This window comes from Cervus elaphus, chromosome 14 (genome assembly GCF_910594005.1).
Source record: "Cervus elaphus chromosome 14, mCerEla1.1, whole genome shotgun sequence".
Classification (NCBI taxonomy): domain Eukaryota; kingdom Metazoa; phylum Chordata; class Mammalia; order Artiodactyla; family Cervidae; genus Cervus; species Cervus elaphus.
The window spans coordinates 41,019,372-41,081,488 of NC_057828.1; the positions used below are offsets into that span (position 1 = coordinate 41,019,372).

At 39.5% G+C, this 62,117-nt stretch overlaps 1 protein-coding gene, 1 long non-coding RNA gene and 1 other non-coding gene across 3 annotated transcripts; 2 read left to right on the plus strand and 1 right to left on the minus strand.

The window, feature by feature from the left end:
* Positions 1–6,438: 6,438 nt before the first annotated feature.
* LOC122707762 lies at positions 6,439–8,876 on the minus strand. Its single transcript, XR_006344907.1, has 2 exons — positions 8,810–8,876; positions 6,439–6,736 (listed from the first exon to the last, which is right to left on the minus strand). It is a non-coding gene; the product is annotated as an uncharacterized LOC122707762 (long non-coding RNA).
* A 2,897-nt stretch (positions 8,877–11,773) lies between these two features.
* On the plus strand, positions 11,774–48,238 carry LOC122708166 (dimethylaniline monooxygenase [N-oxide-forming] 1-like). The gene is given in 10 exon segments (XM_043924333.1): positions 11,774–11,931; positions 18,633–18,770; positions 32,231–32,419; positions 35,660–35,822; positions 39,434–39,576; positions 42,626–42,825; positions 44,575–44,930; positions 45,603–45,655; positions 45,657–45,676; positions 47,477–48,238. Coding segments are annotated over 9 exon segments (1,599 nt in total). The 5' UTR covers positions 11,774–11,931; positions 18,633–18,638; the 3' UTR covers positions 47,820–48,238.
* On the plus strand, positions 37,184–37,288 carry LOC122708402. Its single transcript, XR_006345182.1, has one exon. It is a non-coding gene; the product is annotated as a small nucleolar RNA U13 (small nucleolar RNA).
* Positions 48,239–62,117: the final 13,879 nt, after the last annotated feature.

A 62,117-nucleotide genomic window follows, 5' to 3' on the forward strand; every position in this document is an offset into this window, starting at 1 on the left:
CATATATATATTGAGAGAGAGAGTACTTGTCATACACCAATGTGCACATTGTGTGTATTATTTCATTTAATTCTCATGACAATTCTGTGAGATGGGTACAGCTCTTGTACCCATTTTACAGGCTATGAAACTGAGACTCAAGTTAGGTAACATGCCCAGGGCCATCCATCTTGAGATAGAGGTGGGATTGGAACTCAGGTTTGCCTGACTCCAGAACTGAATATCATAACCTTGCCCCATAATATTTATTTACAAAAACCTCTACTATTAAAAAAATACTTACTAAAGTTCTATTTATAATCACATATGTATGGCTTTTGTAGGTCCTTTACATAGAAAACAATACTCTTCTCATAAATAAGATCTGATTAATTTTATTTATAATATTTGGATTATATTTTAGCTAGGTCTAAAATTTGTTTGAAGGAATTTACAACAAAATAAATGCTTATATAATGACGTTAAAGATAATCATTGACATTTTCAAAAAACAAGTGTTAAGGGAAAAAAAGTATATTTCCCAAGTAGATGAAAAGTATTGTAATAACTGGGCCTTGTATTTAGCTCTAACCAACAAATAACCAAGGCAAAAAGCAAAACGGTATGTAACCTTTGTCATCTGATAAAAGCAAGCATACCAGCTTGTTAGGAGAGACAGACATTTGCTTAGAACTGAACTTTAAAAATGTCACAAGCAATTCAATGTCAACAGATATTGAGCAACATAATAGATAAACATCTGGTTATAAAACATTCATCACAGCCGTTATTTCTACAAATTGTGCTTTGGGAGATTAAACCATGCCACAAGCCCAGAACAAGACCTTCAAAGAGAGGGGAAAGGTCAGAGATTCAAGATTTAGACAAATTTCTCCTTTTATTCCTCCAAAGCCACTGGGGTCGTCACTTTTCACTTGGCCTAGATTTCTCTCTCAAGTGCCCAGAACAATGTGATGGCAATCCTGTCAGTGGAAACTCTTTAAAGGCTATTGAAATGATACCAGCCTTTAAATACAGGTGTTGTTTTTTTTTCATTGCTCCTACAAGCAGATTCCTTTGAAAAAGTGTGTGTGGTATATATACTTAGCTATCAATTAAAAACCAATTACCTTGCTAATTATTAAAAATCATTTATAAGCAACTATATTAATAATAATAACAGAATAGAATTTATCAAGGCTTTATAGCAAGAGTAGGCAAACTACTGCCTGTAGGTCAAAACCAGCCCACTACTTATATCTGTAAATGAAGTTTCACCAGAACATAGCCATTCCTTTTCACTGATTGTCTGTGGCTGCTTTGAAGCTGTAATGACAGCGCTGAGTAGTTGCTAACAAAAACAGTATGGCTCACAAGCCTAAAATATTTACAGAAAGTTTGTAAATACAGAAAGCTTGCCAGTCCCTGCTTTGTAATGTGCAAAGCTTTGCCCTAATTGTTTTTTCATAACTCACTCATCATTACCACTACCCAGTGAAATGACTATGGTTATTATTCTATTTCTATAGTGGAAGATTGAGAATCCATTGTCAGGTCAATGCTGAATCAGTGGGGTCAAGGGGAATAATGCCATTAGGACAAAATTGTTATTCAATTTACATTCTTGAAAATGCTTAGAAAGAAGATGATCACTTGAAATCATTTCAAGTATTCTGGTAGATTTTTTAAACATAAATAGTTCATCTCCAGAGCCTGAGATTGATTAAGGAAGACTCATTCAAGTCTATTCCTTTGCCTCCATACATCCAGAAACATGAAAGTATCCTAGATAAACTAACCATCTAGGATAGTTTGTTCCAAACTATGATCCACAGAGACATTCTCTGCATCAGAATATCTCAGAGATATGAGCTAGCTACCATCTTCTTGCAAAATCTCTCCCTGTGATGGTTCCCTTTTACTAACTTCTGATTTTAACTATTCTTCTCCAGATGATTGGTCCTTGATTTTCCACCCTCAAAGCCAAATGTGTCATATTTGCAGAAAAATAAAGATATTTAAAAAATAAAACTATTGGACCATCATATGTAACAAAATTCCAAGTAATAAAGATTTTCAAAGCTTAATTGAAATATAATCCAGCAGTCACATTATAATAAGGATGGCAAAAGAAGATTCTTCTTCATAACTGGTCTTTCATCCTGCAAGATGTTGCTACTGGCCTGCAACACCTTGTACAGAGTTTTTGGCTATTTCCCGAGAGGGAGATATTTTTATATACAACATACCTCACTTTCTGGTCCAGTCTGCCTTATGACCAGATCGGGGATCAATGAGGCTAAAACAAAGGCTCCTGAGATTGTTATTGTTCAGTCACCAAGTCATGTCCAATTCTTCAAGACCCCATGGACTGCAGCATGCCAGGCTTCCCTGTCCCTCACCTTCTCCCAAAGTGTGCCCAAGTTCTTGTCCATTGCATCGTTGATGCCTTCCAGCCATCTCATCCTCCATTGCCCACTTCTCCTTCTGCCTTCAGTCTTTCCCAGCATCAGGGTCTTTTCCAATGGGTCAGCTGTTTGCATCAGGTGGCCAAAGTATTGGAGCTTCAGCTTCAGCATCAGTCCTTCCAACAAATACTCAGGGTTGATTTCCTTTAAGATTGACTTTAAGATTCTAATCTCTAATCCTGAGATTAGATTCTACTTAATTCAGATTGGTTGCTAGAATGAGATTAAATATGCAAGTGTTTTATTAAGGAAAAAGACTGCATGAGAGGAAAGAGAGAGCGCTGTGCAAGAAAAGGCTGAAAGAGTCACTGAACAGCAATGCAAGTCTGACCCTGAATGAAGGAGAGAGGGAAGATGGGTGGATAGAAACATCATAGACTGTTGTGCGGTTTAAAGAAGAATCAGCAGAGCCACTGGGCACACCTCAAGTCATCAGAGAAGCCCTGACTCTCCTGTGAATGAAACGCATCAGTCTCTGTGATATGTCATCACTGACTAAATGCAGCTCATGGGAAAAGTAACCTGAGCGTGAATGCAGCAAGGCATCTCAAGTACAGCAGCTAACGCCCTTGGTTAATTACACTCCCTATAGTGAAATATCTATAAAACACATTCTCATGGTTACCATAGGTTCATAATACCGTTTTTATATTCTTTACTTAGTTTAATCATCATTTTTAGATTAATTTACCTAGTTACTCATCAGTTTCTCCCACAACCAATTCTGAGATATTAGTGTCCCTTCCCCTTGCCCCAAAACTTCCAGTCCCTAAAAGCCCAGACTCAACAGTGTTTGTGAGAGTACCAACAAGGATATGCTATGGAGTCCTCTCCTGCAGACACCTTACACCTTTCCTCAGAAACCTTCAGTAGCTCTCCATCATTTATTATTCAAAACTCCCCACACCAGCTGTCACCTCCCTCCCCAGCATTCCTCCCACTGTGATGCCTTCACACCTTCTCTCCAACGCTCTCCACACTGCCTCACTAGCTGCCCTTACTTCATGCTATCTGTTCTTGCCTCCCCAATACTCTAGTAAGATCCCATCCTTCCTTCAGTGCCAGGCCAAACGCTTTCCCCAGTGCCTCCAGCCAAAATGTATCTCCTCCCCCTCTGTATACCAAACTGCTTTGTTTCAATCTTGCAATAGTGTTTACACTCCTGCCTTCTATTAGGTTATTTCTGTAGTTCCTAAAGAAGTCACCTCAGTTTTCTGAGACTGAGTTTTCTCAAATGAGCATAGAAAAGGGGTCAGATGATCACTAATTCCCATTAAATATAATATTCTATGGTTTTATCATAATTTGTTAACTGTCAATTTTTTAATAATGGTTAAATAGAATGTCTTTTGTAGTTCACTAGCACTAACAGCAAAGGTGACAATTTTGTGCCAAGAAGCTACCAAACCCAACTTCCAGAAAATACACAGAAAGGCTGCTTTGGCACTCCTCAGGGTAAAGCAGTAATAGGAATCATATTTTGGAACCAAATATGATATGATGGAACCATAATAGGAACCAAAGGATCACTGCAAGTCACTGGGTCATTTTAAGGATGGAAGAGACTAAAGAGAATGCTCTCAGATATGAAAACAGAGATTCAAAGAACTCAGATCACCATCCAGGGCCACATGAATAGTCATGTCTCCTGAATACCAGCTGTTATTGCTTCCTCTCTCAGTTCAAACAAACTGCAATAAAGACTGGCTGCTTTATCTTGTGGGTGAGAAGTATACACCTAAAGCTTGTGTTTTCACACCCAGATATCCATCTATACCTGTCACATATTCTGGGAGAGGAATTTTAATTATAACTATTAAACAGAGCTTTAATTGTTAGACATTCCTATATTTTGGGCTACTAGCCAGTAGAAAGTAATTGATTTTATAGGATCATTAATTTCTCTTTTTGTGGAACTATTTCAACTTTAGCAACCTAAAGAAACTGGAGAAAATAAGAAAAAGTCATTTACTGATCATTTATTATGTTCTAAATATTACAAAGAATTCAATTTAATTTCATCATATTTAATCCTCATAACCTATTTTATATACCAGGAAATTGAGACATAGTGGCAAAAAGGCTTTTCCAAGTTATATGGGTTATAAGCAAGCCCATCTGGGTTTTACTGCCAGAACTGTCTGACTCTGCAGCCTGTGCTAAATGATGATTTGAAGGATGATGAATCAACAAAAAAATCATTTATTATTTCTTCATTTTCCAATGTTCATCTTATATCCAAGGTAAAATATCATGTTAATCAATTTATCCCCTCTCTACACACCAAGAATGGGGCTGATCCACAAGAGAACTAAGAAGTTGATGAAATGCAAGTTGTCAAAGAAGGTTCAAAAATAGTTTTAATATATTTGTGTGTCTAATACAATAACATAAACTTGTATGAATATCTACAGTAATAAGTATGTTAACTTAAGTATTAAGGTATCTAAATAAGAATGGGGACAACATTTGTTTGAAAAAAATATTCTTACAAGTGCCTGGGGTCAAGAAAGAGAGACCTGAGTTTGGAGCAAAACAAGATTCTTCAGGAGAAGAGAAAAAGGTTTAGGTTTTTTAAAAGAGGATGGAAGGAAAGAAAATAAGAACAAAAAGAAAGGAAAGAACCAGCAGGATAGCAGAATGTTGGGTAGGAGGCCATGCAACCTCTCCTTGTGATTCTTCAGCTAGTCAGTAAAGCTATTAAATACACACACACACACACACACACACACACACACACACAAATACTGAGTGGAGCTAGACATTTTGTGGAATAGAGAAGGAGCTAAGCCCTGCTCTTACACTGGTCTGGGACAAAAAAGTAATAGCACAGAATCCAATGCAGACATAGAGAAGACTGTGCTGTGGCTGGGAATACCATGATGAGCAAGAAAAGCCAGATGCACACTTTAAAGATTTAGATATTTGAGTTCTGTAGTTCTTACAAAGCACTTGCACAATTATTATCTAACCTAATCCTCACTACAGCCTCATGTGTTAGGCAAAACAAGGATGACTGTTCTACTCTGCACAGGATACTAACAAACCCTGATTTCTCACCAGTGTTCTTTCTGCTTCACCCCTTGATGCTATTCTTAATACCGTCAGTCCACTAGGTACAAATGAGTTCCATTACCAGAGTGCATTAGTGAGTTCAATTTGTTTGTAAGTCCAACCAAGTTAGCTTAGGAACCCACCAACACAATTGGCTATATGGTACCATACTATAATAGGTTTATTATACTTTTCACACAAATAATACATTAAAAAATAAACACAAAAAATAAAAAAATTTCAATCTTATGGTACAATACCTTGAAAAGCACAGTAGAACCAGTTATATCACCACTGCTTCTATGCTTGCTTCCAGATATCCTGAGCTTGAAGTAAAGATACTGTGCTCTGTACTTTGTACAGTAATGTACACAAAACACAACCACTTGTAGAGTTATGACAGTGTACACCAGACACATGAACTAACTTACATAATTGGACACACAAATGCACACTTGTGTCTTTGAAAGCTCACAACTTGAAGGTTCCCACAGATGTCACCATATAAACATTTCCCATTAATTACAAACTTCTTAGGCAGTTACAAAATATAATAGCACCTTAAGTGTTATACCAGTTTCTAACTCACTGTTGCAGACTTCCCCACAAAATTCTCATCAAGCTACAAAGACGTCTAAGGAAACTTAAAGTGGCTGCTATTTGCTCTAATCCTTAGATGGCAGAGGTGTGAATCACTGATTCACCACTGTTGACAGAGAAAAGACACATTTCAAGCAAAATAACTGGCCTTAAGTAGGCATGGTAGTATTTCCACCTCCCCTTTCAATGCTACTGTTCTGCAGGTGTATTCTCACAAAAAGAAAAACAACCTCAACATGAAAGGAACTTAGGGAATTAACTCCACTTAAGAACACGTGTATTCGAAATGGCTTTATAAACATGTGACCTTCTTCCCACCAATAAGAGGAAGTGAACATTTTAATATTTGAAATTTTTAAGATCAATTTATTAAGTTCAATGATGAAACCCATCAGAAGAATATTCTCCTGAAAATTATTTTTTTCTTAGAAAAAAGAAAGGAAAATCAACACCCTCTCAGCATAGCCACAGATGCTGTGGCAGTCAGGCCTCTCTGCAGACGGGAATAGTCCATCAGTCGGTCAAGTCACTCTCCCGGTCAGCAGGATTGTAGTCTGGATCATCTTCATCGTCCTCCAGCTCCAAGTCATCCATTTCCTGGAACAAAGACTCATCTACCTCCACGTTGTTTCCAGCTGTAAAAGACAGAAGATGTCCCCTTCAGTCCTATACTCAGAAATAAAAGATACAACCCACTGGCAGGACCAGATTTCTTAAACATGCATCTGTAGTGCACGTGACAAAATCCTGAACTACTACTGCAAATCACACCAGCGATGATCTGCAGTGGTCAACAGAGAACATCTTCAGGCTTCCAGTTCATAGTCTAAAAAGATCCAACTACCAAATAGGCCTTTAGAATGAATTATTTATGATCCGGCATGTTGTAAGCTAGAGACGACAATGATACAAAGTTGATTATCACTGACCAGGAGACTTGACCAAGAGTTCATCTCTTTCCGTACTGGAGATATGTATGTACATCATTAAAGCTCAACTATACTCATAATCAGCTGACAAATTTATTTCGCTCTTCACTCTCATCCAGCTCGCCTGTAACCAGTGGCATGCCTTTCCAAGATTCCAAATGTCTAAGCCCTACTGGAAGCAATACCCAGGCTTTGCATGAAATAACTTCATTCTTCAGTCTGTCTGTAGTACACAGAAGTAGGATTTACAGTACTCTTAAATCACCAAATGTTGTTCACCTTCCTTCCCTCTCAGACTCTAGTCCACTGACATTCAACTTAGTGAGAAGAAAGCCTGCTTCATGAAGACTAAGGGCAGTTCAATAATAAAATACAATTTGGTATGCTCAGGCCAAAGGGTACTTGACTAGGCCTGGGAGAGGAAGTAGTGAAGCCTTCACAGAGCAGTGACATCTGAAATATCTTCATGATTAATTTGAAACTACCCAGAAGAAAAGGAGCCAGGATGAAGTGATTCTAGGTAGAACATTATGCAAAAGCAGAGAAAAAAATTAAGACCTTGAATCCTTCTAATTGGAACACAAGATTCATGAAGAAAAACATCCAAAAATAACACAGATGAAGGCCAAATAAAAGGACCAAAGTAGGTCAACCCCTTCCTCTAAGCAGCAGAGAACCACCAGAGGATTTTAAGGGAAGAAACAGCATGATTAAACATGGGTTTTAGAAATTCTGCCTCAGAGGTGGTAGCTACAAGGTAGGGAAGGGCAGTAGGAGGAAGAGACTGAGGCAGGGAAACAATGAAGCTACCACTAAAGTCCAGCTGAAAAATAACAAATTTTCAAATCACGAGGAAAGAGTCGAAAAGACATTTCAGAGGCAGAATCAACAGAGCACTTTTGTTAAGTTTTTGGCTATAAAGAGATACTTGATCCACCAAACAGGAAAAAGAGTCAAAAAGGAGTAAAGACAGTAAAACTTTTAAAAAGACCTTTGATACTTAACCTTCTTCCCTTCTCCAAAAGGTAGTCCAGGAATACGGTCAAAAGGCCAGATACTAGAGGATCCCAGCAGGCACGATGGGCATGACAGAAGGATGATGGAGTACAGACCTCGGGGAGCTACCAGAGGGTGACTGAGTAAGGAGCTCTACATTTAAGAGACACTCAGTGGCCTCAAGCTCCGTGAGGGCAAGGGACTTATCTGAAGTGTTCTCTGCTGTATCCTCAGTGCCCAGGACAGTGCCAAGCTCATAGCAGGGATGCAATAAATATTTGTGGATGGATGGAAATGAGTAGATGAAGACAGCAAGAGGATAAGGGTTAGGATAAAAAAGAGAAGGAAAGCACAAGGGACTAGATGTTCCAAAGACAGGAAGACTGGTATGAAATATAAGACTTTTGGTTAGTTCCAGGTTTGCAGTTTTTATAAAGCTCCGTGACAGACCATGGATTACAGTTCTTGTAGATTTGTGATACTGTAACTTTGAGGAAAACAGGTGATCTGAGTCACAGTGACCTGCTTTACCAAGTGTTACAGGCAAAAGTGACCATATTGTTTACCTATTGCTATCTTTGATTTTCCTTATCACAAAACTTTTAAAAAATACACTGCCATAGTTCAATGCATAACCTGATCAAACATTAGAATTTATTCTTCAAAGTGTGTTTCTTTAGAGCCTTGGGAGGACAAATTTACATTAAGTTATCACTATGATTTTCATGGTTTAATATTAAAAACAGCACATTATGTACATATGGAATTCCAGTATTATCTTACCATCTTCCAAGAACTGGATATCAGATGTGTCAAGATTATGATCTGTTTCAAATAGTTGTCTCCCTAAGAGAAATAAAAAAAAAAAAAAGAACACGTGTATTTAAAAAAAAAAAAGAAAACTATTGAAAATGGCACAGGGAGCTTCTTGATGCTTTTAGTGTGGGGGAGTTGAAGAGTAAGGACTTGTGACTGTTTTAACTTTTTTAGAGGGAGAAAGAAAAAAATTGCAATGGGTAGGTCCAATTTACAACCAGGACTAAAACTGAGTAAATTCTATGCTCTCTTTTAACATTGAAATTCTATGGCTTTAAATATGAATAGAGCAGGGGAAGAAAGGAAGGGAAGTGAGACTTCAGAAGATTATTTAAAAATGCAATGAAGGAGCAAACAAACATCCCTCTAGTGCATCAGTCATTACAAGCAAGGTGTGATGCATTAAGAACAAATCCTTAAATCTCAAAACTTTGAAATAAGACAAAGACTGTTTCTCTTTCATGCTATATATCCTTTGGGAGTTAAGCTCTGCTCATCACCGTTACTCAAGGCATCCAGGCTAATGGAACAGCCATGTTAAAGTTTCTCCTCACCACACAGAAGGAAGTGAAAGTTCTATGGGATCTCATGCTACTGCTAAGTCACTACAGTCCTGTCCGACTCTGTGCGACCCCATCCCTGGGATTCTCCAGGCAAGGACACTGGAGTGGGTTGCCATTTCCTTCTCCAATGCATAAAAGTGAAAACTGAAAGTGAAGTCGCTCAGTCATGTCTGACTCTTCGCGACCCCATGGGCTGCAGCCTACCAGGCTCCTCCGTCCATGGGATTTTCCAGGCAAGAGTACTGGAGTGGGGTACCATTGCAATTAAATCCTCTGAGCCCAGAAAAGACACTTGCTACTTTGGTTCACAGTTCACTGACCAGAACTAGTCACATGTTCCCAACCAACCACTAAGGGGCCAAGAAGTTCAATCCTACCATGTACCCAAAGGGCAGAAATTCCAAGTTACTCCCTAAAGAGCACCATCATCCACCAGTTCAGTTTCTTAGGGCCTAGGTTTGTTTCAAAAAGGGGCCCAGATAGATTTCACCATTCCAAGGCCTCAAGTACAACTAATTGACAATAAACCCTAAAATTAGAAGAAAAAAAAAATTGAAGGTGCTGTTGAAGGCCAGTGTTTTCATTTTTAATTACTTTAAGTTTCTTGATAATTACGGAAAATAAGATGTTATGATCAATGGCTAGGTTTATACACAACAAACACTATAAAGTTTTTGTTTCCACTTATGTTAGCAGCTTGCCTGGTAAGGCCCTGAGACCTCCTTGGTGGGAACCAAGGGGGATGTATAATCAAGGTAAGTGCTTAAGTACTGGGGTTTGGGACACTGATCGTGTCCCTGGTTCTCAAGGTATCCATGACTCAATATCAAACATATTTTGATTTTTAAAAACACACTTGAACTAGTAGTAGTCTTGAAGCCTTAATTTCGGGGTAAAAATTAAAGCTTTGAAATCATCCAGATACTATCATCTTCATAGCTACAGGAAGGCAGCTGAGCTCAAAAGCCAACAATGCTGTTTCGGTGCCAAGACTTCAATAAGCCAGAAACAAGGCAAAGGGTGAGTATTGTGAGCCAGCAACAGACCCAACAATACCGAAGGCCCTCTGAATGTAGGGCTAAAGGCTGTAGTGAAACTGTGTTGAAAATCAAGGGGGAAAAAAAAAAAAAGATTTGTCTTTCCAGAACCTTCTCCATGTTTCAGTCATACCAATCTGTCTTGGAGTTTAGTCTCTGTACCTGTGGAAGTCATTTCAATATTGTAAATCAAAAATCAAGACACCTTATCTGGTCTAGCAATAGCATCATCATCATCCCCATCACAGCCATCTGCAATGTGTGTACTATGTACAAGACTCTATACAGATTGCTTCATCCAGTCCCCACCACAACTATGAGGCAAGTATTAGTATGCTTATCTTAAACTGAGGAAATTAAAGGTTTATAAAGTTACATAACTTCCCCAAGATTACTCTAATAGTGCCTGGTGAAACGTTACTTAAACCCAGGACTTCTGATGCCAAAGATTGTGCTCCTTCCATATATTTGTTATATTTCCCAAGTGCCTTGGCAATCATCTGCATTCAAGTCTTTAAAGATGGGAAGATGGGATGGACATTTACATACTACTACATATAAAACAGATAACTAATGGGGATTACTCTATAACAAAGGGAACTCTACTCAATACTCTGTACTGACCTATATGGAAAAAGAATCTAAAAAAGAGTGGATATATGTAAACGTATAACTGATTCCCTTTGCTGTATGCCTGAAACGGACACAACATTGTATATCAACTGTACTCCATAGAAATTGATTTTTAAAAAATAATAAAAGTATATAAATAAATTAATTAACACAGAAAAACTGAATACTAATATGGGTGATGTATTATTTGGAAACAATAAGCATTTTCTCTAAATGAGAAATGCATCAAAATGTTAAAACGTGACTCTTCAGTGAAGCAGCTGTTGCCATGATTGCCTTATTTTATTTACTCCGTCCTCTTTTAAGAATGAAATCTAGGAACAATGAATATGCTGCTATGACTCCCTAAAATAATTTCTCTTTTGCAGGGAAAAGAGTAAGTCTAAAGTACATATCACCAGTATTTATCTTAGCATTTCACTGTTGCAATTAATCAAGTTAAAATATAAATAATGGCTAAATTTAGACTGCAAATTCTGCATAACATTCCTTATCTCCTAGAACAGGGTTCATCCAGTGTACGCAGGATGCCTAGGACAACATTGGCTCTGGATCATACAGTTCAATTTCTGCAAACTCTTAACTGAGGCTGGGACTTGGCATCAGGAATTTCAAGTACATAAAGTAAATAACCAGATATAACCTCTGATTCTTTTGATTTAGGGAGGTGGGGCCCAGATTTTTCCTGTTTTGTTATTGTGCTTCAGGACAGAGTCACCTCACCAGAATGCCACTCCCTTGGTCTGTGGAGAGCTATAAGGTCACTCCACCTCCCAAAGGACAAAGAGGGGTAAATGCTTGAGTACTTGTAATGGGACGGTAAAGTCAGATAGTATCAAGTCTTCTGTGTACACTGGTAAGTACATTGCTGGGTAGACTACTAAGTGGTTAATCAAGGGGAAAACGTGTATTCCTAATGCAAAGGGAAATCAGTACTTTTTCTTAAGAGCTTCCATTAATAGCTTCTAACTTGGTGTCAGACAATGCTTTGGGGGTTTGTCTACCAAATGTTGGCATGAGCTCGGAGACGGAGGCAATGACCCCTCTCTTTTGAATCTGACCAATTTATGTTGCATGTTGTCTTTTTTTCACTCAGTTAAATTCACAGGAGTGTAAATTTTAAGAGTTTCAAAACTCTCTTGTAAATATCCAGTTGAATGCCATCTGATTTACAGATGGAGAGACTGTCTGTCCTTTGTTATTTGCTAGCTTCCTCTCCAGTCAAGGGAATATCTGTGGCCTTGTAACTGGTATGGCGAATTTAGAACCTGGCAGAAATTTTTTTATCAGGTGGTTGTGTTTCGGAAGAGGCTGAAGGAGGGGGGAACAGCTGCTGGGGGTTAGAAATCCCAGAGGATGGCCCTGCTCTAAGCCAAGTTTCTCACAAGTTTGTGTTTGGTTGTTCCCAAGAGCTAAGTGTACCCCCTCACTCACCCCCCAACTGCCGTTCAACTAAATCTACTATCTCTGATTACTCCTGAAATGAACAGCCCCCTAAGGATATTGTACCATTGTACAGTCTGTGCCAATATTCATTGCTAAGAGGATGTATATGTGTGTATACGCCCATGTGTGAGAGAGAGGACGAGAGACACAACATGGGACAGAGAGACAGAAAGAGAGAAATGGGAAGGGGCGGGTGGGTAATGTACAAATAAAAGACTGGATACAAGCCTGTCTGGCTTCCCTGGCAGCTCAGAGGTAAAGAATCTGCCTGCCAATGCAAGAGATGAGAGTTTGATCCCTGAGTTGGGAAGAGCCCCTGGAGAAGGCAATAGCAACCCCTCTCCAGTATTCTTGCCTGGGAAATCCCGTGGACAGAGGAGCCTGGTGGGCTACAGTCCATGGGGTTGCAAAAGAGTCACGACTTAGTGACTAAACATGACTTAGCGACTGAACACAACTTAGCCACTAAACAAGAAGCCTATCAGCACCAGTGAAGATGGCTTCCTTTGAAATACATAGATGAGTCACACCAGAAACCTTTAACACTGGTTAACTGCTGGACTAGGTATAAGATAGTTTGCATTTCTTGACACCAGTAGATAAGGTATCCTGATCAATTAAAATATATTCAGAGGAAAGACTATAACCCAGAGATTCCCAAACCTCCTAGGTTCAAGGGGCTCTTTAGTGTGCAAGTAATTTTGTCATGGGGCCCCCAAGCTATAGTTCCTCTTATTAAATAGTCACATCCAAACAACTTGTGTATTTCTGTTCTTTGTATTTGTATTTTTATTCTGTTCTCTGTATTTATACTTTTGTTATTTTTCAATCGACCTTGTAGTTGTTCGAAATAATAATACACAAACTTAAAGGAAAATGGTATTTTTATTTTATACTTGAATAATCGCAATTACTTAATAATGAGGTGCACACAGCACTGCTCAACTCTTGGAATCAGATCAAATATTCATTTCCTGTTCTCCCTCAACTGTTCACTTTGTAACATTGCAAGAGTCAGAAACCTAGCTTTGCAAAGATGTTACATCATGAAATAGAACACATCCCTATCTGATATAAAAATTGTGAACTACCTCCAGCTAATACTTCGGTATTCAACAGACATGGAGTATTACTATGCTTTCCTCAAATTTTTAAAATAACTCAGTACCTCTGCACACAATTCTGGGAATGACAGCCCTAGCTTCATGTTTTAACCCCCTATATCATCCTAATAAACCAACAGAGGCACTCAATCTGACTACGGTACATTATATTTTTGCATCTTACTTCTTTGAAGTAGAGGCAGTGATGTAAAATGCTTAGGAAAAGACTAGTGGTTTGTTTGTAACCCCCATGGTTAAAAATCAGTGACTTGGATGCAACCGACAGTAATTTCTCAACTCATTTAGCAATTTTGTGTTGCTTAAGTTATTTTGTTTGATGGTTTTTATAAACTCACTTTCATCCAGTGGACACTTCACCAATTTGGTCATACTTTTTATTTTTATTACTTTTTTCATATTTAGTCAGCTTTGAGGAGGCTTTCTTCATTGAAATAATAATGATGATGGTGATGATGCACTGCTTCTAAAACCTCTGGTAAAGGAATGGCCAAATTTTTATTGTATATTCACATTAGAAATAATAGTATTTTTAATAGTCCTTTTGCATTAGCATGTGAAATAACACTAATCAGTGGCATTAGAGTATTTTTCACCTTAATAAAATTTCCTACTCTGTTATCAATCTTTGTCTAACCTACAGCAGTCACTGACTAGAAATTATTTTTAGTTAAAAGAAATAATAAAAGCAGATAATACTTTTTCTAAAAAGCACTTATTAATTTTTTAATCACTTTGGTTTCATAGAAGTATCAATACTTGAAGGAATGATTGGAAGCATTAATTTTCATTAGCATGTGAATGCAGTATTTACCTTGAGTGCATATGTGCTCATGTATTCTCATGTTTGCTTTTCCAAGCATGAGAACAATTCATGTGAGACTATGGAAACACACCTAGTAGATCTGAAATGAAAACTTAAAGAAATAAAAAGAAAAGTCCTGAAGGGTGATTTGAAACCTACTTTTTCTCCTTTTATCTTTTTCTCTCTTTCCCTTTCTCTCATCATCAATTCTTTTATTTCCCTACTCATTTCCTTCACTTGCTAGAACACAATCTTTAGCTATAGTTGCCTCAATTCTCTCTTATTCCAAATAAATAAACCCAAAATTATCAAGGCAGATATCTACAAAAATATCAGATTCAAGAAAATGTTCCTGAATATGTAAAAATAACATAGCAACTTCTATTCTGAGATAAGAATGTCCCAAGTACTATGGTAAAGTGTTTTACACATCTGTTGATTCATTCCTACAACAGGTTCAACTTCTAGCTTTACTTTTTATTTATTTTTATTGAAATATAATTGCTTTACAATGTTGTGTTAGCCTCTGCTGTACAATGAAATGAATCAGCCATATGTATACATACATCACTTCCCTCTAGGGCCTCCCTCCCTGCCCTCCCCCACATCCCACCCATCTAGGTCACCACAAAGCACCCAGTTGAGTTCCCTGCACTCTACAGCAAGTTTTCACTAGTTATCTATTTCACATGTATCCAGTGTATTTTAACATATTTACTGTAAATATGTTCTTGCCAGGAAAATCCCATGGACAGAGGAGCCTGGCAGGCTACAGTCCATGGGGTCATAAAGAGTCAGAAAAAATCACACACATACACAGCAACACGCCAACCAAGTGTATATATGTCAACCACAACTAGCTTCATTTTAGAGAGAAGGAAACTGAGACACAGAAACAAATTACTTGTATGACATCACACTGCTGGCAATTAGCCAACACAAAACTTCCAGCTCAGGTCTGACTCCCAACTACCCTACTTTCCCACAAAAAATCCACAGAGGTGTTTACTTCTCCAAAAAGGCTGGCTGCATCTGGCCCACACCGAGTAGCAGTGATGACCTGGGGAGGGAATTTCTATGGATTGTACATTTGATAGAAAGTCATTTTGAGGACAGACTGTCTGACCCAGGATATTAGCTCCCAGAAGGTATTTACTCAATTATTTTTTTAATTAAAAAGATATAAGGTGATGAATTAATTCATTTTACCTGTCAGGAAATCAACCCATTGCCATTTATGCAACTACTAGTCCAAGCCAAGCATGCAGCTAGATGCTATGAGAAAATTAAGAGACAAGTCAAAGAAAATGGCCTTCTGTGAAGAAACATATAAGCTTATGCAGAAAGAAGACTAAACACATACAATTCAGTGAATCAACAGAGTAATGTAGTCCCCTCATGTGGGGAACAGGCTATTTCTTACAGGAGTCAAAAGAAAAGCCCTCCTGAGAGTCAAGCCTCCGTAAAGTCAAGTGGTCATGATGCCTCTATGGCCAATCTCTGGCCCTTACTCTCACTGCTACCTCTCTCTGGAGGGCACTTCCTCCACTCCTCTGCCCACTGGAATTCTTTTCATCATTCAAAGCCTGGAGCAAACAGTACACTTCTGTCTTGCTTTCCCAACTCCCCAAAGTCAATATTAACACCTCTTTCATCATGCTCTTGTTGCAAAGCACACATGAAACATATCTCTGTGTTAGCACTTGACACAGATTGTGGTATTTATTTTCAAATCTTACTTTCCCACTGAATGATAGCTAAAGAAGGCATTATGCCTTATTGATTCTTTTGTACCCCTGAATACCTTGCCTAGGGCTTAGCAGCATAGAAGCCCCTCATTGAGTGTTTGAAGGGTAATTAATCAGAAGATGAATCATAAAATCTGGCTTGAGAAGACCCTATAGGGCATTAGATGCCACCCTCCACATTACCTACAAATTTCCTACTTACAAAATCTCCCCCAAAAACCATCATACAGACTGTCTGAACAAAATAAATAACAGAGCTTGAAATGTTGGAAAGTGCTTATATTGACCTAAAATTTGCCTCCCTATAACATCTTCGAATCCATAATTGGCCATAATTCTTATCCGTCCATGATGATTCTTCAAATGTTTAAAGGCAGATGTTTAAAGTACTGTGTCAGGCCCTTGGAATAAGAGTCAGTACAGATACTCTCTTTTATAAAGTGAGCTCAAGGCAATTCCATCAGCAGCTAGAGCATGACTTCCCCCAAAGGGAACCCACTAACTTTCCCCAGTAAATCAAATCCAGTTGGAGCAAATTGGCTCTATAACACTTTCACATGATACCTAAACAAATGAGCCTTTTCATTTCACTCAAGAAATATTTGTGGGGACTTCCTTGGCAGTCCAGTGGTGAAGAATGCACGTCCACTGCAGGCGGGCAAGGATTCAATCCCTGGTTGGAGAACTAAGATCCCACATGCACAAGGAGTAGCCAAAAAAATAAAAATTTTAAAAACACATATATATTTTAAAAAAGAAATATTTGGGGAAGCTAAGCATCAATTACATTATGTTCCAAGTGTAGCCCTAGACCCTGGGGTCACAGCAGAGTACCAACCAGATGAAGTCTCTGTACTTGAACTACTACTCTGGGTCTCAATCCTGAAAAACAAAAGATGTATATTCAGTTTTGTGGAACAAGCTCATCTGTGAGACAAGGAAATGCAAATGTCCAGGAAGATAGTATCTTTGAGGTAATTTTGCATCTACTCTTTGATCCATCTGGTTTAAAATTTTACTAACTTAGGGAGAGGAAAATGTCACAAAAAAATTTGGGGGCACAACACCTAAAATCACATGATAAAGAGTTAAGCTTGTGCGTATTGACCAAAATGCTATAAGAATTTAAAGAACAGAGGCTCAGTGATGGGAAAGGCAAACCGGAAGCTGATTTAGGGAAATGTTTTTATACTTACAATAGCTTCTATTTATTGAGCACTTTCTATTGTGTGTTTTTATTGAGTGTCCCAGGAGCACTTCTAAGCCAACTGCCATGTGTTGTTGACTCACTTGATTCTAACAAAACCCTGCAAGGAAAACACTACTACTTTCTTCCCTTTTTATGATACACAGAGGAGTAGAATAATTTGCCAAGGTCACAGACAATGTGGTCCAGAGTCTGGTTGCTTAACCCAGGGGTTCCCAGCCCCCTGTGGCCTGTTAAGAACCCGGCCACACAGCAGGAGGTGAGTGGAGGGTGAGTGGGCAAGCAAGGATGGTGACTTTTCATCTGGCCCTGGCCATTGCTCCCCATTGCTTGCATTACCGCCTGAACCATCCATACCTCCACCCTAATCCCTGGAAAAACTGTCTTCCATGAAATCATTCCCTGGTGCCATAAAAGTTGGAGGCCACTGGCTTAACCAGTACATTATATTGCCTCTCATCATTCGTACAAGTTCATGTTAACTCATGGCCAAAGTCAGATACCCTTCCATCAGTGCCAACAGTGACACGATGGTTTCCTAGAGGTGAATCAGGACTCTGTGGAGACAAGAGGAGAATTCTCCATGCCTACCTTTCCAGCCCACGCCTTCTCTCTCCCACTGGTGACCATCCACTGGCAGCAGGGAGGAGAAGGACGACAGCGCAGCTGGGATGCTGGCAGTTTGCCAGAGTCAGGGAGCTGCCCAGGGCAGTGTTGTAACAGCACCCGTGGTGGCCACAGTGTCTTGGCTCTGCATCTCAACCCCACTCCACCAGCTTCTAGGTGACCTTGTATCACATCTCACCAATCTGAGATTCGATTTCATGTGTTCATAAAAAACTGAGTTTGCCAAGGTGATCCTTCCCCGGTCTCCTGCTCTATTATTTCACTCGAGGGTTTGTGGAGGAAGGCTGGGGGCAGCAGCACAGTGCAGAACGCAAAACTCCATGTACTAAAGAATCCAATTTCAGCCGTTCTGCCAAAAGCCACAGACTTGACAACTGTACTGTTATTTAGAACCAGTTCTGCGTGAGGGGGTGGGAACATACGAAGCACAGGGTTAAACATTTCCCTCCTCGCATTCACAACACCAGAAACCAGCTACCGAGGATTCAAAAGGATCAAATCCCTTAATCTTTCCAATTCTTTTTCCTGGTTCGCCAGAGCAGCCAAGGATGGGGTGGGGTTTTCACTTGCGAATAAACGGTTCTGCTTCATTGCCCCACACAGGACAACATGGCCAAACGAGTTGCGATTGTGGGCGCTGGGGTCTCTGGCCTCGCTTCCATCAAGTGCTGTCTGGAGGAAGGGCTAAAGCCCACCTGCTTCGAGAGGAGTGAAGACCTTGGGGGGCTGTGGAGATTCACCGTAAGTAGGGTTTCAGTGACTTTGTTGTGTGTCTGTTGGAAAAGGGTTGACTGGTGCAAAAAGAGATTGAATTTCTTCCACAAGGGCTGGCACCCATGAGAAGGAGCTAGAAACATCTGCTGAACAGGGGGACAGAAAAGGCCACTGAAAATGATTTTTTATAAAAAGAAGCAGGGCACAGCCTGAATTTGGGTGGGAAGTGTATCAGCTGCCTTATAAACTACACCCAAAACCAAGATAAAGAAAGTTGCCCACGAAGGGTAGAAGAGGATGAAGTGGCTGAGACAAGCCAGGAAAGCTCAGCACAAGGGCGGATAAGAGCAGAACTCTGGGGGTCTGAAGCAAGAAACTGCAGTGTGGGGGCAACGGTATGAATACAGTGCAGGGATTTCTGCCTCTGCCTGCAAGACTGAGCTGCTTATACCAACTTCTTTTTCCAGCCCTGCTCTATCTGAAGTAAAGCAGCATAAGACTCAGTGTAGGGGGAGTTCTGTGCTCAAGGTCTTGTGGTCCGGCAGTTCCAATCCATGCCAAGAACAATCACAAGTAAAGGAAGTGAGTTTGGAGAATTTTTTATTGCTGGAGGAAAATAAAAGTAATATTCTCAGGACTACAGTATGGATTGGAGAAGGGAGGAGGGAGGATGGAGGAGCGGGAACTATAAAGCCCACCCTTGACTGGCCTGGGACCCAGGAGAATCACAGGGGCCCTGCTGGAGGTCACTGAAACCCTGTGAACTCCACGGCTCAGCCAGAGAGTTTTTTGCATCAGATTTCCCCAAACCTCCTATTTTTCCTTTTTCTCAGGAGAACAAGAACATTTCCCATGAGCTTTAAATGTGCTAAGAAGAACGATGTCAGGAAGAATGAAAAGGAGCAAGGTGTCAGATATTCTGGGCTCAGAGCCCCTAAGAGACTAAGAGAAAGACCTAGCATTCTCTTATTATAGAAGGGTAGAACTCAGAACAGGAATAAAGCACTCATTTTCTAATTCAGTGAGCAAAGCTCCAGAGAGGCCAAGGGCGCTAGTTTAGTCCCAGCATAAACCAGCTTGGCTCACATAAAGAAAAACTGCATATCTTGAAATGTGTCCAACCACCAAATGTGACCATCGATGCACAGAGACCTCCCTAAGGGGCCTAGGGAAAAGAGAACTTCTGTTCCTAGGATTCAAACCACATACATTCCAATAGACAAGCAGAACCTGACATGTATGCCATAATTCTAGCCTCTCATGGCCATTGAAGACATTGCTAATCAAACACTATTAGGACTCAGGGACTCATACTCAGATGTTTGCGACTCTTTAGACTGTAGCCTGCCAAGCTCCTCTGTTCATGGGATTTTCCAGGCAAAAATATTGGAGTGGGTTGCTATTTCCTCCTCTAGGGGATCTTCCCAACTCAGGGATCAAGTCCATGTCTCCCATGTCTCCTGCATTGCAGGAGATTCTTTACCTCTGAGACATCAGGGAAACCCAATCAAACACTATGCCCTCCCCCTAATGAACCTCAGAATCCTTCTTAACACAATACCCCAGATTAGCACTAATTAATCTGATGGATTAGCATTAATCCATCAGAGTTGAGAGCTGGCTTGCAGAATAAAACTGCCAGAATAGAGGGACAATTAGTAGAGTTGTTTGGTTAAAGTAATCTCAGTCATAGCAAAATGTAAGCCCAGAGACCTTGGGATACCAGAGAAAAATGCCCCTTATGTCAATCATATATATCCAATTATTAACACACTAAAAAACCATTGATGAAGAATCAAGAGAAATGTGTCTTAGATCCATCTCTGCCCAACTGGCTATGTGATTGGGCAGGTCAAATACCTATGCACAAAGCACTGTGATGGACACAAAAATAAGAAACAGTCATCCTGCCCTGAGGAGCTACTACGAGACTGATAGAATAAGGGCAGGATCTTACAAGTTGGGAGCAGTACTCTGGGCATTTAAATGAGGTCAGGATTACATCCACTTGCGGGAAGCCAAGGAAGGACATGGAGGAGATAGTGTGTGATGGACTCTGGAAGATTTCAACAGGCAAATGAGATTGAGTGGGAAATACCAGGGAGGAGATTGTAAAGAAAAAGTACTGTGCTTGTTGGAAAATAAAAATAGCTTATTGGTATGTGGGCTATGTGTAAGAGAAAACATGGAAGAAGAGGACAGTAGTGGAATGTTTGAGGAACCACACTCCATTTAGAAGGAGCTTCCCTGGTGGCTCAGCTGGTAAAGAATCCACCTGCAATGCAGGAGATGAAGGAGATGCCGGTTCGATCCCTGGGTGGGGAAGATCCCCTGGTGGAGGGCATGGCAACCCACTCCAGTATTCTTACCTGGAGAATCCCATGGAGAGAGGAGCCTGGTGGGCTACAGTCCTTAGAGTCACAAAGAGTCAGACACAACTGAAGCAACGAAGCACACACACATGGACTCCATTTAGAAAGCAATGGATAATAAGCAGAATTAATATGTCTTTCTTTGTGGCTGTTGTGTTTGTTTTGTTTGCATGATAGGAAGACCCATATGTGTTTACAGGTACTTGGATGACAGGAAATGATTGAATACATTAGTTCAAATTGAGACAAAATCCTAGCAGAAAAAGGAAGAAGTAGAATTGCAGACCCAAGTGGAAGGATTTGCCTTGGGAAAGTGCAGAGGCATACTTTCCTCGGAGACAGGACAAGAAGGAAAAATGGACATGGACAAGAGATGCTAAGGTGGGGGAAAGAAGACACAGGAGCAAACACAATGGAGGCCTCAATTCTTTCAGGAAAACACGGCATCTGTGGAGGCTGAAGAAGTCAGGGTGGAGAATGAAGGAAAAAAGAGGTCACTGTGAGGCAAGTGATAGCACATCAAAAGGATGATAAAGAGGGCAACCCAGCAGTAGCCTAAGTAAAACAGTATCCTACTAACAACTCTTTTCAGTCCCCATTACCTCATCTGTAAAATGAGAACATGGAGTCAGTTTAAAACATAGATAAAAGCTAAATTACTAGGATCTTGGGAGGCAGGGAAAATCACCTCCATCTTCATTCAGCAGCCCTCTCTTGATACAGAAGCCTCTTTAAGGTACCTCTGTACTACCTGGAGATTCCTCTAAAGCCTCTAAACTAAGTGACCTTAAAGGGAACTTTCAGCATGCTGTAAGTCTCCTGAGTCTTTCTAGAGACATCCCTTCCAGCTCCTACCCCAGCGGATACACACACACACACACACACACACACACACAAGATGGTTAGAAGTGTCTTTGCAATCAAAGCAAGTGGCACATTCAAAACCTGTAGAATTAGAGAGTCTGCCCAGGTAAGGGCTGTCCTTGCCACAAAATGTACAAGGGTTATCTTTAGGACCTGTTCTGGATGGAAGGGGCCACAAAGCAAAAATAAACAGGCAAACTGCAGAAACCTAAGAAAACAAATATGGAGACGGTTTCCATTTACAAATGGAGAAATGCCCTCAACATTACAGAGATTATGAACTACTGCAGTTTAACTCAATATTCATGTGGGCATAACTCTGGCCTCTTCTAGACCACAGTCTTAAAGAGGAAGCAGACAAAGCTTGCAACGGAGAAGAAAGCCCATCATTCATTGGGGCGGGGAGGGGTTGGCAATGTTTCAAAAGAAAAGAACCTACTTGTGAGCACCAACTCCAGTGGCAGCAAGAGGTAAGTGTGGAACATCTGTTCTACAACCAACTCTCTCAGACTCTTGAGAGGGAAAGGAGGCTTAGAACAGTAATGCTAAAGGCTGATTATTCAACTGCAGAGGAATAATTGAAGAAAAACATGCCAGGAATTATCCTGTCGCTCATAACACTCTTAGAGTGTTTTAGGTTAGGAAGGAGCCTTGAGAAATAGCCTTCCTGTAGAACCACACTGACATCATCTAGAGGTAATTATACTATGCTGACAGAAAGAGATGGGAATACCAGACCACCTGACCTGCCTCTTGAGAAACTTGTATGCAGCTCAAGAAGCAATAGTTAGAACAGGACATGGAACAACAGACTGGTTCCAAATAGGAAAAGGAGTACATCAACGCTGTATGTTGTCACTCTGCTTGTTTAACTTATACGCAGAGTACATCATGAGAAACGCTGGGCTGGAAGAAGCACAAGCTGGAATCAAGATTGCCGGGTGAAATATCAATAACCTCAGATATGCAGATGACACCACCCTTATGGCAGAAAGTGAAGAGGAGCTAAAAAGCCTCTTAATGAAAGTGAAAGAGGAGAGTGAAAAAGTTGGCTTAAAGCTCAACATTCAGAAAACTAAGATCATGGCATCTGGTCCCATCACTTCATGGCAAATAGATGGGGAGACAGTGGAAAGAGTGTCAGACTTTATATTTTGGGGCTCCAAAATCACTGCAGATGGTGACGGCAGCCATGAAATTAAAAGACGCTTACTCCTTGGAAGGAAAGTTATGACCAACCTAGATAGCATATTAAAAAACAGAGACATTACTTTGCCAACAAAGGTCCGTCTGGTCAAGCCTATGGTTTTTCCAGTGGTCATGTATGGATGTGAGAGTTGGACTGTGAGGAAAGCTGAGCATGGAAAAATAGATGCTTTTGAACTGCTGTGTTGCAGAAGACTCTTGAGAGTCCCTTGGACTGCAAGAAGATCCAACCAGTCCACCCTAAAGGAGATCAGTCCTGGGTGTTCATTGGAAGGACTGATGCTGAAGCTGAAACTCCAATACTTTGGCCACCTCACGCAAAGAGCTGACTCATTGGAAAAGACCCTGATGCTGGGAGGGATTGGGGGCAGGAGGAGAAGGGGACGACAGAGGATGAGATGGCTGGATGGCGTCGCCGACTTGATGGGCATCAGTTTGAGTAAACTCTGGGAGTTTGTGATGGACAGGGAGGCCTGGCGTGCTGCGATTCATGGGGTCGCAAAGAGTTGGACATGACTGAACGACTGAACTGACTGACTGACTGACTGACAGAAACACATTCTGCTTCACCCTTCACATCTCTGTAACAATAATCCTCCCCTGGAAAGACATTCTTCCTTCTGTGCATCAAGGTCTTTCCCTCCACACATGTATCCTTTTGCTTATTCCAGTTATTGAGCACCCACTATGTGCCTTGTGCTGTGCTGTATTTAGTCACTCAGTTGTATCAGACCCTTTGCAACCCATGGACTGTAGTCCACCAGGCTCCTCTGTTCATGGGGATTCTCCAAGCAAGAACACTGGAGTGAGTTGCCATGCCCTCCTCCAGGGGATTTTCCCAACCCAGGGATCAAATCCAGGTCTCCTGCATTGCAGGCAGATTCTTTACCAGCTGAGCCAGCAGCGAAGCCCACGAATACTGGAGTGGGTAGCCCATCCCTTCTCCAGGAGAACTTCCCGACCCAGGAATTGAACTGAGATCTCCTGCATTGCAGGCGGATTCTTTACCAGCTGAGCAACCCAGCAAACCCATGAGGCACTTTATGTACCACATATTTTTGGATTCAGTGAGGGCAATGGTTAAGTATAATACTTCACTCCTTAAATCATTGAAGGTTTCTTTATGTGTATTCAGCCTAACTCTTACAGGGGCTGAAATGATTTGTTAAATGGGTACCTTTTTACTTCTTCTTAAAAACTTTAAGTTCAATAATCTTAGTAGATTTCATTTTATTCATATATTAAACAAACATGTATTGAATTCATATCATCTTGGAAGAGATCCACCTGATAGGCCCCTACCCTCTCATGGGATTCCTCAAGCCTTCTCTGAGGTTTCCACAGTCTGCCTGTGCTGTAGATCTGAAGACAGATCTATAGACTGTGGACAGACTATAGGCTGTCTGACTATAGGGAAAAGAAGTGACAAAGTAAAATGGGCTCTGACTGTTCAAAGGAGAGGAAAAGAAGGAAGTAATTGTTCTTGAGAACAAGAGCTGTGAACAACCTAGCTCAGGGTTCCCCACACTCGGCGTTGAGAGAAAGTCTCTATGTGTCTGTATAGTAGTCACTTTAATTATCATTTTATATCCATTTTTTAAGTGAGAAAGGAGAGACCTCTGACCTGACAAAGCTTTCTTCCCATTGCCAACAAGCTTCTCTGGAGGAAACAGAACTTGAGAAAGTAAATCTCCATGGTAACTGTAGAAAAATAATGCAAAACAGTTAATATTTTTTCAGAGCTTACCAGGCACTGTTCTAAATGCATTAGAGCTATCATTTCATTTTATCCTAGGGTTATGTATACTATTGTTATTCCTATTTCGAGAGGAGAAAACTGAGACACAGAGAACTTAAGAAAATTCCCAAGGCCACCCAGCTAAAAATGTTCTGCTTGAAAATTGCAGATGAAGGTAAGCTTCCAAACTCATTCTATGAGGCCACCATCACCCTAATTCCAAAACCAGACAAAGATGCCACAAAAAAAGAAAACTACAGGCCAATATCACTGATGAACATAGATGCAAAAATCCTTAACAAAATTCTAGCAAACAGAATCCAACAACATATTAAAAAAATCATACACCATGACCAAGTGGGCTTTATCCCAGGAATGCAAGGATTCTTTAATATCCGCAAATCAATCAATGTAATACACCACATTAACAAATTGAAAGATAAAAACCATATGATTATCTCAATAGATGCAGAGAAAGCCTTTGACAAAATTCAACACTCATTTATGATTAAAACTCTCCAAAAAGCAGGAATAGAAGGAACATACCTCAACATAATAAAAGCTATATATGACAAACCCACAGCAAGCATCACCCTCAATGGTGAAAAATTGAAGGCATTTCCCCTGAAATCAGGAACAAGACAAGGGTGCCCACTCTCACCACTACTATTCAACATAGTGTTGGAAGTTCTGGCCACAGCAATCAGAGCAGAAAAAGAAGTAAAAGGAATCCAGATAGGAAAAGAAGAAGTGAAACTCTCACTGTTTGCAGATGACATGATCCTCTACATAGAAAACCCTAAAGACTCTACCAGAAAATTACTAGAGCTAATCAGTGAATATAGTAAAGTTGCAGGATATAAAATTAACACACAGAAATCCCTTGCACTCCTATATACTAACAATGAAAAAACAGAAAGAGAAATTAAGGAAACAATACCATTCACCATTGCAACAAAAAGAATAAAATACTTAGGAGTATATCTACCTAAAGAAACAAAGGACCTATACATAGAAAACGATAAAACACTGATGAAAGAAATCAAAGAGGACACAAACAGATGGAGAAACATACCGTGTTCATGGATTGGAAGAATCAATATTGTCAAAATGGCTATTCTACCCAAAGCAATCTATAGATTCAATGCAATCCCTATCAAGCTACCAACGGTATTTTTCACAGAACTAGAACAAATAATTTCACAATTTGTATGGAAATACAAAAAACCTCGAATAGCCAAAATAATCTTGAGAAAGAAGAATGGAACTGGAGGAATCAACCTGCCTGACTTCAGACTCTACTACAAAGCCACAGTCATCAAGACAGTATGGTACTGGCACAAAGACAGAAATATAGATCAGTGGAACAGAATAGAAAGCCCAGAGATAAATCCACGAACCTATGGACACCTTATCTTTGACAAAGGAGGCAAGGATATACAATGGAAAAAAGACAACCTCTTTCACAAGTGGTGCTGGGAAAACTGGTCAACCACTTGTAAAAGAATGAAACTAGAACACTTTCTAACACCATACACAAAAATAAACTCAAAATGGATTAAAGATCTAAATGTAAGACCAGAAACTATAAAACTCCTAGAGGAGAACATAGGCAAAACACTCTCCGACATAAATCACAGCAAGATCCTCTATGACCCACCTCCCAGAATATTGGAAATAAAAGCAAAACTAAACAAATGGGACCTAATGAAACTTAAAAGCTTTTGCACTACAAAGGAAACTATAAGTAAGGTGAAAAGACAGCCCTCAGATTGGGAGAAAATAATAGCAAATGAAGAAACAGACAAAGGATTAATCTCAAAAATATACAAGCAACTCCTGAAGCTCAATTCCAGAAAAATAAATGACCCAATCAAAAAATGGGCCAAAGAACTAAACAGACATTTCTCCAAAGAAGACATACAGATGGCTAACAAACACATGAAAAGATGCTCAACATCACTCATTATCAGAGAAATGCAAATCAAAACCACAATGAGGTACCATTACACGCCAGTCAGGATGGCTGCTATCCAAAAGTCTACAAGCAATAAATGCTGGAGAGGGTGTGGAGAAAAGGGAACCCTCTTACACTGTTGGTGGGAATGCAAACTAGTACAGCCGCTATGGAAAACAGTGTGGAGATTTCTTAAAAAACTGGAAATAGAACTGCCATATGACCCAGCAATCCCACTTCTGGGCATACACACTGAGGAAACCAGATCTGAAAGAGACACGTGCACCCCAATGTTCATCGCAGCACTGTTTATAATAGCCAGGACATGGAAGCAACCTAGATGCCCATCAGCAGATGAATGGATAAGGAAGCTGTGGTACATATACACTATGGAATATTACTCAGCCATTAAAAAGAATTCATTTGAACCAGTCCTAATGAGATGGATGAAGCTGGAGCCCATTATACAGAGTGAAGTAAGCCAGAAAGATAAAGAACATTACAGCATACTAACACATATATATGGAATTTAGAAAGATGGTAATGATAACCCTATATGCAAAACAGAAAAAGAGACACAGAAATACAGAAAAGACTTTTGAACTTTGTGGGAGAATGTGAGGGTGGGATATTTCAAAAGAACAGCATGTATACTATCTATGGTGAAACAGATCACCAGCCCAGGTGGGATGCATGAGACAAGTGCTCCGGCCTGGTGCACTGGGAAGACCCAGAGGAATCGGGTGGAGAGGGAGGTGGGAGGGGGGATCGGGATTGGGAATACATGTAAATCCATGGCTGATTCATATCAATGTATGACAAAACCCACTGGAAAAAAATAATAATAATAAAAAAATAAATAAATAAATAAAATAAATAAATAAAAATGTTCTGCTTGAATATGAACCCAGGCTGTCTGACTCCAGGACCTGTGCTGTCAAAAACTATACTCCATTCATTTCTAGAGTCTATGCCATAGCTCAGGAATAAGGGTATGCAAATCCTGGACTGTTCATGAAATCCCATGAAGTGTTCTACTGAATATAATGTCCTTATTATTGTATTGCAGCACCAAGTGAACCAAGAAACCAAAAACCCCTGCATTCTTGCCCTTATTATTTCCCCTTTCCCCTCCTCTCATCCAGGCTTCTCTGGTGGCTCAGACAGTAAATAATACACCCACAATGCGGGAGACCTGAGTTCGATCCCTGGGTTGGGAAGATCCCCTAGAAAAGGGGACGGCTGGCTACCCACTCCAGTATTCTGGCCTAGAGAATTCCATGGACAGAGGAGCCTGGCAGGCTACAGTCCACAGGGTCACATGTCCATGTCCAAAAGTTGGACATGACTGAGCGACTTTCACATACACATACCTCTCATTCAGTTGCCCCTTCAAGACAAAAATGTTTCCCCTAAGTGCCCTGAACAATTCTCAGGAAAAACATGCGTCCACACACAGCATACCATGGCAACTGGCAGACTAACACGGAGAGAATGCCAAGAGTGCTGCAGCCAGGGGTCCCAGGGCCTGGGAATCACTGGGACATATTTCACCGAGGCAAACCCTGCAGGGGAAGGCTCAGATCTTGCAAACCTCATTCCTAAGTGCCATGGACCTGTAATCTCTGTATATACCTTAAACACACCAGACCTTGTGTTTTTACCAAGAGAAACAAGCAGAGGAGGAAAGAGACAGAGCATGTTGGATTCCACCCTAAAGGCTGACATCTGTAATACATTCTTTCACAATAGGCTTCAATGTTTCCTGTAAAGTTCTCTTCTTCCTGCCTTTTCAATTATCTTCTAAAATTTTGCAAAACAAAGTTGGTTTTGGGTTTTTTATTTTCTATTTTTGTTTGTAGGTTCAATTGTTTTAAGGTCTCCATGGCTTCATGACTTATCCAATTTCAGTGCGTCTCCACTGCTCTTGACATCTGTGATACATTCTTTCACATTAGGCTTCATTGTTTCCTGTAAAGTTCTCTTCTCCCTGCTTTTACAATTATCTTCCCAAATTTTGCAAAACAAAGTTGGTTTTGGTTTTTTATTTTCTATTTTTGTTTGTGGGTTCAATTGTTTTAAGGTCTCCATGGTTTCATGACTTATCCAATTTCAGTGAGTCTCCACTGCTCTTTGATTTTTAAACATGCCATTACTAAATGCTTTAAAGTTTCTTGAACTATTTTTATGCAAGTCTTTACAACATGATATTATACGCATCTCTACCCTTCTTTAACAGAGTATATTCCAAATTTATCCTTTTATTATTGCTAACTAGAAATCATCAGTATTAACAAAGTATTATTTACAACATGATGCTCTCAGATGCCAGAGAAAAGTGAATGAGCTTTGGTCACACACTAACTGATCCCAAAATGTTTATAACTGATGTTTTTCTCCTTACACTGTAGTTGTTTCCCTTGCTGTTTGCTCTCACTTCTCAATATTACAGCTCTTTAGAGCTATTCGCATTCTCTTCATTCCTATAACCCAGAAGAAACTTGATCATATTTAACAACATCAAACCAACACTAAATTTAGTTCTAATACCTGGTTTCAAGTTTAAGGATGGTCTAGAGCTGTGCTGTCCAGTAAGCTAGCCATCAGCCATATGTAACTGTGGAATGGAGTCGATTTGACTAAGGAACTGAATTTTTTATTTCATTTCATTTTGATTAATTTTAATTTTAAAACCAATACCCAATTCAGTTTTTTACACATTTGTTAACAATTTTGGCATGCAAATCCACTTTTTCCAGTGAAAATGTAGCATTTGGATTCAGATTTGTAAAATATACACTAGACTTAAAACACTTAATATGAGAAAAAAAAGTTCATACTTCACTAATAATTTTGATTGATTACATATTGAAATTATAAAATTTTGGAATCATTGAGTATCCTCTTTACCTTTTTTAAAGTGGCTATTGGAAATTTTTAAAGTGCATGTGTGGGCTACGTCTCACTCCTATCAGGTAGGACTGCTGTAAAGTCTTGTTACTCAAAGCATGGTCCATGACCAGTAGCATCTGCATGTGAACTTGTTAGAAACACAGAATCTCAGGCTCACCCAGACCTACTAAGTCAACATCTACACATTAGTAAGATTCCCCAAGCAATTCTTAATAAGATTTAAAAGCACTAATCTAGAGAGCTGTGATTCTCGAGCTGTGGAAAAGAATCAGGTTTGTTTGTTTTAATTTCCAAGGAAGTATAGACAATGATATTTGTGACATACAATAAAAAGAGCTATAATAAGGTGAAAATGAAACAAAACATAAATTCAAATTTCTTTGAAAGTCTGTACAAAGCAATTACTGTAGAGAATCACTAGTGTAACTTTTGCTGAACAAAACATTATGTGTGAAATACCATTTCTCCATAAAACACTTATAGGCACACTTTCTCTATGCATTGTACATATTAACACTTAAGGCTTATAATGTGGTAATTAAGCTTGCTTCTTGTTTGTCATTTTATCTAATCTAGATTGGATGGGCGACAACACTCCTCCCAAGACATAACATATATCTAAACCGTTTCTAAGTTTTGTTTAACAGCACACATAGAGAAATGAGGCTCACAGAATATAAGAATGGAATGGAAGAAGAAAATTCAAAGCAACCTCAGCAAGCTCAGGATATTCGTTTTTTTTAACTGCTATCCAAAATGAAGCAAGTGGCGCTGTATTTTTAAAACTTATCTTCAGTCCTTTATCAGTAGTAGTCATTTCTGACCATTTATTCTATAAAGTTATAATCAAATATCAATTATATTCCAAATAAAATAGCTTATAGCTTTTATGCACTTTGGGTAACAATTTTCAAACTAACCTTGAAATGTCACACACTGTAATGGAGTCCTACTCACATGACTACTACACAGTTCAAATCCCACACAACTCATCACATGACTTAGACAAAGCCAAGATGGATCCCGTTCATCACTAAAGAGTCCACATGCATGAATACTGAACAAAGTCGAATTATTGCTATAAAAGTTTTAAGACGCTTACCCTCAACTTCTGTACTTACATTGTCATAAACTGGTAGCAAAGAGCTCATACCAGTCTGGCTCTTTGAACAGCACTGCTTTAGATCTTCCTACAGAATAAAAGATCAGGATTTAAATAGTCATCTTTCTCAGAAGCCATTTAGATTCTAGTTTTCTAGATATGTTCTCGATAAATGAGACTATCAGATGTGGAGCCACAAATAAGCAAGATAAGGAGAACTCATCAGTTGATGAGATCTGTATCATTAATTCAAACTACAAAGATATGTTATAATTTTATTTTCTGTTAGATTCACACCTTTTGAGAGAACAAAGTACGTCCTCTCCATATGTGAGGTTTATGTTCACATTTCTACTTGTTCATAAAAATAACTTTTATTCCACAGGAAAAAGGAACTATACATATCCAAGATAACAAATAATATTAAAATGCTAAGAACTTTCCCACTGAAATTAGAACAATCCTTTATAATACATCCAAAAAACAGACAATGTATATACCTGAGTAACTAAAACTGCCCACTATTCAGCCTTGTAGTATTAGTTGTCTGAGATGTTGTTATTTGCTAGTTATTTAAGTTCAAACCTGGATGGGAAATTTTTTAGCATTTTACCATTTGCAGTTGTCCAGTCTGGAAACCCTCGACCTGCTTCTTCTCCCAAACCTTAAATCTAATCAGTTTCACAATCCTATGCGTTCTAGCTTTCTGCTACCTAACAAATCCCACCTCTTTCAGTTTCAGCTGCCATTGCTTGTGCTCAGGTTCTCATTGGCAATTGTGTGGATTTGTGTTTCAAGTTCTCAACTAGCCTCATTCCCTTCCTTTCCGGATCCCTTTATCTTTTGTAAAACCAGAATTATCTTTTCGAAATTTAATACAAATCAATCTCTACAAAATTCGAATTCCTTAATTTTAGGTACAAAATCCTTCATAATCTGAATGCCCTTTCTCCATAATCCTTTTGCCAATACCTCATGAAATCAACATACCTACCAACCGTTCATCATCTAGAAACTACTTTCTGAGTCTGGTGTATTTCCATATTCTCCTTTATTTTGCAGTGATACTGTGTAAATCTAGACAGGTAAGTTTATCCTATGTTTGTTAGCACATAATGATGAAATTGTAATTCTGATCATGATATTCATCATTTTTCAAGTTAAGTGCAGGATACCAAATCCCATTAGGAAGTAGGAGGTCGCATACATAAATTGTCTCGGTCACCTTAATCTTAGTCAATGTTTCAAATGTCTAAAAATTAGTATTCATTTCATGTGTGTGCACGCAATATGCACACATGCATACATACTCATTTTCATGCACTGCTTGTATAGGAACATGTTGAAGAAGGCAGAGCCAGCCTCTACAAGTCTGTGGTTTCCAACAGCTGCAAGGAGATGTCTTGTTATCCGGACTTTCCATTCCCAGAAGATTATCCAAATTACGTGCCAAATTCTCAATTCCTGGATTATCTCAAAATGTATGCAAACCGGTTCAACCTCCTGGAATGCATTCAATTCAAGGTAAGAAAGGCACAAAACATCAGTTAGCAGTCAGGAAATATTTCCTACCTATTTTGTGTCATCTCTCTCTACCTGGGGCTCTATAAATGAGAGAATGAACTGGCAAGACCAATGACACCTCGTTGGATTCTTTTTCCCCTTTTACTTACAATCACCCTAAGTAAATCTGGAGGTAGAAGTGAATATTTGGTCTAAGGATTCATGTGTAGAATTTTTTTTAGTTTGCAATGCTTCCATCCAAGTATCCAAGTGGACCTTAAAAATATCAAACTGCATTTTCAGTTTGGGCCAAATACCTATACACAGGGACATTGAGAACTTCCTACCAGCTCCTAGGTTCTCCCTTTTTACTGTCCGTTTATAGAAATGGATGTGTGCACTGACTCATACACAAGAGAATCTCACTGTGTGAAGGAAAACTTTTCTAGATATCTTTGGAATTAGAAAAATCTTTGACATTGTTCTTCTCATTGACCATACCCACCTCCTTTCCCATTTTAGGGGAAGAGACAGGAGGTAGGTAGAAAGACAGAAGCAAATAAATATATCCTCTTTCTTTCTTCCTTTCTCTGCAAGAAACACATGAAAATTCATGTGATTCTCTTCTCCTATTGCCCTCCCTATAAGAGGTAGGGATGGTTAGGAATTCATGGAGAATTACACAGAAAAATTAACATGAGTGGAAAGATTGACCAAAACAAGTAGCATGTAAGATTCACATTCACAACCTTTAACGTATGCCTGATCAAAATGAAATCACTATCTTGAAGAGATATCTGTATCTCCATATTCATTACAGCATTATTTACAAAGGCCAAACTATAGAAATAACTTGTGTCCATTGATGGATAAGTGGATAAAGAAATGTGATAGATGATTAATAGGCAAATAGACAGACAATGGAATATTGTTCAGCTATGGTAAAAAAAAAAATTCTGTCACTTGCAAACACATGGATGAAACTTAAGGGCATTATACTAAATGAAATAACTCAGAGAAAGACAAATTTGTATGATCTCATTTATATGTAGAATCCAAAAAATAAAAAGGGACCTTCCCTGGCAGTCCAGGAGTTAAGACTCTGAACTCCCAATGCAGGGGGCATGCATTCAGTCCTCAGTTGGGAAGTTAAAGATTCTTCATGCCCCTGAAGCATGGCCAAAACAAACAAACAAACAAAAACCCAAACTCACAGAAATAGAGAACGTACTGATGGCTGTCAGAAGCAGGCTAGGGAATAAGGGAAGGTGTTCAAAAGGTATAAACTTCCAGTTATAAGACAAATTCATTCTGGAGATACATTCTATATTGTGTAAATCAATTCTGGAAATGTATCGGTAATTATAGGGCTTCCCTGGTTGCTCAGAGGTTAAAGTGTCTGCCTGCAATGCGGGAGACCCAGGTTCCATCCCTCGGTCAGGAAGATCCCCTGGAGAAGGAAATGGCAACCCACTCCAGTATTCTTGCCTGGAGAATCCCATGGATGGAGGAGCCTGGTAGGCTATAGTCCATGGGGTCTCAAAAAGTTGGACACGACTGAGTGACTTCACTATTGGTAATTATTCCATACTGTATATTTGAAAGTTGCTAAGAGAATAGATCATGAAAGTTCTTATCAGAAGAAAAAAATTGTAACTATGTGGGGTGATAAATGTTAACTAAACTTATTGTGGTAATCATGTTATAATATGCACACATGTCTAAATCATTAGGTTGTACCCTTTAAACTTCTACACTGTTATATGTCAATTATATCTCAATAAAACTGGAGAAAATTAAAAGTACTCAAGTTGTCCAAAGACTATTTCATCCCACTTCCTTATCTTCCATGGGATAGAGTAAAAATAAAACTACCATAATCAATGGATATACTCCACAAAAATATTCTTTAATGTATCAGAATTTCTGATCCTGAAGCATTTCCTTTGCTACATGCTTTCCAAGCCTGTTTTAAAATAACTTAAAAACATATAAAACTGGATGTTCACCAAAGTTTTAAGAAAGTACACGCAAGCAGCTGTCTGTGAGAGGTTTTGTTTTGCCTTCCTCTCTATACATTTCCAAGTTTTCAATGATAAATTCAGCATTTTCAAGATAAAAATAAATTTTATTTTGAATGATCTTTTAATTAGCTGAAAATTTGTGCTTTAAAAAGACGATTGCTAATACAAATGTAGACCCCAACAAGCACTTCAAGTATGATAAACTAGACAGTGAACCATTAAGTGGGACTTGAGAAGCCTGTCCTCTTTGAAACCTGAAGAGGAAAATGAGGCAGCAAAGTCTCTTTTATGCTTTTAAATTTGACTTGTAAATTTCTTTTATATATTTTCTGAATCAGAACCTAGTACCCATGGACATACATGTACTCGAAGAGAACAAAAATAGACTACAGTTGACCCTGGAGCAACATGGGTGATTAGAGGTGCCAACTCTGCACAATGGAAATCTCCCATTTCCTCCATTTTTGTGCTGTCTCTGCATCCACAGTTCCACATCCATGGATCCAAACACTTATGAATCCTGTTTACTGTAATATTTACTGTTTTTTAAAAATCCACATATAAGTGGACCTGCACGGTTCAAACCCATGTTGTTCAACAATCAACTGTATTGAAATTCAGACAACTCCACAGAAATTCACCCATAAAATGAGCACTCTTCCACAGTTCCCTCAGTCTGGGCAAACTTCAGTACCATAGCCTATAAGGCCTTTCATAAGCTAAGATACTTGTGACCAGATTTATATTTTCAATTATATACTATCCATGTCTCTCTTAAAGGAACGGTTGAAAAGAACTGTCTCTTGAGTCCCTTTGCTGTTCACCTGAAACTAACACGCCATTTTTAATTGGCTATACTCCAATACAAAATAAAAAGTTTAAAGTTGAAAAAACAGAGTTGTTTCTGTAAGAACTAGAAACGGCAGAAAAAGAACTTTAAAAACACAGAAAGACCTGTGTTATAGTCTTGGTTCTATCACACATTGTGAGACTTGGAGCAAATCACTTAAAATTTTTGGACCTGACCACCTCTCTTCAATACCCCTATACAACTCTAAGTTTAGAATACTTCCATCCAGAAAACTGTGATTAACCTGAGAGCCCAATTCAGTGTCTAGGGTTATGCTTATTATATTTAGTCTGTGCTCAAGAACATTTGAAATAATTGGCATGTCAGCCAGCAAGCCCTTTCTGGAATCTTGAAAACTATTAACCATGTCTATGATTCTCTTTTCAGACAAAAGTCTACAGTGTAAGAAAACGCCCAGATTTTACTGCCACAGGCCAGTGGGAGGTAGTCACTCTGCGCGAAGGGAAGCAAGAGTCAGCCATCTTTGATGCTGTCATGGTCTGCACTGGTTTTCTTACTAATCCGTATTTACCACTGGACTCCTTTCCAGGTATAGCCCTTTCTACAACTGACTTTAATTTGTCTTATGTGAGCCACCCTGATACTGGATTGTTTTGGAAATAAATTCCTATTGATCTCCTCCATTAAATAGTTAAAGTAGTGAGGTAAGAGGGTTTTTTCCCTTGACCAGCGCTATTTGGCCAGATTCTGGCTTTCATCAGTTTCAAACAAGTTTTGAGTACCAAAGAGTAGAATGAATAACTATGAAGCAGTTTCATGCTTCACTGAAGTTCAATGTCCATCTCTAAGTGACTGGCAGCACCAGAAAACCTTCTAAGACACGGGAGGCCTAGACCGTTTGCTAGACACAGCAGTAGTGCATTGACAAAGGTGAGAGGAGAGGTCACAAGCATCAATCTGTGAATAAAGGAAAAAATAACTTGATTTTCATTTGTTTGTGTCTATGGGTCACAGCAGTTACCTAGATCAAAGGTTTATGGCACTGGGTAACAGTCACCAGGGGCATGAGTCTTGGGAGACAAATTAAAATATCTTTGGGCCTCAGTTTCTTCATCTGGCTTTTGCAACCATGATTCATTTATGTCAAACTTCAATTGGATTACAACTCAGAGGGAATAGAAAATCCAGTGGCTTGGTTTATTTAATCTGCAGCACAGGATTCAAAAGGTTCAAACTTAAGCAAATTTTAATCCGAATCATCTAAATATGACACAGTGATCACAAGGCTCAGTTCACAATTAATTCATCTACCTCCAATGATACTTGGTCTGCTCCCAGCGGTTACTGAAGTCAGGCCACGTTAAGATAAAACACACCCTGAAAACTGTCATAGACTATAATCATTGAATTGGAACGCAGTTCAGCCTTCTTCCTGATACAGGAAACTCTTCAGCATCCCTGAGAAAGACTCAACAGCCTCTGCTTGAATGCATTCGACTATGAATTCTTTCCACCTTACCCATTTCTTGCCTACAGAGAAAACCCCTGAGTAGGCAAGTTACTCCAACTCCCAATAGGAGTGCCTGGTACTGGATCACTCCAAGAATCCAGAGAATTTCCTGACATAGAGAGTACACTGTGTTTATTGCTAAGAATACAGAAGTGGATAAGACAACACATAGCCTGCGTGAAAGGAATGAAATGAGTTTTATAGGGGTCCAGTGGAGTGATCCCAGTCTACACATGGCCTGTAGTAACAGCAATACTCACTTTACAACAAATTCATGTACTTGAAATGGTCCTGGACCTGCCCTGCAGATGTTACTCAAGTCAGGTCAGATTAGGATAAAGCATAGCTTGAAAGCAATGGAGCCAATGTGTTCAGTTTAAATAAGATGAGCTTGGGACCCAGGAGGTATAGATTCCCGGTTATACAATTAAGAAGCTATGATCCTTTAGTAGTTCATGGGCATGATGATTGGGTGTTCACGTTGTTGCATGACATGTGCTGCCTCCTAAACCTTGTTAGGACACCAACCCATTACCCATCAGATGTTTAAAAAAGGAAAAAAAGCTATATAATCTTGGGCTTTACACTTAACCTTTCTAAGCCTCTGTTTTCCTTCCTAGAAACTGAGGGGTTTTACCTATCTTACCCAACATTATATATCACAAATCAAGCAAACAGAACTCTACAGTATTTGCCATCCTTCTCAATATCCATATTACCAGCCACTACCAATTGGTTATTTCAAATCCATGGCTGAATTATTGTTAAGGAGCCTTTGAGCACTAAAATTTCATGACTTTAGACTTGAAATGGAGTCCTCCAAACCTCATCATCTCTCTCTCTGCCCCATAGCAGACTTACACACACCCTGGAGTAGGTGTTAATCATCACAAAAATTAAACTCATTTAAGCTATTCAAAAAACCATGTCATGAGTTCTGGAGGCAATTCAAGAAGAAAGTGTTCCAAAAAGTCTTAGTAAATATAATAGGTATTACAGTTGGAATAAATATATAACTTCCCAAAGTAACTTATTTTATTAATTCAGAAACCATATACATTCAGCTGTTTACTAACACAGCCACTTCACCTAACAAAAGTTCTTGCTCTGTTCTCCTGTAATATAAGTGGGGAAAGTATTAGTCTGAGAGAAGACTCAAGCCACAGAGTCTCATATTTGTCCACTTGTGATCCAAAAGAGCCTGATCCAGAGATAATCTAAGATAATCTAACATTCATAGATAATGCTATTATTCTCATTAAACTTGTCCAGCTCTCCATTCCTGGCAGTTCTCGGATCCATATTGGGTCAAATATTGAGCTAAGTCAATATTTGAATTTGATTGCATTATTGCTAAACTTTATGATCTAGATTGTGGTTGGGTTTTAACTGAGATTCATGTTAGATTTCTAAAGATTTAAGGTGAAATAAAGAGTTACTGGGCCTTGGTTAAGGCCCAGTAATGTGCCACTAATGTGCCACAGCATCCATATCCTGAGAATTCACTGAGAATCTAGATGTACTGTGATATTTTCTTTAAAAAAAAAAAAAAATGTTCTTTGTACAGGATTGCTTTTGATCGTTTTATGCAACCTAAGAGTATTTTCCAAAACCCTCCACAAGCATTTGATGTTTCAGTGAGATTTGGCATCAACTGAGATGTCTTATCTAATTCAAATAGCTCTGATCCCAGTATAACTAACATATCTCCTTTTTCTCTGAGCCAACTCTGGCTGGCTCAGCAAACCTAGCCTGAGTTACCATCAGTCACCAAGGCGAACACACAAGGATCTTTCAAATAGGGACCATACTTTTATTTCCTTTTTTAAAAAAATTTTTGTTGCACTGGGTCTTTGCTGTGGCACTCAAGTTTCTCTTGTGTCACACAGGCTTAGTGACCCTGCAGCATGTGGGATCTTAGTTCCCTGACCAGGGATGTGAACCTGCATCCCCTGCATTGGAAGCCAGATTCTTAACCACTGGATCACCAGGAAAGTCCCATATTTTTATTTCTTATTTCCCATATCATCTAGCACAGTGTCCGGCACATAAGAGGGGTCCAAAAAGTTTGCTGAATAGAGTGGAAGCACTGACTCATAGTTCACTTTAACTTCTCTGCTCTTTCTCCTTGCTTATGAAAACTTCTAAATAATCAAATATTAGCAAATAGAGTATTTCTGTCCCATTCATTTCTATCAAATTTTAAAAAGTAATGACTTCTTATACTTTAGCTTAATAAGTCTTAATGCCATGCTTTTTTTTTCTTTCCTTCTTTTTTTTTTTTGTTTTTGTTTTTTTGTTGTTGTTGTTGTTTTTAGCAGAAAATGGTTTACTGCAGGGCAAAGGAAGGATGGGTGGCTCATGCTCAAAAACTTTGATATCCCCAGTGGGTTGGGGGGGGTGGGTTTTTTTATAGTGCCATGATATTTTAACTTAGTAATCATCTAATAAGTAAAACTAGAGGTCCATCTAGTGAGATGGAGTAAGTATCTCTATTAAATAAATAATCACTCACCAATTTCTGTATCTTGCATAATTATGTATCCGTGTTTCAGATTTTCTTAAAATTGAGTATGCTATTAAAACAACCTAAATCACCCATCAAAAGGATGTTATTAGCTGAATAATGTGTGTGTTTCATTCACAGATCTTGTAAATTTTCTATCTGACTTCCTTTTTTTTTTCTATAGGTATAAATACTTTTAAAGGCCAGTATTTCCACAGCCGAGAGTATAAACATCCAGATATATTTAGGGACAAGAGCGTTCTTGTTATTGGAATGGGAAATTCTGGCACAGACATTGCTGTGGAGGCCAGCCACCTGGCAAAGAAGGTATGGTTCTTGGTGTTACCTAATGAGGAGCTTTATCTTAAGATGCATGCCTCAAGCAAACTGTGTCTGACACCATGATAGATAATGAAAGGAAAAAATTCCTAAAACACACACACACAAACAGATTTTTTAGGTACTTTTTTCTTGAATGTTCATAAATGTTACTATAAATTCCAGGTGTCATATTGTATCATTTTTCCTCAAAAATTTGGGTTCTCTGACTTCTTATTTTTGCTATTTTCCCAGCCAAAATGAGTTACAGGAAGAATCTGTTTCTTACTCAGTCCCATTAGTCAGAAAATTCTGGCTAATTTTTTCTTACTAAGATCTCCCATTTGCTCCTTCCTTTCCTTATTGATTGCCACCATCCTCATCAGGTCCATACCACCTCACGTGGAATCTGTTACACTTTCCTTCTCACAATTATGGGAAGAGTTACTATTACTGGGGCTTGCTTACTCTGCACCAAGAATAGCACTAAAGGCTTTACTCCATGACCTCAGCCAATCATCAAAACAAGCCATGAAGTAGGTACAAGACTCCTTAACCACCAGTGAAGCAACTGAAACCTAGAGTTAAACAAGCTGCCTAAAGGCACACCACCAGCAGCTGGTAGAGCCAGTCCTCAAACCCAAGTCTCTTCCATTCAAAGCCCCTGCTCCTAATTCTACCTTAAGTGCCTGGACTCCTGCCCCAGACCAGCCCCATACACACAACAATCCATCCAGACCCCCAACCACCAAGAAACAAATCCTCTGAAAAGCCTGCTCTCCTTATGACACTCACGTTAAAAAACTAACAACTCCTCCCTACCTAAAAAAAAAAAAAAATCATTAATTACAGGGCTCTCCATCACCTGGTCCAGATCTGCCATTTTAACTTTATCCTGCACTGCTTTCCCACATGATCATCAACTGAATGCCGACTGGTCTACTCTGTGACCTTTCCCACCCCCAAGCCTCAATTTTCCCTTCACTCACACCATAGCCCTCCCTTCTGCAGTGCCCTTTTCTCTTTTATGACAACTTACATTTACATTCCCAGACACCTCTACCCAACACAAAATCATCTCTCCAGTATGAATTGATGTAATAACTGAAATTTACACTCCTTGGATGGCACTTTGAATTCTTGGTATTGCTCATTTTTTGAGATTTCTCAGTTGGCGCTAGAGGTAAAGAACCTGCCTGCCAAATGCAAAAGACTTATGAAACTCAGGTTCAATCCCTGAGTCGGGAAAATCCCCTGGAGGAGGGCATGGCAACCCACTCCAGTATTCTTCCCTGGAGAATCGCCATGGATGGAGGAGTCTGGCGGGCTACAGTCCACAGGGTCACACAGAGTTGGACATGACTAAAGCCACTTAGCGCGGCAGGGCAATTGCCTTTTATATACAGGCAAAATATATAGTATGTATTATTTATAGTGTGTATTTTCTTTCCAACTATGCTATGAACTCATTGAAAGCCATTCAGGTAACAAATCAATATTAGTTGTTGAATTCTGCTATACCAAATGTTGTGCCAGGCATGGAGGATACACGGGAGAACAGAATAATCAAACAGGATTCCTGCTGTCATAGATGGTATAGTCATGGGGAAAACAGATGTCATGTAAATAAGTGTAAAGAATTAGATCAATAATTGCAAGAATGAAAATAGGTATGAGGAAAAAGAATTGGGAGTGTGTTCCGTTCTGGAACTTTAAGGAAGGAACTCGATGATTGATTGACTGATTTGGACAGACTTAGCAATTTGGTAGAGTTATCCCGAAGGAAGGAAAAGGAGGTTCTGAAGCAAAAATCAGCATAGGCCCATTCACAATGACCAACACATCTGAGTCACATATTACTACTTCTATTTCTCTAACCACTGGAAATTTCTTCAATCTGAAAACATGCTTTGGCACACACCATTTCTATATTGACAAAGAAACTTCCCTTGTTTCAGAATATAATTCATTTCTACCAAAATATCATAACTGATTCTTCATCATGATGAAGAAAGGCAGGTGCAAATATGTCTAATGTCAGAATTACTGATGTGCTTATAGTTCTTGCCACCATAAGGCTCCATCATATTATGAGGCTTCCTTGGTAGCTCAGATGCTAAAGAATCTGCCTGCAATGCTGGAGATCCAGGTTCTATCTCTGGGTGGGGAAGATCCCCTGGAGAAGGGAATGGCTACCTACTCCAGTATTATAAGGTCAGTCAAAATGTATCATAAAGGCAGTAACACTGCAGCTATGGCCACCATGCCCCAGTTTATTGGAAGAGAAAACGGGCATTAAACCAGTTGTTTTGTATTTGCAAAGCAACAGATCAGTTGACTAAATTTTTCAATTTTAAAAAGTTATACAGACAACTCTTTGTTGTATAGGTTCCAAAGTAACTATTAGCTTAATGAACTAGGTCAGCTAGTAAACTCAAATAGTCAAATAATCTGTTTTTTAAAAATCCACCAAAACTAGTTTTATTACTGAATTTTACTATCAGTTCTAACAATGCTTTATGTTGAAACCCTTTGCAGACATCTTTTTTTTTTTTTCTAACTGCACTGCACAGCGTGTGGAATCTTAGTTCCCTGGATAAAACCTGTGCTTCCTGCATGGGTTTGATCCAGGAAGGCAGAGTCTTAACCACTGGACCACCAGGGAAGTCCCTGCAGACAACTTTCAGTTGCATCCTTGCCCTGCTCTTGCTTATAGTCACTAGCATACAAAGTTGTTATCACCTATTCACTATCTTCTCACATGAGATTCTAAGTTCGTATAGCCAACCACAATATATAATTCACCATGGTGTCTAGCACTGAGCCTGGCAGATAAAAAGTGCTCAATAATATGTGCTAAGACATTTTAATACTCTAGATACTCAAACCATTATCTCAAAAGAATAAAGTGGGAGTTAGAGAAGCCAAAACTATCTTGTCAGGGAGGTATTTTGGGGGTGGCTGGCTATTTGGTGCCTTTCAACTCATGAAAATAATCTCTGACAGAACCAGCCCTGTTCACTGTGTCAAACTGAGTGACCTCTTTGATTGCTTCTAGGTGTTCCTCAGCACCACCGGAGGGGCATGGGCGATCAGCCGTGTCTTTGACTCAGGGTACCCATGGGACATGGTTTTCATGACACGATTTCAGAACACATTCAGAAATTCTCTTCCAACTCCAATTGTGAATTGGTTGATAGCGAAAAGGATGAACAGCTGGTTCAATCATGCAAATTATGGCTTAATACCAGAAGACAGGTAAATGCAGAGGGGCTGCAGAAGGCTGTTAGGGAGAAGGGGCATTGGTCCTTCCAGCAGCCATAATACAGCAACAAGACTGAGTATGAAGGAAAACTTCATATAAATTACTTAGTCATAATGGCTAACTGTTTTCAGTGCTTGGTAAGTAGAATTATGTGATACATAACTGTCAACAACCCTTTAAAGTAAACCATATAACCTCCCTTTCAGAGTGGGTATACTAAGACAGGGAAATTCAGTCACTTGCCCAAGTTAATCTAGTACCAAGCAGACTCTGTGACCTTGGCAAGTTACATAAACCTTAGTTGCAGCAATCAAAAGAGAATTATTTGTCTATGACTCTTCCAACAAAAACAACACATTTGCCTGTTTCACAGTGTGGGAAAAATTTAATCCTTCACCATCTTTCAAAAAACAGTGCCTTCTTCCGATGACCTTGATTTCAGTCTTATCCTTTCAGTTACAACCCATTACTTAGCCCATTAACAAGTACCAGTGGTTTTATTTTACTTCCTCATTCATTGACTCTGTACAATGATATTCCATTGCCGGGGTAGCACCACAGCCTGGAGATCCTGTCTGATCTTCCCCCAGATTCCACTCTGGACCAGGATTGAACAGGTGGCACCCAAGCCACCAGGGTTGGGAGACAGCCCCCTTCCTACTACATGTACTTCATTCCTCTGGGTCTCTTCATCCTTCTCTCATACACCTTCCTCTCTCCCTGCTCTTCTAGTCCTGCTATTGTCTCCATTATTTTCCTTTCTTACCTACCCTCTTCTGTTGCCTAACTTCAGGTCCCCTAGGAGTTTTAAACTTTTCACCAGAGCCTTTCCTACCATAAGCTTGATTTAGCCTGAATGGCCACTCAAAAGACTTTATTTAATCCCACAAAGCCTAGAAAATGTAAAAGAAGCCTGAGGAATTGTAATATCTTCCCTGTTAGATTTAGCCAATCCTTTTTCATTTCCAAAGTTCTTAGAAATATACTATTTCATATGTTCTTCACCCTACCCAATCAACTAACAAGGATGGCAAGTATTAGTATCCCTATTTTACAGGTGAATAAAAGAAAGCCTACAAAGATGAAATGGTTTTCCCAAGCTCTGTTAAGTATAAACATTTGGACACAAAGCCACCCTTACTACCTCCTGCTCCAGAGCTCCCTCCATTTGATCACATTGTCTGTTTCTGTGCATTCACCATAAGCCCAAAATGACTCAGCTTACTTAAAATCATCCAGCAAAGCATTTGCTTTGTGATTCCAAAGACACAGCCAGAAAAGGGTGATTCCAAAGGCATAGCCAGAAAAAGCTAATTCTGCCCTTGTTCCTTTTAAACACATGCATACTTTCCTTGTACAATTGCTTCTGAGGAGGAAAGAGTTTCTAGCATTTCTCAGCACATAGAGAAGTCCCTGGTTTCCCTTGTGGTCCTTCAGCATTCAGCTATCTCTAAAATGACAGGGATAACTGAATGCTAGAATTCAGCAGGAGAAGTAGAGCTAGAGAAAATTCTGACCTCCTTCTCCCCAGGCTTCTAAATTCTTGTAAATGGTAAGCATGGTTCCATCATCCTTCTTGGTCGTTCATGAAGCCACTCCCACAAAGGTAACTTCCCACAGTACTGTCACCTCCTGCCTAGCTGAGGGGCAAGTCGCAAAATGAAGAGGAGAAGGGGAGGAGGAGGGCGGGCTGACTGCATCAGTTCCTGGCAGATCTCTTCCTTATCCATGTTAATGTCTAGGGTACAACTAAGAGAGCCTGTGCTAAATGACGAGCTCCCAGGCCGTATCATCACTGGGAAAGTACTCATCAAGCCAAGTGTTAAGGAAGTGAAGGAAAACTCTGTCGCATTTAACAACACCCCAAAGGAAGAGCCCATCGATATCATTGTTTTTGCCACTGGATACACTTTTGATTTCCCCTTCCTTGACGAGACTGTAGTGAAAGTCGAAGATGGCCAGGCATCGCTATACAAGTACATCTTTCCTGCACATCTACCAAAGCCAACCCTGGCTGTCATTGGTCTCATCAAACCCTTGGGCTCCATACTACCCACAGGGGACACACAAGCTCGATGGGCTGTTCGGGTCCTGAAAGGTAAGTGTATAAGAAATAGGAGAACATGGGAATTCCCTGGCAGTCCAGGGGTTACGACTCCTCATTTCACAGTGGAGGGCTCAGGTTCAATCCCTGGTTGGGGAACTAACATCTCACAAGCCACGTGGTGTGGCCAAATTAAAATAAATTAATTTTAAAAAAAGAAATAACAGGATATATGTGTTCAGTTTACCGTGTCAATTTAGATACTGGAAATTTTGAGACTTTTCCCACCTCCCATCTAAAATAATAGAATTTTTTAAAGCAAATTCATCTATTGTTCACTGAATTACAATATCATAATGAATTTGTGCCAGTACAAGCACAAAAGATAAATCATGGATCAAAAAATATCAGCTGCTAGTCTGACTGAATCAACTGGTTCAATGAACATTTGAACACTTTAAAAGCTCAATCAATTGAATGAGAAATTCAGTCAAGCCAGTTGTGAGGTTCTGCAATATCAAATAAGTAGTGAGGGGATGTGATTCTTATCTCTTCAACTGGTGGCATAATCACCAGGAGTTAACATTACTCTGCTAACATTTCTGCCAAAAGAACAGATAATTTGCTCAGTAGTAGAAATAAAAGATGTGCAGTAGTAAAGCATCTTTGCCTGCTAAGTAAGCACTGAAGTTACATTGCATTTTTGTTTATTTGTTTGCTTTATAGGTGTGATTAAGTTACCACCATCAAGCATAATGATCGAGGAAGTTAATGAAAGAAAAAAAAAACAAGCCCAGTGGGTAAGTTAAGTGCTATGCATTCTTTTTGAATCACAACTAAAACTGGTAAAGCAAGAGCAAAGAATGGTGTCAGTTACACTGGAGAAAAAAGAAGCGGCTAAGACTCAAAAGGAGGGGAAAAAAAGACTAAGCTAACCTGTTTAAGGAAAGAAAGGAAAAGGAAACTGAGGTTTTAACATCCTAAACCATCACTTTAGACCATGGTCATCTAGCATGACATGGAGACGTGGAGTTTATATCCTAAACCAAATGTAATTAATCCTTATCTACCAGATATTACTCTATACTTCTATCCATAATCAGAAGGCAAACTGTTGTGTTTATCCACTCTGACACCAAAGGGTCTGCTCATTCATTCATTTCAGCAAATCCACGTTCAGCTCTCCTGTTTTTATTCAGACGGCCACTCTAGACCAGGAGTCAAAACAGGGCCAATGGACCAAATCTGCCAACCACCTATTTTCCTATTTTAAATCACTAGAAAGAAGAAGATTTTATGATATGTGCAAATTTTGTAAAATTCACATCACTGTGGCCATAAGTAAAGCTTTATTAGCACACAGCCCCACTCAAGTTTGGGCTTCCCTGGTGGCTCACTGGTAAAGAATCTGCCTGCAGATACAGAAGACACAGGTTTGATCCCTGGGTGGCGAAGACCCCCTGGAGAAGGAAATGGCCACCCACTCCAGAATTCTTGTCTGGGAAATCCCATGGACAGAGGAGCCTGGCGGCTACAGTCCATGTGGTTGCAAAGAGTCAGACACAACTGAGCGACTGAGCAGACTCAATTTAAGTATTGGTTAAGACTGCTTTTGCATTAGGACAGTAAAGTTGACTAGCTGAGGTAGAGACTGTAACATGGCCCTCATAGACCTTAAATATTTAGCATCTAGCCTTTTGCAGAACAAGTTTGTCGGCCCTTCTCCAGAGAGAGGTCTCCACTTGCGCTCTGCTTTTTGGCTACCACAAAGGGCCAGGGACAGTGGAAGGCAGATGGCCAGCTGGGAAGGACTCTTGCTCTCCCCAGCTCCTAATCCTAGAGCACCTCTGATTTTCTCTGTTTTACTGTTTATGTTTCAGACTTTGACATATAGTTTTCACTTGGGAAAAAGAAGGGGTTTGTGACCGAGAAAAAAGACTTAAAATCACTGCCTTTAAGAAACACCACTTTTCTCCTTCATATATATTTCCAAACTTCAAATGTTTTACTATCCTTGTCAAAGTCCTAAATCCCAAAATTATAAAAGCACTTCCAGTGTCTCTTCTTCATTCTCAACCTGGGATATGATTTGATCTCCATTATGCAATTCTAGCATAACATAAATCACTAATTAGAACTACATGAAGCAACAGCTTTTGTCACTTTGGTCAGTCGAGGGATTAATTAATTAAAGATTAATACCAGCATTACACAGAATTTCACCCTACTGAGTTTTGTGATTTTTCACATTATACAAATCAAGCAATAATTGAGTTTTAGGAAGATATAAGAATAGTAAAATTATATAAAACCTTTTTTGCTAGAAATTGCTAATCATTTAACAATAGAACTAAAGTAATACTAGATTCATTATCAGCATTTGACAAACGATGTGTACAGAGTGTTTTTTCACAGGATCTATCTTGTATTTAAACAATACCATGAGACCATTTGACAACTATGGGCGTGGAGGGAAGAATACAGAAACCAGTTCAAATTTTGTGGCCTCATTGTTTACTTCTGGCACTTTTACTTGTTCTAAGGTTACCATTATTTAATCTTTTTGTTTTCTTCTTTATCCCAATCTTCCTTTTATAAAGGTTTGGCTTGTGTTACTGCAAAGCTTTGCAAACTGATTATATCACATATGTAGATGAACTCCTGACCGCTATCAATGCAAAGCCCAACCTGTTCTCTCTGCTCCTGACGGATCCACGCCTGGCTTTGGCCATCTTCTTTGGCCCATGCACACCATACCAATTCCGTTTGACTGGTCCAGGGAAATGGGAAGGAGCCCGAAATGCTATCATGACCCAGTGGGACCGAACATTCAAGGCCACCAAAACTCGAATTGTACAAGAATCCCCATCTCTCTTCGCAAGCTTACTTAAACTCTTCAGCTTTCTAGCTTTGCTTGTGGCCATTTTCCTGATTTTCCTATAAATAAAAAATTACCTAAATAAACTATCAAATGCACAGAGTAGATGGACAGCAATCTGGTTCCCCCACTGCAACAACTTTGCCTTCATGACTATAATCTATATCTGAGCAATGAAAGCCACCCCTTCCCCTTCCCTGGCTGGCTTGAGAGCCCACTAGTATTCCTGAGTGTCTCCCAGCTCCACCTGCTTCTAATGCTAGAGAAAGATAACCAAGATTTCTGTGCATTTGAAGGCTGCTGGAAGGTTCCAGGTTCATTTTAGAAGAGAGAGTTGTCTCAGACACCACTTTGAGAAATTAGACCTCTTTCCTATTTTCATATATCTCAAATAAAATTCAATATTTCATGAAAGATTTGGTTGTATTAAAATGGCACTCTTATGGTATCAGTTGATTAAAAATAAAAAGAAAGCAAAAGCCTAGGATTACTTTGAGTGGTCTTTAATTCTCTTTTTAAGAGTTGGGGAAAAGCGAGAAGGAGATGAGAAGTCTATTAATAAAGACCATAAAAGGATGGGAGGTGTCAACGACTTGGTTGGAGTGTTTCTAAAGGAATGTACCTGCATAGAAGTGCCCATCCCCCTATAATACACTCTTCAACCAAACAGGGTCTTCAGCTGACATAAGAACAAACCCAATCAGATCTATTCCACAGAAAACAACCACCTCCACCTACTCTTGGAACCAGCCTCCAGCACCCAAAGGAAAAACATCTTCCACTCACATACACCTTTACAACTCTGCTTAAAGAGGCAAATGGCTGCCTCTTCTAAGAGTCAACCAAATCCAATTGGAAAAGACAGAGCTGAGAAGTCTTTCACAGAGAGATAATAGGAGAAAGAAAAGACAGGAAAAGAAGAGCAAAGGCAAACACCGTGTCTAAAGCAGTTTTTGACCAAGCTATACCAACCCTGGATCCTCTCTCACAGTTACACATTTGAGAATGTGACTCAGCCAGAAAAGGTGTTGCCTTCACATTATCTCACTGAGGGGCTTAGATGGCACACTTCACCTCACAGAGAGGCCCATGGTTTGCACACTGGAGGAAATTCAAAACCTACGGACTCAGGATTGAGTCGTGTAGGTAAGAAGAGATGCAGTTTGTGTCTCTTCCACTCTGGTCTGCTCTTCCAGCTCCTCTTTTTTGTTCCATTTTCTAACACTTCTAACCTATTTCACTTCTTAACATATGTGATATTGTGATATGTAATAACAACTGTATATTTGGTCTTCCTCCTCATTTCCAGCACAGAACTCCTAAGACTCTTGAAATCTCCTAAGTGATGAGAACATAAAGATATCTTTTGTTAATGAGGTGACTCTCGGAAAACACCTAAAGATGGGGGCCAATCACCAGAAGAACCATCCATGTGATTAGAGGATTGGAACTTTCCTTCCACCCCTTGGATCTGTGGGGAGGGGAGAGGCAGGCTGGAGGTTGAATCGATAACCAATGGTTAGTGACTTAATCAATCATGTCTATGTAATGAAACCTCTGTAAAAACCAAAAAGGATGAGGTTCAGAGAGTTTCCAAGTTGGTGAACACATAGAGATTCAGGGAGAATGGTGCCCTTGAGAGGACATAGAAATTCCATTCCCTTCCCACCTACCTTGCCCTGTGTATCTCTTCTATCTGGCTATTCCTAAATTATATCATCCTTTTATAATAAACTAGTAATCTATAAATAGAATGCTTCTCTGAGTTCTGGGAGCCAAACTAGTTCACAAAAGCACTAATTATTTTAGCAAATTGTTGAACCCAATTAGGGGCTCATTGAAGCTTCCTACCTACAGCTGGTTCTCAGAAGCACAGGTGACAACCTGGGCTCATGATGGACATCTGAAGAGAAAGCAATCTTGTAGGACCAAGCCCTTAACCTGTAGAACCTGATACTATCTCTAGGTAGATAGTGTCAGAATCAAGTTCAACTATAGGAAACCGAGCTGGTCTCCAAAAACTGCTCAATGGTGTGGGAAGAAAACCCCCACACATACATTGGAATTGGAAGCAGAGCACTTAATATAGGAACACATAGTGGAAAAACTGCTCTGCTGAATATAATAGAAATGACTTTGGGAAATGCTTTTCTCTCCCATGAAGCAGAGCTGACACTTGAGCATTCCTCATGAAGTTGACTGGGAAAGTTGGGTACCCAGGGTGAAGCAGGGCAAGGTGAACTATCCAGGCAACCATGTGGCAAACTATGGGAACAAGCTGGAGCTTGAATCTAATCTCATCTGCTGAACACATTGTACCAAGAGACTGAATACACAGACAGATTATTGCCAAGTCATCTACAGTAGAACTCTGACCCATAGCCTCTGCAACAATCAGATTAGAACACTCAGGACCAAGACTTGGTCAATAAGTGCCAGCTTCTCTAACTCTTGCCCTGGTTCCAACTCAGAAACAACAAGGAAAATCAAATATAATCCCCAAACCAGGCACATGTGATGCCTTGCTTCTCATTAGCCCGCCTCCACCTTTCCCACGCCAACAATCTCCAATAAGAGTATGTCTGAATCCCTCCCGTTTTCTAATTTTTTAAAAAAATTCCCCTTCCTGCCTTTGAATCTCTGCCAAATGTAATGATGGTAGCTGAGTTTCTTACCATGGCAAGCTCTGTCTTCATGGGGAAGTCAGTGCTACACAATTTAACAAGAAACAGACAAGGAAATATCAGCTGATTACTCCAAGGTTGTTGCTGTTTGTGGTTTAGTTGCTAAGCCGTGTCCGACTCTTCTGTGACCCCCTGGACTGTAGCCTGCAAGGCTCCTCTGTCCGTGAGATTTCCCAGGCAAGAATACCCGAGTGGGTTGCCATTTCCTTCTCCAGGAGATCTTCCCGACCCGGGGATTGAGCCCGCACCTCCTGCATTGGCAGGTGGATTTTTTACCACTGAGTCACCTGGGAAGCCCCTAGTCCAAGGTAACAGAACTAATAAGTGGCTGAGTGAAGACATGGATCTGCAAAACATATATCCAGGGATCTTCTTAACGCCAGCATTTAAGCCTGTGGTTTCCAAAGTACAAATAACTTCAGAAGTTTTAATAGTGATATCATGAAAGTCATATTACAAGGATATTGCTCCATGAAAGCATCCATATGTCTCCCTTTCTCACTCTGCCTGAGTGTGTGTATAGACCTGCCTCTGTATCCAAGCACATCTGCCGTGCTGTGTCTGGGATTTTGCAGCTAATTTCCTCCATGTAGACCACTATGCTTCTGAATCTCCACATACATCTTTTTCACTGTTCATCCCTCCCTCTTCTTCTCTGACCATGACTATTCTAGACCTGCTCTGTGGCCGTAATGTAGAACAAGGTCAATAGGAAGAGGGGGTCTCATTCCTCACCTTGGAATTAGGCCATAAATCATACTGGGAAACGGTATGTCAATTATAGTTTTACAGAGTCTCCAAACATCTCTCAGAACCAAAATTAGATCACCTTGAAAGGAGTGCTCTTGACAATGCTTATTCATTTATTTAACTGTGGAAGAAGAAAACAAATATTTATTGAGTACTATTTATTTTTAAACTGTGCAATTCTTCATCAGTTCAGTTTAGTCACTCAGTCGTGTCCAACTCTTTGTGACCCCATGGACTGCAGGACACCAGGCTTTCCTGTCCATCACCAACTCCTGGAGCTTACTCAAACTCATGTCCATCAAGTCAGTGATCCAATCATCTCATCTTCTGTTGTCCCCTTCTCCTCCTGCCTTCAGTCTTTCCCAGCATCAGGGTCTTTTCCAATGAGTCAACTCTTCGCACTGGGCGGCCAAAGTATTGGAGTTTCAGCTTCAGCATCAGTCCTTCCAATGAATATTCAGGACTGATCTCCTTCAGGATGGACTGGTTGGATCTCCTTGCAGTCCAAGGGACTCTCAAGAGTCTCCTCCAACACCACAGTTCAAAAGCATCAATTCTTCCATGCTCAGCTTTCTTTATAGTCCAACTGTCACATTTATACATAACCACTGGAAAAACCATAGCTTTGACTGGATGGACCTTTGTTGGCAAAGTAATGTCTCTGCTTTTTAACATGCTGTCTAGGTTGACCATTTCTTGCAAGGAGCAAGAGTCTTTTAATTTCATGGCTTTTAATTTCTGCAGTGATTTTGGAGCCCAAAAGAATTCTACATAATTGCCAATTGAATTCTACATAATTACCTATTGAAATACATTTTTTCAATTACTGATTGAAACACATCCCATGCATAAGAACACATGAATTTAGTTACTGTTGTCCTAATGGTCCAGGAGCGAGCAAGGAGAATGAAGACAGAACACGAAATCTGGTGCAATGGGTCAGGGGACCTGGAGCCTCTGTTGGACTGACATGCAGAGTCCATTCTGAGTCCAGCTTTTGTTCCTAATTGCTGACTACAGGACTTTCTCAGATCTTATCTTTCTCAAGACACATGCTGTGTTGATCACCTACTCCTAAATGTCCTATACTGACATAGTCCAGATCTCCTTGTGTTTACCCCAGGCCGATCCCTTCTGGGCTAGTCTTAGGAACAATTAGCAAGTATGCAGTATTCACGCCTGGTGCCAACCCGGTGTTCCAAGGTCCATGCCGTCATGATCCCAGTCATACTCTCTTCTGGATCTGGCCTTGGGGTTTGTAACAAGGCAATTATTCTTAAGAAAAACATGAAAGATAATCACTAACATAATTTCTTAATATATGCTGTTTTACCAGGTGCTATTTCTGTGAAATTTCTCATGGCTGTGAAAGTACATTATTAGGAATTCCCACTACAAGTTAGGTCCCAGAAACCTAGCAAAAGCGAAAACATATTAAACACTTTGGCCTCCAGCACATCCTTTAAATCAGAAAGACTGGTAAGGCATTTCAACTCAAGGGTAATTTTACACTGTCAGAAATTCTTTTTAGTGTATACAAATAGCACCCCCTACTGGACCTATCTTTTTTTACAGTCCAACACTCCAGATCTTTCAATACACCCCGCTGTAGGAGCTGCTTAAAGAACTGAAATGAGTGCAGAAGTTCTGCCATTTACTAGCTGTGTAAACCTGAGCAAGTAATGCACTTTTCTGAAGCTACAGTTTTCTTTCCTACTGCGTGAAAGTTATAACATCCTACCTCGTAGAGTCTCGTAAGGATTAAATAGTGTAATCCACCACTCCAGAAAGAATGAAGAGATGGAATCAAAGCAAAAACAACACCCAGTTGTGGATGTGACTGGTGATAGAAGCAAAGTCTGATGCTGTAAAGAGCAATATTGCATAGGAACCTGGAATGTCAGGTCCATGAATTAAGGCAAACGGTAAGTGGTCAAACAGGAGATGGCAAGAGTGAACGTCAACATTTTAGGAATCAGCGAACTAAAATGGACTGGAATAGGTGAATTTAACTCAGATGACCATTATATCTACTACCATGGGCAAGAATTCCTTAAAAGAAATGGAGTAGCCATCGCAGTCAACAAAAGAGTCCGAAATGCAGTATTTGAATATAATCTCAAAAACAACAGAATGATCTCTGTTCGTTTCCAAGGCAAACCTGGAGTAACAGGCAAATTTGGCCTTGGAGTACAGAATGAAGCAGAGCAAAGGCTAATAGAGTTTTACCAAGAAAACGCACTGATCACAGCAAACACCCTCTTCCAACAACACAAGACAAGACTCTATACATGGGTATCACCAGATGGTCAACACTGAAATCAGATTGATTATATTCTTTGCAGCCAAAGATGGAAAAGCTCTATACAGTCAGCAAAAAGCAAGACCAGGAGCTGACTATGGCTCAGATCATGAACTCCTTACTGCCAAATTCAGATTTAAATTGAGGAAAGTAGGGAAGACCACTAGACCATTCAGGTATGACCTAAATCAAATCCCTTAGGATTATACAGTGGAAATGACAAATACATTCAAGGGATTAGATCTGATAGACAGTGCCTGATGAACTATGGATGGAGGTTCATGACACTGTACGGGAGGCAGGATCAAGACCATCCCCAAGAAAAAGAAATGCAAAAAGGCAAAATGGTTGTCTGAGCAGGCCTTACAAACCGCTGTGAAAAGAAGATAAGCAAAAGGCAAAAGAGAAAAGGAAAGATATACCCATTTGAATGCAGAGTTCCAAAGAATAGCAAGGAGAGATAAGAAAGCCTTCCTCAGTGATCCATGCAAAGAAATACTGTACCTAATGTACAGTAAATACTCACATAAGATATATCATTATTTTAAAACAGTCTCTAAATTCAGAGCATTTTGATTTTTTTTAAAAAGTCTACATTTAGTCCTTTCTCTTTAAAAAAAAAACTTGATAGATAATTAAAAATAGACATCAAAATTTTAGGTCAAAATGGAAAATATAATGAGACAATTAGCTTGTATTAATAGGGTAAGACTATTGGTCACATTTTCCTACAGAGTAAAAGTTATACTATTTAACTATTTTTATAGTCATATTTTTATTTCTGACAATGTTTTCATGGTAGTGCCAGCAGACTTATAAAGCGTGTAACTATGATTAGTCATGGCTAGATTAGTAAACAGGGAAGGAGCAAGAGCAATATGTGAATGGGAAAACAAACTAAGCCTCGCAAATGCTAACGAGTATGAAAGAGGAAATTAATAGTAACACAATAATAGTGGGAGACTTTAATACCCCACTCACAACTATGGATAGATCAACTAAACAGAAAATTAACAAGGAAACACAAACTTTAAATGACACAATGGACCAGCTAGACCTAATTGATATCTATAGGACATTTCACCCCAAAACAATCAACTTCACCTTTTTCTCAAGTGCACACGGAACCTTCTCCAGAATAGATCACATCCTGGGCCATAAATCTAGTCTTGTAAAATTCAAAAAAATTGAAATCATTCCAGTCATCTTTTCTGACCACAGTGCAGTAAGATTAGATCTCAATTACAGGAAAAAAATTATTAAAAATTCAAACATGTGGAGGCTAAATAACACGCTTCTGAGTAACCAACAAATCATAGAAGAAATCAAAAAAGAAATCAAAATATGCATAGAAATGAATGAAAATGAAAACACAACAACCCAAAACCTATGGGACACTGTAAAAGCAGTGCTAAGGGGAAGGTTCATAGCATTACAGGCTTATATCAAGAAACAAGAAAAAAGTCAAATAAATAACCTAACTCTACACCTAAAGCAATTAGAGAAGGAAGAAATGAAGAACCCCAGGGTTAGCAGAAGGAAAGAAATCTTAAAAATTAGGGCAGAAATAAATGCAAAAGAAACTAAAGAGACCATAGCAAAAATCAACAAAGCTAAAAGCTGGTTTCTTGAAAAAATAAACAAAATTGACAAACCATTAGCAAGACTCATTAAGAAACAAAGAGAGAAGAACCAAATTAACAAAATTAGAAATGAAAATGGAGAGATCACAACAGACAACACTGAAATACAAAGGATCATAAGAGACTACTACCAGCAGCTCTATGCCAATAAAATGGACAACTTGGATGAAATGGACAAATTCTTAGAAAAGTATAACTTTCCAAAACTGAACCAGGAAGAAATAGAAGATCCTAACAGACCCATCACAAGCAAGGAAATCGAAACTGTAATCAGAAATCTTCCAGCAAACAAAAGCCCAGGACCAGATGGCTTCACAGCTGAATTCTACCAAAAATTTAGAGAAGAGCTAACACCTATCTTACTCAAACTCTTCCAGAAAATTGAAGAAGAAGGTAAACTTCCAAACTCATTCTATGAGGCCACCATCACCCTAATTCCAAAACCAGTCAAAGATGTCACAAAAAAAGAAAACTACAGGCCAATATCACTGATGAACATAGATGCAAAAATCCTTAACAAAATTCTAGCAAACAGAATGCAACAACATATTTAAAAAAATCATACACCATGACCAAGTGGGCTTTATCCCAGGAATGCAAGGATTCTTTAATATCCGCAAATCAATCAATGTAATACACCACATTAACAAATTGAAAGATAAAAACCATATGATTATCTCAATACATGCAGAGAAAGCCTTTGACAAAATTCAACACCCATTTATGATTAAAACTCTCCAGAAAGCAGGAATAGAAGGAACATACCTCAACATAATAAAAGCTATATATGACAAACCCACAGCAAGCATCACCCTCAATGGTGAAAAATTGAAAGCATTTCCCCTGAAATCAAGAACAAGACAAGGGTGCCCACTCTCACCACTACTATTCAACATAGTTTTGGAAATGTTGGCCACAGCAATCAAAGCAGAAAAAGAAGTAAAAGAAATCCAGATAGGAAAAGAAGAAGTGAAACTCTCGCTGTTTGCAGATGACATGATACTCTACATAGAAAACCCTAAAGACTCTACCAGAAAATTACTAGAGCTAATCAATGAATATAGTAAAGTTGCAGGATATAAAATTAACACACAGAAATCCCTTGCATTCCGATACACTAACAATAGAGAATACACTAATGAAAGGGAAATTAAGGAAACAATACCATTCACCATTGCAACAAAAAGAATAAAATACTTAGGAGTATATCTACCTAAAGAAACAAGAGACCTGTACATAGAAAACTATAAAACACTGATGAAAGAAATCAAAGAAGACACAAACAGATGGAGAAACATACCATGTTCATGGATTGGAAGAATCAATGTTCTCAACATGGCTATACTACCCAAAGCAATCTATAGATTCAATGCAATCCCTATTAAGCTACCAACGGTATTTTTCACAGAACTAGAACAAATAATTTCACAATTTGTATGGAAATACAAAAAAACCTCGAATAGCCAAAGTAATCTTGAGAAAGAAGAATGGAACTGGAGGAATCAACCTGCCTAACTTCAGACTCTACTACAAAGCCACAGTCATCAAGACAGTATGGTACTGGCACAAAGACAGAAATATACATCAGTGGAACAGAATAGAAAGCCCAGAGATAAATCCACAAACCTATGGACACCTTATCTTCGACAAAGGAGGCAAGGATATACAATGGAAAAAAGACAACCTCTTTCACAAGTGGTGCTGGGAAAACTGGTCAACCACTTGTAAAAGAATGAAACTAGAACACTTTCTAACACCATACACAAAAACAAACTCAAAATGGATTAAAGATCTAAATGTAAGAACAGAAACTATAAAACTCCTAGAGGAGAACATAGGCAAAACACTCTCCGACATAAATCACAGCAGGATCCTCTATGACCCACCTCCCAGAATATTGGAAATAAAAGCAAAAATAAACAAATGGGACCTAATGAAACTTAAAAGCTTTTGCACTACAAAGGAAACTATAAGCAAGGTGAAAAAGACAGCCCTCAGATTGGGAGAAAATAATAGCAAATGAAGCAACAGACAAAGGATTAATCTCAAAAATATACAAGCAACTCCTGAAGCTCAATTCCAGAAAAATAAATGACCCAATCAAAAAATGGGCCAAAGAACTAAACAGACATTTCTCCAAAGAAGACATACAGATGGCTAACAAACACATGAAAAGATGCTCAACATCACTCATTATCAGAGAAATGCAAATCAAAACCACAATGAGGTACCATTACATGCCAGTCAGGATGGCTGCTATCCAAAAGTCTACAAGCAATAAATGCTGGAGAGGGTGTGGAGAAAAGGGAACCCTCTTACACTGTTGGTGGGAATGCAAACTAGTACAGCCACTATGGAGAACAGTGTGGAGATTTCTTAAAAAACTGGAGATAGAACTGCCATATGACCCAGCAATCCCACTTCTGGGCATACACTCTGAGGAAACCAGATCTGAAAGAGACACGGGCACCCCAATGTTCATCACAGCACTGTTTATAATAGCCAGGACATGGAAGCAACCTAGAAGCCCATCAGCAGATGAATGGATAAGGAAGCTGTGGTACATATACACTATGGAATATTACTCAGCCATTAAAAAGAATTCATTTGAATCAGTCCTAATGAGATGGATGAAACTGGAGCCCATTATACAGAGTGAAGTAAGCCAGAAAGATAAAGAACATTACAGCATACTAACACATATATATATGGAATTTAGAAAGATGGTAATGATAACCCTATATGCAAAACAGAAAAAGAGACACAGATGTACAGAACAGACTTTTGGACTCTGTGGGAGAAGGTGAGGGTGGGATGTTTTGAGAGAACAGCATGTGTATTATCTATAGTGAAACAGATCACCAGCCCAGGTGGGATGCATGAGACAAGTGCTCCGGCCTGGTGCACTGGGAAGACCCAGAGGAATCGGGTGGAGAGGGAGGTGAGAGGGGGGATCGGGATGGGGAATACATGTAACTCCATGGCTGATTCATGTCAATGTATGACAAAACCCACTACAATATTGTAAAATAATTAGCCTCCAACTAATAAAAAAGTAAAAAATAATAAAATTTTAAAAAAAAAGAAACTAAGCCTCAGATTTCCATGGTGGTGCAGTGGATAAGAATCTGCCTGCCAGTGCAGGGATCACGGGTTCAATCCCTGCTCCAGTAAGATTCCATGTGCCCCAGAGAAACTAAATCCACAAGCCACAACTACTGAGCCCGCACACCTAGAGCCTGAGCTCCACAACAAGAGAAGCCACTGCAATGAGAAGTCCATGCACCTTTGCTGTGGCCAACACAGCAGCTAGGGATCAAAAGTGGTTGGCGCAGTTTGGGAAAAAGAAACCGGAGACAAAATTAAAGTTTTAAAGATGGGACCGGGCAACTCAAGACCTCTTGGGTCAAGAGCCCTGTTCCTCGGAGCAAGGCAAGCAGAAAGTATCTGTTGTGTTACGATGAAGTCAGCCTCCTGTGTCCCTGGTCACGACTCCCATTTTATTGATTACTTTAAACTATCTTTGTTATTTTCTCGTACAAGGGTTATCACTTAGCTGGAAGTCATAGACCTGCATAGGCCTTGGGAAAACATCTTAGTGTGTGCACAAGCAGTGTTCTGAACTTGTGCTGACCTGGCGTTCCAAGGTCCACACTATGTTTTTCCTTAGCTTAGCAGGGCATGACAACTCCAGCTGATCAACCCGATATACTTTTATTTGGGTTACGCTCTATTGCTATATTTTGCTTTTATTCTTTTCCCATGATGATTTTCTCATGGCTTAGCCAGAGCAACAGGGAGCTGACTATTAACCCCTGCATATCCCCCTTTTTGTTTTTGTAGCAGAAGATATGTTGATTCGCAACTTCTTTCTTCATTAGTTCTTGGAGGGTTTTTCGAATGTGTCTAAGGACTAAACAGAAGATTATAGTGAAACAGCAAAACATAGCTAGTGTTTCAGTGAGAGCACCTCCAATGTCTTTGATCCACTCGAGAGGGCTCAATGACTTAAAGCCCTCTGCTACCCCTTGAAGTGTGTCTGTATGTGGTACTAGTCTAAGAGACGCATGCTACTTGCCAATGATACTTATTTGTAGCTTTTTAATATCGAGAGTAAGGTTGTCAGCCATATGGCCCTGCAAGTGCTAACTTTTTCCCAGGAGTTGGTTATATTGGTTATAACCAGATTGGTTATATTCCTGGGGGGGAGGGGCACACAAAAAGTAGTAATGTTCCAGTCACACTATAAATATATTAGTAATTTAAGATTTTGTACTTCTTTTAGGAGTAGCACTGCATTTTCTAAATCCACCAACCTGTCATTAACCTCCTAATCTATATGAGTTTGGGCTCCCCAGTATACTCTGAGATTTTTGTATATGTCTGGAGACAGTCTTTTTTGTACCTTGATGAGGCTGTTCAGAACCCAAATGTCTCCAGTTTCTGGGGGGAGGAGACAGAGAAAATTTTACCCACAGGTGTAAATCACTAAATTGTTTTAAACCATCAGTGACTTGAGCAGAAGAGTTTTTTTATATCTGAAAACAAAGATTGCTGCTGCTGCTGCTGCTAAGTTTCTTCAGTTGTGTCCGACTCTGTGAGACCCCATAGACAGCAGCCCACCAGGCTCCTCCGTCCATGGGATTTTCCAGGCAAGAGTACTAGAGTGGGGTGCCATTGCCTTCCCTGAAAACAAAGATTAGAAGCCAGTAAAATTTCAGACAAAAAGTCATGAAAATTGTAGCAATATTCAGCAGTCTGCTCAATCTCATGTAACCAATCCTTTTGTTTCATGGTTCTTGTCTGATGACAAAGGACGTCAGTGAAAGTGATAGTCTCCAAGAAGCTCATGAAATTTTTGCCAGTATCTGTATGACCTGTCCAGCAAAGTAGGCACCCTGATCACTGGAGATTGCAGAAAATGTATTTTAACCATTTTTTTTTCCATTATGAGATATTAACTCTACAGCCAGGAAAAGCTTTATCCTATCAAATAAAAGTGAGGTTTGTCAGGGAGCAGGGAAAAGCCAAGAGGCCATCTTGGATTTCCTATAGCCCCAACTGTGTGGTTTATAGTCATTTTTCCATTTTAAATTTCCTGATGAGGGATTAATTTTGTAGAAGCAGAATGAGCTTTGTCTATGTGTGTCATAGTCTCCATAGATCATTGTTAAGTAACACTCATTCATTTTATCAAAGTAACAAAAGATTTTCAAAGCAAGTAGGAATCACTTATAGACAAAGAATTTACATGGTCTGTTATCAAAAGCCATATTCCAAGAAGACTTTGGGTTTTTCTTAATTTTTTTTCCTTTATTTTTATTAGTTGGAGGCTAATTACTTCACAACATTGCAGTGTGTTTTGTCATACATTGACATGAATCAGCCAAGGATTTACATGTATTCCCCATCCCGATCCCCCCTCTCACCTCCCTCTCCACCCGATTCCTCTGGGTCTTCCCAGTGCACCAGGCCGGAGCACTTGTCTCATGCATCCCACCTGGGCTGGTGATCTGTTTCACTATAGATAATACACATGCTGTTCTCTCAAAACATCCCACCCTCACCTTCTCCCACAGAGTCCAAAAGTCTGTTCTGTACATCTGTGTCTCTTTTTCTGTTTTGCATATAGGGTTATCATTACCATCTTTCTAAATTCCATATATATATGTGTTAGTATGCTGTAATGTTCTTTATCTTTCTGGCTTACTTCACTCTGTATAATGGGCTCCAGTTTCATCCATCTCATTAGGACTGATTCAAATGAATTCTTTTTAATGGCTGAGTAATATTCCATAGTGTATATGTACCACAGCTTCCTTATCCATTCATCTGCTGATGGGCTTCTAGGTTGCTTCCATGTCCTGGCTATTATAAACAGTGCTGTGATGAACATTGGGGTGCCCGTGTCTCTTTCAGATCTGGTTTCCTCAGAGTGTATGCCCAGAAGTGGGATTGCTGGGTCATATGGCAGTTCTATCTCCAGTTTTTTAAGAAATCTCCACACTGTTCTCCATAGTGGCTGTACTAGTTTGCATTCCCACCAACAGTGTAAGAGGGTTCCCTTTTCTCCACACCCTCTCCAGCATTTATTGCTTGTAGACTTTTGGATAGCAGCCATCCTGACTGGCATGTAATGGTACCTCATTGTGGTTTTGATTTGCATTTCTCTGATAATGAGTGATGTTGAGCATCTTTTCATGTGTTTGTTAGCCATCTGTATGTCTTCTTTGGAGAAATGTCTGTTTAGTTCTTTGGCCCATTTTTTGATTGGGTCATTTATTTTTCTGGAATTGAGCTTCAGGAGTTGCTTGTATATTTTTGAGATTAATCCTTTGTCTGTTGCTTCATTTGCTATTATTTTCTCCCAATCTGAGGGCTGTCTTTTTCACCTTGCTTATAGTTTCCTTTGTAGTGCAAAAGCTTTTAAGTTTCATTAGGTCCCATTTGTTTATTTTTGCTTTTATTTCCAATATTCTGGGAGGTGGGTCACAGAACTAGAACAAATAATTTCACAATTTGTATGGAAATACAAAAAACCTCAAATAGCCAAAGTAATCTTGAGAAAGAAGAATGGAACTAGAGGAATCAACCTGCCTGACTTCAGGCTCTACTACAAAGCCACAGTCATCAAGACAGTATGGTACTGGCACAAAGACAGAAATACAGATCAATGGAACAGAATAGAAAGCCCAGAGATAAATCCATGAACCTATGGACACCTTATCTTCGACAAAGGAGGCAAGGATATACAATGGAAAAAAGACAACCTCTTTCACAAGTGGTGCTGGGAAAACTGGTCAACCACTTGTAAAAGAATGAAACTAGAACACTTTCTAACACCATACACAAAAATAGACTTTGTTTTTTTTAACAGGAAGAGAAAATCAAATTTCAGATTGGTACCAGCTTATATTCATTGTCAGAGAAGGCAATGGCACCCCACTCCAGTACTCTTGCCTGGAAAATCCCATGGACGGAGGA